We start from the raw sequence: 72,089 nt of genomic DNA, 5'->3' as shown, positions 1-72,089 counted from the left end.
TTTCGTCCAAGAGGCTGCCAGATAACCTTGTGTTTGTCTTCGAAAGAATTTATGGTAAATATTTACCTTTAATCAAGTATTGTGGTTGATATGCATGTGTGTTTATGTATATTTAGAACCTTTCTTTCTATCTTCATTTCACTTCAATTCTATCTGGGGTCTATATTTTAATTTCATCTAAGTGATAGTGACGAAACACTGGTTAACACTTGATTATCCTAGCTGGTCGTCTCGTGAAGGGTGGTTCAATCTTTATGCCGTAAGCTGATCTCAGAGAGATGTCCTGCAAAACAACAAACCGGTGACTCGCCATAAGGAGGAGAAGATAGGGTTCTCCTTGTAACCACCATCCGGCGTGAGAATAAGTATTTGTTTTGAGAATAAATGTGTGTTAAGAGTAAGAGAGTGAGAAATCGAATACTTAAACCTGGAGGTAAAGTCTTCTATTTATAGCCGGAGAATAATGAAGGAGGAGACCTGCCAGTTAGCCAGTGCCTGCCAGTTGTCCGACCAGGAGTAATATCCTTTCTGTCCCCTCTGACGTTGTCACTCCTTTAGGTGACGTGGCGCGCAGTTATTCGTTCCAGCTGAGCACTCGCTTGTACTGGCTATCAGTCTGTCGCGATCGTTGCTGGCGTTTAGCTATTGGTGCCACTTGTTGTCTGTCGGAGCATCTTCCTTGTCACCAAGCGGTTTCTTCCAGAAGGTTCTAGAACCTTCTAGATGCGCTCGTGTGATGTGGACGCCAGCTTGGAGTGTGGCGTGGTCCCTTTAACATGTGTCCACTTATGATTTGAGACCATACCTCTTCAGCTAGTCAATATATAGCACACTTGGTAGGGAACATGCTTCTTAGAAGGAATATTCCAGGTTCAAACCTGGGTAAATGAGTTGTTTAGGATGAGAATAAAACACAAACAAACAAACAAAATACATATATATATATGGGGCAAGGAGATTGCTACATACCCAGGATAGCGGATTCTAAAAATATTTAACACCAATATTCACGTGGCATGCAAACTCCAGTCCTCGAATATGCTAATATGACAAAAAATAAGTCAACCAAAACAAGTATATAAACGTCCTAGACGACGCTTATGATTTTTTATAGACCATCTAGAAAGTAAAAAAAAAAAAAATTCATCTATCCCACGAGATAGATAGACTGCACCCAATGAAACCCTCGACTTCTTTATAAGTGTGGATATCATACATATATTAAAGATTAAAACTTATTTCAGTTTTAAAATTTGGTGTTATATATAGTCTTTGACTGTTGTTTCACCACTGGAGATTGGGAGCAAGATTACAAAGCTTATGTGGCCAAAGTAATAAATCAACAAAAGGAAATGTACCCTGAATCTTCAATCAAGATTCTTGACTTTCGGGAGGGAGATAAAGAAAACAGGATTGCATCTGCTTTCGCAGACTATGATCATATTACCATAATGGACTATCCTCGCCATTATGAAGGCTGTCCATTGCTCTCATTGGAGGTGATCCACCATTTTCTAAAATCAACCGAAAATTGGCTCTCGGTTGCGCAGCAAAACATTCTTATAATGCACTCCGAACTTGGTGGTTGGCCGGTTTTGGCTTTCATGGCGGCTGCACTTGCACTTTACAGAAAATATTTCACTGTTGAAACCAAGGCCTTGGAGATTGTTTATAAGAGGGCCCCTAATGATATGTTATCCAATATGTCACCATTGAATCCTATACCTTCTCAATTGAGGTACTTACAATATGTGTCAAGGAGGAATGTTACTGACATGGAGTGTCCTCCTGCTGATAAGGCACTCACTTTGGATTGTGTTATAATGAGAATGATTCCGGATTTCGTTGGAAAAGGGGGTTGCTGCCCTGTGCTTAGGATTTATGGACGCGATCCTTTGTTAAATGTTGATAAAACTCCCAAACTTCTGATCTCAACGCCAAGGAGACGGAGACGAAAGAATATCTGGTACAACAATCAGGTAAGATGTTGGGTATATATTACATATTGTTACATGTTTCTGGTAAGTGACATGCATGTTATGTTGTGAGAGTTGGATCATTCTTCTGAAGTTTGGTAGTCATTGCAGGCAGAAAGTGAAGTTGTTAACATTTATATTAATTGCCATATTCAAGGTGATATTGTGCTGGAGTGTATTGGCTTAGATGATGACATAATGAAAGAAAAAATCATGTATCGCACCATGTTCAACACGTCATTCATTGAATCAAACACGTTGATACTTAATCGCGATGAAATCGACGTACATTGGGATGCTAAGGAACAGTTTCATAAAGATTTCAGAGCTGAGGTATATGCATATTTCTTTAGATTAACATGAGTATTGATATCTGTTTTCATGCATACTTGCAGATTAACTAAATACATTTTCTTTCATTGAATGAAGCTTCTTTTCTCAGAAATGGAGCCCTCAGCTTCTATGGTTCCAGTAGATTTGTCTTATTTTGAGGAAAAAGGGCTCCCAGTGTTTGCTAAAGTTCAAGATATGCTTGGCAGTGGGGATTGGCTTGTTCCTAAAAATGATGATGCATTAAAAAGGCTGCACCAGATGCCTTTATCTGATGTTGTTAATGAAATGTTGAAAACAAGTTTTCAAAGAACCGAACCCAAAAACATGCTTCAAACACTTACTAAAAGAAACAATGATCAGGATAAGAATATCACTGTTGGGCCTAGAAGTATTTCCCTTCCCAGACAATTGCCATCATCAACACAAACATCCGTAGATGCTTCTAAGACTTCTCTATCTCTTTCATCATCCATGCTACCTCCTATAATCTTGCCACGTGAAACAGCAACTGCTTCATCAATGTCTCCTCCAGCGCCACCACCACCACCACCTGTGTTCAATCTGAGAAAGAAACTAAAGCCTTTACATTGGTCAAAGATCAATCAACCACCACAAGGAAGCATGTGGTTTGAATCACAAAAACATGGTGAAACTTCAAGGTGCTTTTTTTTTTTTTATTCTCGACAATTTCTACTAATTAGTTTTGGTGTCTTGATGTTCTCATATTTCTTGTGATTAATGTGGATTGATTAGAGCATTAGAGTTCGATATGTCGGAACTTGAGAATCTCTTCTCAGCATCCAGTCCAAATTCAGATTAGGCTGCAAAAGTAAAATCTGGAGCAGCTAATAAACCAGAAAAAATATCCCTGGTAATTATATAAAATAATTCAATCATATATATCCATATACCTGTCATTGCGTCACTCACGAGTTTTATGATATTGCTATTCTATCAAAAACTTAGGGACTGACCATTTGAAACTCCCTTGTATCTATTAGTTATTGATATTTAGCTCTTCTAACAGATTGAACACAGGTGACAGGCGCACTTACAACTGTGAGATCATGCTATCAAAGGTGAAGACACCAATGCACGAATTGATGGTAAGCTCAATCCTCAATAACTACAATGAATGATCAAGATGTAATAGAATTACCATCGTGCTTTTATGTGTTTGTCCATATTATCTGACTCGTCTTCTTTTAACTTACCAAATGCAAACCTTTATCATGTAGAATTTATAAAGGTATAAAGGAGCTGCAAACATAACTTACCAAATGCAAACCTTTATCTTGTGATTAATGTTGTTTTTTTGTTAACAATTATTGTAAATTGGTGATAAATTTTTAATTTTTTTAGAAAGTGTTGTTTTTTGTTGAAGTTAGAAAGTGTTGTTTTTTGTTAAGCATTTTTATAAACACGTTGAAGTTAGAAAGTGTTGTTTTTTGTTAAGCATTTTTATAAACACGTTGAAGAAATTTTTAAGTTTTGTAAAATAATACGTTTTTTTGCTAACGGGCCCGTCTCGATCCATGTGTTAAGTCTAAATTAACAAGTCTGTCGCGATCCTCATGTCAAGTTCTACAATAAACGTGTCAAATCTTAATTAATGGGACTGTATCGATAATCGCGTTAGAGTTATTATTTATAATATGATTTATTATTTAAAATTTGAATTATCGTTTTAAATTAAATATTGTTAATAATATTTAAACGTGTTATTCTACAAAATATTATAGTATAGGGACTAGATGTGTAATATGGTGTTCCATATAAACACCCACCTCATGTAACCCTAATCACACAATTACAATCTAGGGAAAAGATCAAATAGGAAGTTAATTTTCGCTAGGAAGGATAGGAAGCCATAGGATTATGACATGTGGCAAATTTTAAAATAAAGAGAAAGGGTATTTTAGTCAATCCAACTCCTTCTTCTTCCTTTTTCAAAACCCAGTAAATTAAAAAACCCACCATTTTCAAAACCCACCATCTTCAACTATTTCTTCACTTTCTATCTCAATAATCACTACATTATAGTGCGATTCTCATCACCAATCAATGATTCAGAACCCGATCAACGTGTTCTTCAGCTTTTTTTTTGAAGAAAACCCAGTTTAATTTCATAAAAAAAATCTCGTTTTTCCGGTGATTTTGGAGATAATCACTCGATTCGTTCGATTCGAGCGTTGATAAGTGTTTCTATCATTCAAATTTCGTTAATTGATGAAGAAATCGGCTTCAATCCATGTAAGAAATTCTTTAATTTCATTTTCATGATCTGGGTTTTTGATTTAGTCATTGCGTTTTACGATCTTTGCGGGGGTCCGGGGGCGGCAGCTCCCGGTAGCGGGATCCCAGGGGCGGCAGCCCCTGGCGGGGTCCAAGGGGCAGAACCCCTGGCTGGGGTTGAGCAATTCTTTAATTTTATTAAATTGCTGTACTAAAAACGCATCAGAAAAATTAATTTTCCAGAAATTGGCTCATTTCGAAGACAGTAATTCGTAGACAATTCAGACAGTTCACAGTGACAGACAGTTTTATGTGTCCATTGCGTTTTAGAAATAAGAGAGTTTTATGTGGTTTCTGGCTATTGCGTTTTAGAAAAAAACACATTTGTAAGTGTTTTTAGTCATTGCGTTTTAGGTAAAACACATTTTTTAGGTGTTTTCAGTCCATTGCGTTTTAGAATGAGTCATTTTTAAGTGTTTTCTGGCCATTGCGTTTTACATATAAGACATTTCTTTGTGTTTTTGGTGCATTGCGTTTTAGGTAAAACACTTTTTTATGTGTTTTCAGTCCATTGCGTTTTAGAAAACAGACATTTTAAGTGTATTCTGGCCATTGCGTTTTACAAATAAGTCATTTCTTTGTGTTTTTGGTGCATTGCGTTTTAGGTAAAACACTTTTTTATGTGTTTTCTGGCCATTGCGTTTTACAAATAAGACATTTCTATGTGTTTTCTGGCCATTACGTTTTACAAATAAGTCATTTCTTTGTGTTTTTGGTGCATTGCGTTTTAGAAAAATGTCATTTTTTAGGTTTTTTTTTTCATTGCGTTTTACGTGGTTTTTCTATTGCGTTTTACGCAACTGGGTTTAAATTTTTTTTTTTAAAATATAGCAATATTATACTCGTTTTAAAGATAAACAAAAGCTCGTTTTTTTGGTGCAATTTTTATAAAAAAATAATGTCGTATGAAAGAGTTATTAACGTTTAAAAAATGGGGGGGAATTGGAGGAGAGAGAAACTATTGGCTTGGATTGACTAGAATGCCCTTGAACAAACTCACGCGCCTCTTTTCTTCCTTTCAATTTCCCTGATTTAATCTTAGCCCTTGATTAACTTAATGGATGGTCAAGATCACTTCCTATCCTTCCTAGCCAAATAAACTTCCTATTGTATCTCTACCCTTACAATCTAATACAAGTCTGATTACAAAGTTTAATTTGGTATTAGAGCTTAGGAGTATAAGGGGCGGTTGGCCACCGTCGCTGCCCTACCACCACCATAAACAACAAGCGTTCGGTTTTCTCTTCTTCTTCATCTTCCTTTCTATTACTGCCTGTGACCACCACCAAACACCATTTACAACAACCACAACCCAAACCCTAGTCATCGCTGTTACACCCCAAAATCCACATGCGGAGTATCACCACTTGGAGGCGTGACTGACCAGGATCAAGCCACCAATCATATTGAACATAGCGTATAAATAAATGTAAAAGCCAACACAATATAATTGGTGTCCAAACAAAACATAGTTTAAGTAATCAGCGGAAGCATAATGTTTAAAACCAAAACAAAAGTTCAAATGTATCAAATGTTTGACATGGTATATGACAATCCATGTCCCACAACGACCATGCCTCCCCGTGCAAGCTCCATGAGTACCTAACGACCTGCAAGGCATGTAACAACGAGTCAACAACAAAGTTGAGCGAGTTCACAGTTGGTTGTTTAGTTTTACCAGTTTGTTTTGAAATCATAAGCTGTTTCGTAAATAGCAAGTTAACCAATACTTTTGTTTCCCAAACCATAACCATAATCAGTGGGGGCTTCCCATGTGAACCACTAGACCGTTACCATATCGACGACTGACGAACAATAGTTGTGCCCTACATCAATGTCTATCATCATTGACAGTTTGCCATGATCCATTGGTACACGCCCGTTCGAACGACACGACGTGAGGTTTGTCAAACCTAATAGCGCTATTAACTAATGACCCGCTCGCCATCGGCCTCGGCGATTAAGTCGATATAAAGTGAGGGACTTCATGATAGAGTTTTGTCTAGTAAGTTCAAGGTTGTTGTCCTACCCAAGGAGGACGAACGTACGTAGTTCTACCCAAGGAGAATACGTAGGATTTGTAGTGGCATCCTACCCAAGGAGGATGGCCGTACATATCCTACCCAAGGAGGATATGTAGGTTTTCCGTTTTAGTTCTTTAACCCATTCCCAACCCTTGGGAATCCCATGCCTTGTAGAAAGTGTGAACTCACCTTGGTTTGCTCGGTATGCTAAACTATGTGCTCACAAGTAATCAGTCAAGTCCTATAGTTATGCACGTATACACCATCAGTACATGTTTGTAAGGTTTCACATACAATCTATGTCACAAAGTGTGTTTGGCAGTAACATCATGCATCATGTAAGCAGTTAATCAATTTCATGCAATTCATGCTTCACACAAATGTCCTTCGCAGTTTATTCTAACATGGTTATTTTCTAACATACTAGACAGGATTAACAGGCAGTTAACATACTTAACAAAGTTAACAAACTTAACAGGATTTACACACTAACAGTGTTACATGCTTAACAGAGTTTCATGCATATCTTAACAGAGTTAATAAGTTTAACAGAGTTAACATGTTAAACTGAATTAACAAACTAACGGAGTTAATAACTAACAGAGTTACATACTAAACAGAACTAATGTGCCAGACACTTAACGAAAACACGTGAGATGAAATCCCATGCTTGGCGAAAACGCTTTTGGCAACGAAAACCCTTTGGTTTTCGTCGAACATAAGGTGTGACGGAAACACAAAGTGTTTTCGTCTGACCCTTGTGTTTTCGTGGTCCCTGTGTTTTCGCTGGTTACTTCATCACCATCAACAGCAGTTACGTAAACACAACAACCCTAATCTCATCTAACAGTTACATCTCCTACATTATACAGTCATTCAATCATTACTCAATATTAGCAGATTGTTATGATCATTCAGTAGTCAACCTACGCATACAATAGAACCCTAATCTGCTAATTATCTAACATCCTATCATCATAACAGGATCATCAATATTAACAAGATTATAAGGACCCCTAACATACAAATCCATTCGATCAAACCAATTCTTGAAATCATATGAATAATCCAATCATTGTGCAATTAAGATCACCATACCCTCATCAGATCATTCGTGGAAAAGCATAACATAATCACATAACATCAGTATTCAATCAAACGTATACATACAACATGTAATCATGCATAACTCGAACGACAGTGCAACTAACCGAGATGAAAGGTCACTAGATTGATCGAAAGGAAAAGCTTGAAAACTGGCAGTTGCCGTCGCACAGGAAAAAAGGAGAGAGACCTTAGGGTTTTTTCTAAAAGTGTTCTAACTTAACGATCTGACAAGTTATATCGTAAACATAACTGGGCCGAAGCCCAACCTGTTTTCGCCGGACGTTATCTGGACGAAAACACCGTTTTCGCCGGCCACTATTGATGAAAACACTTTAGTGTTTTCGCCAAGGGTGATTTCGCAGGGAGAGGGTTTTCGGGTGGGGTGTTTTCGTGGGAGCAGGGGTGTTCGGTCAAGGTTCCTTATTTAATTATAAAACATAAATTAACACAAAGTGCATCATTAACATACACTCAGAAATAATGCACACCAAATATATTTAAAACACACTTTGCAAATAAGTACAAGGTTAAGTCGAATAGAGACCTTGAAAACTCGGGTTGTCACATTATCCCCAACTTGAAAGAAATTTCGTCCCGAAATTTAGCACGTGGTTATTGAGAAAGCTAGTTATGTTGTGTTGTTTCCTGGTTTCCCTGGGGTGTCACAATCCCGCACCTACAACCACCCCCCTAAAACCTAGCCATCGCACCTACAACCATCACCACAAATCCTAGCCGCCGCCTCTATATATGGCGGAACCCTAGCTGCCGCCACTGCAAACCTAGCAAATATGAAACCCTAGATCCTGTTTCAACCGTCGCTGCTACAAACAAGCGACCCTACTATTTTCGGGTGAAGAACAACAAGAGGAAACAAAACCCAAGGAAATGTGTCGTTTAAAGAAGGGGAACAACCCCTAGTTAGTGCCACTGGTAAAGAACACCGAGGTGTCACAAAAAAAAAGGGATTAGGCATCTAGGGTTAGAGAGAATGAGGCAAATGGAAATGTTTAAATGAAGAAAGGGTTGGGTTGATGAATAGCAAAATAAAAGGGTGAAGATATGGTCTCGTAAACAGAAAAAAGACACAAATAAAAAAAATCTGGTGATAGTACATGGCGTGTGACGGGGGGAAGCAAGGCGGAGAAGAATGAAGACCTACTATCTTTTTGTGTTATGTTTTAATTTTTGAAACAAAGTCGTTCCCGCGCTTAGTTTGTGGGGGGGGGGGTATTAGACAAAGTATTATAGTATAGAGACTAGACGTGCAATATAGTGTTCTATATAAACACCCACCTCATGTAACCCTAATCACACAATTATAATCTAATACAAGTTTGGTTACAAAGTTTATCGATAATCGCGTTCGAGTTATTATTTATAATTTGATTTATTATTAAACATTTGAATTATTTGTTTTAAATTAAATTATCGTTGATAATATTTAAACGTGTCAAGTCGAATACAAACATTTATATAAACAAATTATATATAATGTTGTTTTTTTAACAAAAGTTAATAAATATTTATATAAAAGAACCAACCAAACAAAGTGCACATATAACGCATAACGAATAATTTAAACAAACATTATAAATAAATAGCCGAAAATGTAATATATAACATGAGTTTATACAATAATAACCAAAAGATACAACTAAAGTTGTGTCAATGACACGTCCCTGCCTGCGTGGTTGACGTACCGGCCTGCATGCTGTGTACTTGGCGTCCCGCCCTGCGAGTCTACATCTAGATACACTTGTGGTGGTGGCAGGTCTCTAGGCCGATAACTTATGAGGCGAAACCTCTAGACCTCGCTCTTCGGCCAAGCCACACAGTCCTCCACCCAATTGATCCGCTAATCGTGCTGAATCAACAACTGAATATGGCGCTCCCAACCATCGACAAGCCCCCAGAGGAGAAGTTGTGGAATCATACAACCTCACCGCATGATAAACACACGGAGGTTATTGTGGTGGCTCTAACAGATGCCTCGGGTCAACCTCAGGCTGTACCTTAGCTTAGTCGCCCTGCTGCGCTTCTGTCAGCGGCACAACAATAGCAGCCATGTCAATAAGCTAAGGCTACAATGGTGGCTGATGTACCAACGATTGTGGTACAAAGATCATGTCGTCTAGACCGACAAACCAATATTTGATGCCATCAAATTTCACCAATATCCACATCCCCATTATCGTCCTTGTATCCATAATAGTGATGTACGCTCGTCCCCTTACAGACGGCCCCGCCGCTGCCTGCAGTAGTATGAGGTGAAATACTCTGCCAAGCAGCGAACGAGGACGCACAACCTGCCCGTGAATAAATAATACAAATAAAATAGGCAAGACGAAGTGCACCACTCGTTACTCATGCCACGTCTAGTGATGGACGTGGCAATGCAATGGTGGATATATCGAACTATTAGGTCTCGAATAATCGAGACTCAACCCTTCTTCTCGAAGGAACACTTCCAATCGTGGGCCACCAAGCCTTCAGCTCGTCGACCGACAAATGATGCGAGCGTCATGGTGTATAAGTTGTTGACTGTCTCTGGCTCGTGGTATAAACCAGAGACGAAGGCAAACCGATGCACGGACATCACCTATCGTTGTCCAAAAAGACAGAAAGATACCTCCTAAGGTGGTGGGTGATCCAAATCGTGCATCTCCTCAGGCTGGTTGGTTGGTTGTGGAGTAAATCGAAACGCGGGGAGAAAATCCACCATTATTGGTCGATGAGATGGTAGAGTTGCAAGCTCAAATAATTGATCCCATGGTGTACCCTGCCTAATAAAACCCCGTGCCCTCTACTCCTCCTCTGTTGTTTGTAACATAGCCCGACTCTTATCTGCCATAATCTAATAAACTGCCGATATTCGTCACTACGCTGATCATATTACATGTACTCATACTGAGTGTAATCACCCCGGCCATCTCATCCTCCCTAGTCGGTTTATCCTCTCCTCATCTGATGACATATTAGAAACAACAGAAATAAAATACATGTTAAGTATCGATAAACGTGTTAAGTCCAAATTAAATGGTATGTCTCGATCTACGTGCCAAGTTATACATTAAACATGTCAAGTTTAAATTAACAGATCCGTCTCGATCTACATGTCAAGTTCTAACTAAATGGGTCTAGTCTCCGTATACATGTAAATTCAAACTAAACGGGTATGTCTCGATATACCAGTAAAGTTCTAACTAATAGGTCAAGTTTTAAATTAACTGTGTAAAGTTCTAACTAAATGGGTCTAGTCTCGATATATGTGTCAAGTTCAAACTAAACTGGTCCGTCTCGATAAACGTGTCAAGTTTTAACTAAACGGGTCAAGTTTTAACTAAACGTGTTCATCTCGATAAATGTGTTCGGCTTATTTTTATAACTTGATTTGTTATATAAAATTTAAATTATTATATTAAATTAAATTATGGTTAAAAATATTTTAACGTTCAATTCAAATAGGCGTGACAACCGGTCTCGATAAATGTGTCCGTCACTATGAATGTGTTCGTCTCGATAAATGTGTCCTGACCACCCACCCCACCACCACATACCAACCCCCAGCATCTACCACCCAAACAACCCCACCACCTAACCACCACCGTCGCTACGCTGTTCCCAAGGACTAGCAGAATCGAAATAGCGAAATTCTTAGGTCATCTCAATGGGTTCAGAAACCACACGTTTCTCACTACTAACCACCAACCTACCACCACCAAAGCACCTAACCACCACCATCACCCAACTAGCACCACCATCAACTACAATCATCTATCCACACCAATACCACTAACCACCACCCCACCTAACCACCACCCAACCAACCCCACCATCAACCACCACCGTTTACCCACACCACCACTAACCACCACTCAACCACCACCACCCCACCTAACCACCAACCACCACCTAACTAGCCCTACCATCAACCACCACCGTCTACCCGCAACCGCTATCCACCACCACCGTTGTCATAGCCCCCGACCCGCCCTGGGAGCGGGAGTCGTGAACCAGGCAGATGGTATCAGTGTTTATTAGTTACGCGGGGAAAATTTTCATCAGGACTGTAGTTAGGAAATAATTTCAGAGTTTCAAAACACCAAATTTTTATAATAAATAAATGCGATAGAACCCAGGTTTTATTCAGAATACATTTATAGGGATCAACCCTAATTATTAAAAACATGATCTCCTTTTTATTTAGGTAACTTTTATAGCAACTTCTTTAAGCTTTCGTTGCTCCATAGCTGACTTCTAATGGTTTTCACATTAAGTTACCTGAAATGCGTTTGAAAAAGGTATTATCAGCAAGAAATACTAGCGAGTACATTCCAATTTATAAAAACATTAATTGTTATAATATTACAATATTAAGGGCGATTACAATGTTTATATCTACCAATATACTTATTCAGTACTTGCCACTCGACCGGATCTGTGGCTATGGTCATATCACACATTGGCTAACTCATTGTCCAATTGTGAATGTTATCATGTAATGTATACAAAACCCCATAATAACGGCAGCAACTGTAGAATTACAAAGACTTAATCACTGTAATTATAACTGATAAATATTTAGATTTTTGAAAAACATTTGAAATAAGGGCTCACAAACTGTGAGAAAAGAGAATGGATTCACATTGTAGACTTAGGTATTTCTACAGGCGTTGATGTGTGCAAAATGCAACATATAAATCACATCAATTAAGGCATAAAACTAACCCTTTTTAAGTACTAATGTTGGAAAAAGAGTGTATTTGTCTTCCTTTTGTATTTTCAGGATGAAATGAGCTCAAAATCACAAAAGAAGCAAAAAGACAACTAATTCTAGCATAAATACAAGAAAAGGAATAAAAGTAGACTGCCCGGATCCTCAACCGCACATCCAAAGGCAAAGAAGAGAAATCAGAAGACTGAACACGCCCCGTGTCCAGCGGACACGGGGCCGTGCCCAGGAAGCAGCAGAAAAGACAAACCATTAGAAGCTTCCATTGCCCACCACGGGGCCGTGTCCAGCGGGCACGGGGGCGTGGTGAAAGTACAGCAGGCGCATTAATTGTAATTGCGAATTACAATTAATGAAGAGAGAGAATGTCAGACGGGCACGGGGCCGTGTCCAGCGGACACGGGGCCGTGCCCAGCCTTCTGTTCAGCCTATAAATAGGGGTGCTTGGTTCCATTCCATCTCATCCCTTGGCACACCACCTCTCTCACACTTCATCCACCACCCACCACCACCATAACACCATCATCCACCACCATCATCCATTGTCCATCATAGAGTGTGTGAGTCATCTCGGGATCCAAGATTGATCGTAAGAGTTCTTGACAATCAAGGCCATGTTTGCCTAAGTCTCTTACATCACTTGGTGAAGACAAGTGTTTAGTATAATACTTTTTATTTTTAATCTTTTGCACTTTTTATTTGGTTTTGTATTAATGACTTTAATAACTAGTTACTTATGTTGAAGGTGATCTTTCCTTATCGTTTGTCCGTGGTGTCTTGGCGTTATTTTACTGTCTATATAAAATAAAAGATTTTCACCATTCATATCTCCACGGTCTATATGGAGGTATGTTGGCTACCTGGTCGGGGGTTAAGGGAACGGTTTGGTAAGGGTCTTGCCCTTGTTCAGCGTTTAGAGGTCCTGCTTGGGACCTGGGTCAAATTTAGTAGGATCTCCTTCAATGCCCATAGGTATTGGATGGCGGGGATCCAAACTCTTTGACCCCCTCATAAGTTAACTACTATTAATACTATAACCCGGCTATTTAGGACTGTATCCCTGCTGACTCAGACTACTTAGCCGAGGGTAACGTCACCGCCGAAAGCGGGGCCTACCACAATTTGCATTAATAACTTAATTCATAATCTTTCAATAATCCGACCCTTTAGGATTGTATCCTTGCTGACTCAAACTACTGGGTTGAGGGTAACGTCGCCTTCAAAAGAGGGGCCTACTACAATAACTAAGATAATCTCTTAAACAAGTGCAAAAGTGCGAAAATAATCAAAGGTTATACTAACACACGTGTCGGATCCAAGTGATTCATCTTGTCTATCTATTTTTATTTTATTTTATTTTTCAGCATTTAGTTAGTTTTTATTTTTCTTAGTTTAAAACATTTTTCTCACTTTTTGATTTGATTAGACGTTGAGGATAAACCGGTATTAAAAGCTCTTGTGTCCTTGGACGACCTCGGTATCTTACCAACACTATACTACGTCCACGATGGGTGCACTTGCCCATATGTGTGTTTAGTGTTAGTAAATATCGTGTTTTATAAATTTAAAACTTGGCTAAAAGTGTAAAAAGGGGCTTAAATATACATCTAAAATATATTACACTACACACGCATCAGGCGTCCCAGTAATATTTCTTGATTATTTTCTTGAGTTTCATGAAAAATATACAATGCACACGTGTTAGTAAGATAACCCAAATCACATTAGCCATACAACACGAGACAGAACTCCAACAAACTGAATTAGGCAGAGCCTTGATATGCGTTACGGAGTCCTAGATCAATCGGGCAGAGTATTGACTTAGTGTCCAGGGATTAAAGTACTTACAACAAGGCAGAGCTTCGGGTTTTAAGGGGGCATTCGACTATAGTCTTTGCCTACTGAGAGAGAGTCAAAGAGGATGAATGATTGTGAAATGTAGCTGAACATCCAATTTATAGCCTTTTCTGGAGTTTCTCGCGCCCCGTGACTTGTCTGGCTTCATCTTTCGCGGCCCGCGAGAGACTAGGCTAGGGTTATAGGGTTGGTGAGTCGTGAGTGTAGGCTTGAAATGTGTCTGACACATGGCTAAAGGGGTGTCCGGCAAGTAATAGGGCCTCGCGCCCCGCGAGACCTTCGGCCAAATGGGCCACGGCCTGCGAGCGGCCCATATTATTTGTTTCATTGGATTTTTGTTAAAATAATGGTTATTTGGGTCCGTTTATCGCATACGGGGTGTATTTAGGAGCGTTTAGGGGTGATTTTGAGGGTTGTTATATCCTCCCCACCTTGTTTTAAATCTCGTCCTCGAGATTTGGGCAACGATATCTCCTTGGGGTTATGTCAGGTCTTTTAGTTAGTAAAAACAGTATCAAGGTTTCTGAGGCAGAATCAAGACATGAATATAAGGATATCATATAACAATTTGGAAATCAATCGTCCAATGTAATTAGTTTCAGGAATCGATGTTGAGATGAATTGATTCATTCATCAAGATGACTAAGTTTCACAAAATCAACAGAGACATATAAATCGAATGTAAATGACTTTTAGAAACATTAGGATTTAATGTCAAAAGAGAACTTACTTTGATTGTCAATTGAGGAAGACTCAGAATCAATAATTTCAAATGAAAATGATTTGTCAACTATCAAACTAGAAATCAGTGTAGTGATATTTATTTGAATTGCGAGGATACACCGAAAATACAATAGAATTTAGTGTATCGTTGTCCTAATACATAATTGTATCAAGACTACTTTAATTGATGAGTCAAACGAGAGACGTATGGGGTTTTGCATGAATTTGTATGATTAGGGTTCATGATTAGCTCAGGCTACAATTTTATACCGACGCCTCAAGGTGTCGTAATGATTGTAATAGTTTAATAATCACGATTACCGAACAAATTCAACTGTTCTCGAAATTAACTGAAAGTTTTAATGAAGTGAATCTGGACATTCAAAAATATAGGATTTTCAAAATTAAGGAATAAATGAATGTCATAAAATTGATCAAAGATGAAAGAAATGTTGGAGGTACATTGGAATATAATATGAATTTATGTACCTTTATCTTAACACATAATTGTATTAAGACGGGTTTAGGATAATGAACCAACAGAAGATAGATAAATCCGTACCTCAAGTGTGAAAATGAGATTAGTTCAAGCTTCAAAGAAAACACCACTACAAGGTGTCATGATTTAACAAATGATTTATTGGAAGTGAAGACGTTAAACAAATCTACTATGACTTTAAAACAAATGAAGTGTTTGTTAGGATTACTTTGAATATGATGATCTCAATCCATCATATGGGATCTTGAATTTAATATATATTGTGAGCAAGTTCAAACAATTGAGCTTGGTTTGGACACATTCTAATAATGGATATATGTATTTGACAAGAAATTTTGACATAGCTACAATGAAAAATCTTGTAAGTAACCTTGGAAAGGAAAAGGAATTTTCCAAGAAATCTGTTGACTCGATATCAAGAAGTCAATGTTTTTGCAATAATGTAGGTTATCAAAATCAAAATGTCTAGATTGAGTATAACGAAATAGTATTCGAACTTGTGAATAAATACTCTTATGAAGTGAAATCACATGCGTAACAAGCAATGCATGTGCAGTGTATGAATTTCTTAAGAGATGAGACAAATGAGTGTTTACTTTATGAAAGAAATCCTTGTGATATAATGATCATTTATTTAGAAAACTTTGATTGGAACCAGAAGTCAACTAATACTTTAGTACAAACAAAATGTACTGGTGCTTATATTGGAATTTGTTGTTGCCTCCGGTGTCATAAATATTTATGCGTTTTCCTTAGCTTCATCTGTTGTTTTAGCCTTGTTGTCGGGTGCCTTAGATAGTTTTGGGCAGCAGGGACGGATATGACCTGGTTCTCCACAGTTGAAATAAATGTTAGTTTTCCTTCAACATTCTTTCTTTGTTTGCCCAGTCTTCCTGCAGAAGTTACAGTAGTGTGTTCTCCTAAAATGGCTTCTTCCTGGATGCTTTTTGTTATAGTTCCTGCAGATAGGTTGTGCGGTTGATGGTCCGATTTCTTTATTCTTATAGGATTTGGCAGAGCGGAAATCCTTATAAGAGTAACCATAGGTTGTGGTTTCCTTTCGTTTGGGAAATGGAGTTTTGATACGAATATCATGGCTTCCATTGATACTAGGGCTAGGTTTGAAGTGATGAGTATGCTTACAATGTATAGTAGGATTCTCGTTTATAGGCACAAAAATTTTAATAGCTTCAATGATCGAAGGTATGGCATTAGATATTCGTTGAGCTATTATATTTTCTATAGTATTTTTATCCAAAAAATTTCCATTACTAGCAGGAATCTCTTGATTACGTGATATTTCCTTTGACATCTGAATTGCAAACATTTTCAGATATTTATATCACAAAACTAAACAATTATTCAGACACATTTTGTTACGTTGATAGAGATATATATATATATACATATTATAAATTATCATTTACTTTCATTATATATTTTATCAAAATATAAGGAAAGTATATATATTATATTATGTGTCATTCCCTCTCGTCGTAGTTGCAGGCGAGCTTTTCTTCTATACAACGGGCTCGAAGTCCTACTGATAATAGCTTTTCTCCATATTGCCTCAACTCAGTTATATTTTCAGGGCTCATGGCTGGATATGCATTCAGTATGTATGGTGGAAATTGTGGTTGTGGCTTGAGATAAAGGTCTTGTAAGAGATCCTGAGATTCCCAGTCATTGGTCCTACCATTATTCCCTTGGATTTGGTGCTAATGCGGGTATCCTTGAGGTTTCTTTTGGGTTAAATGCAGGTATTTGTTAAGAAATCATCGGAATAGGTTTGGAGTAAACATGTAGGTTTGTTCCTTCTGATATATAAAAATTTGTTTTTTCTACATAAGATGTTTGATTATTGTATTGGGTATATCAGGAAACTTTGTCCTGTATATGCATACATATATAAATATAAAATTTCAAACTTCCCGTAATATATATATATATAGGGGGCTGCTAGAATGAGAACCACCTCGAGTTGTAAGAACCGCGAGAACTACACCCCACGGAGCGCCGTTCGCCATGATTTTTTTTACAAGTAGATGTGTATATTATAAACACAGCCGTAAAAAATCATGGTGAACGGCGCTCCGTGGGGTGTAGTTTTTTACACCACAAGTTTGGTGTTTTTAATTTTTTTTTCTTTTTTCTTTTTTTTTTCACCAAACTTGTGGTGTAAAAAACTACACCCCACGGAGCGCCGTTCGCCATGATTTTTTACGGCTGTGTTTATAATATACACATCTACTTGTAAAAAAAAAATCATGGCGAACAGCGCTCCGTGGGGTGTAGTTCTCGCGGTTCTTACAACTCGAGGTGGTTTTCATTCTAGCGGCTCCCTATATATATATATATATATATATATATATATATATATAGGGGATGGATCATGAGAAAACTAGTTTAAATGAGAAAACCAAAAAACTAACTAAAAAAGCCTAAAAAAACATACCAATTTTTTTTTTTTACATTTTTTATAAAAAATCGCTATATTTTATGCATGGAAAAATATTTTCAAAAAAAAAAATACATTTTTTTTTGTTGTATTGCACATGTGCAGTCAACAATTTTTTTTAATTTTTTTTATATATAAAAATAGCGATTTTTTTATTAAAATTGAAAAAAAAATGGTATGTTTTTAGCTTTTTTTAGGTTTTTTTTAGTTAGTTTTCTAGTTTTCTCATTTAGATATAGTTTTCTCATGATTCTCTCCCTATGTACATATATATATATATATATAGGGAGCCGCTAGAATGAGAACCACCTCGAGTTGTAAGAACCGCGAGAACTACACCCCACGGAGCGCCGTTCGCCATGCTTTTTTTTTACAAGTAGATGTGTATATTATAAACACAGCCGTAAAAAATCATGGCGAACGGCGCTCCGTGGGGTGTAGTTTTTTACACCACAAGTTTGGTGAAAAAAAAAGAAAAAAAGAAAAAAAATTAAAAAACACCAAACTTGTGGTGTAAAAAACTACACCCCACGGAGCGCCGTTCGCCATGATTTTTTACGGCTGTGTTTATAATACACACATCAACTTGTAAAAAAAAAATCATGGCGAACGGCGCTCCGTGGGGTGTAGTTCTCGCGGTTCTTACAACTCGGGGTGGTTCTCATTCTAGCAGCCCCCTATATATATATATATATATATATATATATATATATATATATATATAGGGTAATGCTAGACAAAAAACCCTAAAATTCTTAGAAAACTCTGGAAACCCAAATCTCCCCCATTTTTACCCAACCTCCCGACATTTTTTTTTTGAAAAAAATTATACATGTAAGATACATGTTTTAGAGTGTTTTGGGCCAAAAAAACAAAAAAGCACCGAAGGGATTTTTTAAAAAAAAATAAACAAAGTTCAGTGCCTAACATGTGTTAGACAAAAATGCTGAAAGTTGCTGAAATTTTTTTTAAATTATCCCTTCGGCGCTTTTTTGATTTTTTTGGCCCAAAACTCTTAAAAACATGTATAATACATGTGTTATTTTTTTTAAAAAAAAATGTCGGGAGGTTGGGTTTTCTAGGGTTTTTTATATAGATAGGGTTTTCTATCTAGCCCTACCCTATATATATATATATATATATATATATAGGGAGGGGCTCATGCGAGAACCACCTTTATTGTGAGAACCTTGAGAACCAATGTGAACACAACCTAAATAGTTAAAAAAACCAAGAAAAACCTAAACCCCCCCCCCCAAAAAAAAAACCTAAACCCCCCTCCCCACCCCCCCAAAAACTTAAACCCCCCCACCCCCCCCCCCCCCCCCCCCAAGCTAAAATACTAAAAACTAAACCCCCAAAAAACCTAAAAAAAATCTAATTAAATCAAAAAAAATCTAATTTTTTTTTAATATTTTTTACGCTCAAATCGCTACTTTTAGTGGTGTGTTCACATTGGTTCTAAAGTATCAATTTTTATATAAAAAATATTAAAAAAAAAATTTTGTGTGATTTTTAGCTATTTTTAGCTATTTTTAGGCATTTTTGGTGTGTTCACATCGGTTCTCGCGGTTCTCACAATAAGAGGTGGTTCTCGCATGATTTTCTCCCTATATATATATATATTTATATAGGTATATATATATATGTATATATATATATATATATATATATGTATATATATATATATATATATATATATATATATATATATATATATATATATATATATATATATATATATATATATATATATATATATATATATATATATATATATATATATATATATATATAGGGGGCTGCTAGAATGAAAACCACCTCGAGTTGTAAGAACCGCGAGAACTACACCCCACGGGTGGGCGTTCACCACCATTTTTTTTACAACTAGATGTGTAAATTATAAACACAGCCGTAAAAAAAAAAATTTAAACGTCGCGGCCGGGGGGTAGTTTTTTACACCACAAGTTTGGTGTGTTTTAATTTTTTTCTTTTTTCTTTTTTTTTTCACCAAACTTGTGGTGTAAAAAACTACCCCCCCGGCCGCGGCGTTTAAATTTTTTTTGACGGCTGTGTTTATAGTTTACACATCTAGTTGTAAAAAAAAAATCGTGGTGAACGCCCACCCGTGGGGTGTAGTTCTCGCGGTTCTTACAACTCGAGGTGGTTTTCATTCTAGCGGCTCCCTATATATATATATATATATATATATATATATATATATATATATATATATATATATATAGAATTGCGCTAAAATAAGAACCACATCCAGTTGTAAGAACTGTGAGAACTACTTGATCCGGGGCGAGTTGGACCAAATTTTTTTTTCATAAACGTAGATGCGTGTATTATAAACACATTTGTAAAAAAAAATTTTTAAAAAAATGTCGTGTGTGTAGTTTTGAGCACCACAAGTTTGTGTTTACGGGTACCGTAAATTTTCCGGTAAGATTTACGGTACCCGTAAACACAAACTTGTGGTGCTCAAAACTACACGCACGACATTTTTTTGAATTTTTTTTTTTACAAATGTGTTTATAATAAAAACATCTACGTTTATGAAAAAAAATTTTGGTCCACCTCGCCCCGTATGGTGTAGTTCTCACAGTTCTTACAACTCGAGGTGGTTCTCATTCTAGCGGTCCCCTATATATATATATATACATATATATATATATATATTGTGTATACTGTTAGGAAATTTTGTCCTGTATATGCATACGTATATAAATATAAAATTTCAAACTTCCTGTAATATATATATAGAAACGGGATCAGGAGAAAACGCTCAAAAGTGTGAAAACGATGAGAATGGATCCTGGCCCAACACGTGTCCCGCGACATAGAGAAGGGCGGAGGGGCTTTTTTGCCTTTTCATTCTTCTTTTATTTTTCGAACGCGGTATAATATTTTCTGGCGTCTAAGTTTTTTTGGTGTTAATTGTATTTATTAAACTTTTTGGCGTTGAATTAATTATTTTTGTGTCACATATATAATTTTTTGGCGTTACAGCGTTTTCTGGTTAATTTTTTTGGCGTTTGTGGCGTTTTGTATAATAATTCACTACGAGTCATTAGTATTTGCATAAGATTACAATAAGACCAATTTTTTTGGCGTTTAGTGAATTTTTTGGCGTTTAATACCCTTTACAAGGTGCTTTGCCAGCAGCCGTTCTCCCAGTTTTCATACTACTAGCGTTTTGGTATTTGTAGTTTTTGACGTTTTATATAATAATGTATTTTATTTATAGAGAATTAGATAACAAAACAACATATAACTTTATATCAAAACAATATAAAATGAAAACAAAAATAATAAAAAATGGTAATCTAATTTTCTTCCGAATCTTCACTGTCATCAGCCTCTTCTTTCTAGAATTTGTTTTTTGCGTTTTGAACCTTTTTTTGAATACTTTAGCTAGATGCCAACTTTACTTCATAAACCCCGTCTTTTTCAGAAGAAACTGCTTAGTGGCAACTTGTTTTTTGGTGTGATATTGTTGTTTGGTGGCATGTCATTGAAGATCAACTCTTGCTTGATGCTATTTGTAATAATGGAGTCCAAAATAGCATTTTACCCCTGTGTTGATCCCTTTATTCCATGCATATAATCATCAAGAACAAAGCTCACATGATGACATATCACTGTCATCAGTCTTTTTTTCTTCAATCTTTTTTTCTTGAATATTTGTCCATCTCATTCAGCAAAATATTATTGAGATAACCCCCCCTCAGAAGAAGGATCCGTTTCAGTGAAAGCTTTGACATCTTGGCGTTTTAAAGTGAGTGGTTTCTAGAGGATAGGCGTTTGTGTTTTCTGGGTGTGATTAATTTCATTGTGTATAGACTTCTCTCTTATTGGAGTTTTTTGGCGCGTAGTTTAGGCGAGACTTTTTATTGTAATAAATGATAGTAATAAAGTAACTATCTTTTCAGTTACTATTTTGTATTTACTGTGTTGATCAACTTTTATCAGTTTTATAGGTTATAAACGTCCCATCTTCTAAGTTTGGCCTTTTTTAAATGGCGTTATGCAGACCAAGATGACAAAATACAATAACGGAGTAAATAAAATATTAAGCAGTAAAAATATTTTTTTGTTATTTTTGGCGTTTTGTAAGGATCAACCATTTTTAGTATTTTTTTGGCATTTTGCTAATAAAGATAGAAATATATCATTTATTTATCTTAAAAAAAGAAGATTACATAGAAGAAAAAAAAGAGGAAAAAAATTAAAAGCCTTCGTCAGAAGGTACTTTATCCGAAAAGTATCCATCACTTGCATCATCTTCTTCCTCCTCGGAGTCTTCATCTTGATCTTCATCCATGTCATCACCTTCACCTTCATCAGCATCTTGTTCCTGAAGATTCTGAAGCCTCCACTTGAACATGTCTAGCATTAACTCCAATTTTGAGTATATTTCTGTGTTGGTACAAGTGGCGTTATGCAATTTTTCCATGAAACCCAGTCGCTGCTTTGTCATGATGTTTTCTAGCCAGTATACTTCCTGCTCTCCAGTGTCGTATGTAACCGTCACCATGTCTGTTTCATCATCAAAACGCCATGATGTCATGACAGGGTCCGGCTTCACATCTGCTTTGATTGGTCCAAATTTCCTGGTTAATGCTTGCATAAGCATATGTGTTTCATGGCATTCGTTGTCTAGAGCGATGTCAAGGGATAAGATTCCCCTCTGTATATCTCTTCTTCCATCTTCAGAATTCCCCTGACCGTCTTAACATACACCCTCCTTCTGTTGTCAAAACGGAGGACGAATCGCCTGATTGCCAGAGTGTATCTCCAGGAAATGATTGTTGCCATTTTTGGCATTTTGGTTAAGTTGGCGTTTTGGTTAAAGATGTTTTTTTTGTAGAAATGGATAGATTAAAGTGATTATGGAAGCTATGTGATTTACCTTGTTTATATAATGATGTTTTGGCACGTAATTTAGGAGGGAATTTCTTCTAATTAATGTTATTAACTGCAATTCAGTTACTGTGTTGTTTCATCTTCCTGTAATATCCAACGCGTTTTATAACTAATTTTTGGCGTTTTGTTTTTAATGGCGTTTTATTTTTTTTGAATGGCGGTTTATCATTTGATGGCGTTTCGAATATGAGCGGTAAAAGACCCTTTTACCCTTAATGAAGCCGTCCCACATAATAAAATTGATGTTATTTACCAAAACGCCACTACGCAATCTAGTCCATGGATTGTTTTGATCGGACGACCCATAAGCGTTCTCACCGTTCTCACACTTTTCACCGTTTTCTCTAAATCCTGACCCTATATATATATATATATTATATATATATATATATATATATATATATATATATATATATATATATATATATATATATATATATATATATATATATATATATATATATATATATATATATATATATATATATATATATATATATATATATATATATATATATATATATATATATATATAGAGATAGATAGATAGGGGGCTGCTAGAATGAAAACCACCTCGAGTTGTAAGAACCGCGAGAACTACACCCCACGGGTGGGCGTTCACCACGATTTTTTTTTACAACTAGATGTGTAAATTATAAACACAGCCGTAAAAAAAAAAATTTAAACGCCGCGGCCGGGGGGGGGGGGTAGTTTTTTACACCACAAGTTTGGTGTTTTTAATTTTTTTTTCTTTTTTCTTTTTTTTTTCACCAAACTTGTGGTGTAAAAAATTACCTCCCCGGCCGCGGCGTTTAAAATTTTTTTTTTACGGCTGTGTTTATAATTTACACATCTAGTTGTAAAAAAAATCGTGGTGAACGCCCACCCGTGGGGTGTAGTTCTCGCGGTTCTTACAACTCGAGGTGGTTTTCATTCTAGCAGCCCCCTATATATATATATATATATATATATATATATATATATATATATATATATATATATATATATATATATATATATATATATATATATATGAAATACTAAATCATTTTTATAAAAATCCAATTATATAACTGATGGTATTAATTATCCTGCTTATTCTCATAACTTTATTCATTCTTTTATAATAACAATAGTAGTATATATGAATTTCTGTTAAATTTATGGAACATAATATTTTGGAATAAAAAGGGTAAATCACTAAAAGAAATAAATTTAATCAAAATATAACTCATTAGAACAAATTTTATTTTTAATCAGAAAGTTGAACCACATTGGTTGTAAAATATTAGGATTTGATTCTTAATGTATCGTATTTATTTATTCAAAGAAGTATTATAGTAGATAATATAAAGTTTGGCGTTTCTAAATTTGATTCTTAATGTATTAAGTAATGAAGTAGTATTATGGTATTCGAATATATATATATATATATATATATATATATATATACACACACACATAGGGGACCGCTAGAATGAGAACCACCTCGAGTTGTAAGAACCGCGAGAACCACACCGTACGGGGCGAGGTGGACCAAATTTTTTTTCAAAAACGTAGATGCATGTATTATAAACACATTCGTAAAAAAAATTTTTAAAAAAATGCCGTGCGTGTAGTTTTTTACACCACAAGTTTGTGGTGTAAATAACTACACGCACGGCATTTTAAAATTTTTTTTACGAATGTGTTTATAATACATGCATCTACGTTTTTGAAAAAAAAATTGGTCCACCTCGCCCCGGATCAAGTAGTTCTCGCGGTTCTTACAACTCGAGGTGGTTCTCATTCTAGCGCCCCCTATATATATATATAGGGCTTGGCTATATAAGAAACTCTATCTTTTTTAAGAAACTATGCAAACCCATTGTCAACCATTGATTACCTTTCATCAATGTTGATCAATGGCTATGATAATTTAGCTATATATTATATTAAAAAGAAATCAATTAAATGTCATTAGTACAACAGAAGGGCATTTTCGGTACTGGGAAATGAACTTTGGAAAACAAAATCCCTGCCATGCAGTAGCCATCTAATCAAAGAACTTCAAAGCAATTCAAATTTTTTTCTTCTTTATCTTCCCACAAGATATTCATTACTCCCTGTTCATCTTTCTCTCTCATCAAACAACATCCATACGTACTTCTCAAACCATAACACACGAGCCGATAGTGTCGATCTTGGAGAATGAGGAAGTCGTTCATAATCTTGTCGTCATCAGTTAAGCTGAAACGATTAAGGAAGATTAAGAGTTCAATCAAAAGGTTAGTTCTTGTAATCAGTCATGGAAAAGTAGGTTTTGTTCAATCGATTTCCCCCAAAAATGGCAACTGATTTTGTTTTGTTTTATATATATAGGACTTGGAGACCTAAATTAGGGCGGAAAAGGTCTGAAAGCCGTAGTGTTGTGGTTATCTCCGACGATTCCAAGGCAGGACCTTCCAATCAAAAATCTGTATTTGGTCCGACGCAAAGGGAGTTAGGTAAGAATTGATGTGTGTATGAATCTTGAACATAGTTGAAGGTGATGTATATATGTATAGTGTGTTGGATTAGTAACTGTTCATAACACACTTTTTTGTTGGCTGCGTTGCAGTGTATGATGATCCGGATAGTCGGTCACCTAGCCCTGGGAAACGACGGAAAACCGGTAAAGGGTAAGCAGTAGTATTGTGTATAATCTGTATCATTTCTTGTTGGAGTAATCGTTTTCGTTACTAATTTATCAGGGCGTAATGAAGGTTGTTAGTTAATTTTGAGGCCCTTTAAATTGTTTGATGTTAAAAATCAATAATTGTCAAATGTTTGATCGTATGACTGAAATGTTACCGTTTGTCTTAGAAAGATTTGTCATAAATGGTTTTAAGTTAGACTAATTTATTGGGTTGTTGTGGTTGCGTATAAAACATTGTTTCAGTACTTAGGGCAGATGTGACAGCTACAACAAGTGGGGGAACGTTAAGGACAAGGAAGAAGAAGGATTCAGAGGACACTATGAAAGGTGAAGGACAGAAGCAAAAGAAAGTTGGTAAGAAACAGGCAACAGTTTCGAAAGCCCGTAAGCGAGCAAAGAAGGATGAATTTCTAGGAATAAGGACAAGATCCGCACAAAAGTGTGTACGGGCATTGACAGACTAACAATGTGAGGCGGTCAGGGAAATGGGCTTTGGTCGTTTGCTTACTTTCAGCGTTGATGGGTTACCAGCTAAGTTAGCTTATTTTGTTGTCGACAATTTTAATCCCGAAAAGATGGTGATATGTACGCCTGCTGGTAATATCAAGGTAAACAGGAAAGTGATACATCAGTTATTAGGGATTCCGACTGGTGGACAAAAGATTAGTTCAAGTGATAAGCTGCCCATCCTGGTTGATGCCATTGCGGATTGGAGGTCAAGATACCCGGGTGTAATGGTGCCTCCAACAAAGATGGTGAAAATGATAGATGAGTCCGATGGCGAAGACAGTTTTGATTTCCGTATGGATTTTGTAATGTGTTTTATGGCAGTGCTTGTTGACTGTCATAAACAAAGTTGTTTACGGGAAGAAATCTTAGAGTATCTAGATGACGAAATGCATTTTGCAAACTTAGACTAGTGTGACCTGGTGGTAGATAAGTTGAAAACTTGCAAAGATACCTAGGATCGGCTTGACCCACAAAGCATCTTCGTTGGGCCTCTCATGATTCTGATAGTAAGTGAGATTTATTTTTTTTAGGGGAATTAACATATGTTAATATACTGGCTTGTTTTCGGACTGAACCGATCGCTGTTTGTTGTAGATGCTGTACGTTGATAGCATTGAGTGCACAGGGATGAAGGTAGACAAGGCGGTGTGTCCTATGGCTTTCTGGAACTTGAAGAGATTGCGAGAGAGGGAAAGGCTTGAAATACTTTCTGGTGGGTTTGGTCTGGGACGGTTTAAAGGATTAACACTTCCAAGTAACTATAACGTGGAACACTGGGCAAGCAAGGAGGTATAGTTGTATGCACTAACATGTGTTTTTTACAATTAGTATATAATCTTGGTATGAAACTGTTGAAAAAAATTGTGCAACAGGAGAGGTTGTTGATTGTACGACAGCTAATTAACGTGACAAGCAAGAACAAAATCAAAATAGAGGGTATGTTAGAATCTCTGTGTGTGGAGAGCCCTAACGACGAGGAAGTACAATCGTTGAAGGCAATGTATGAAAGTATGTTTGAACAGACAGGCTATGAAAGTACAGATCACGATAAAGCGGTAGATTTATCGTCGCACCTTATCAATGAGGTGTTGAAAGATTTGAAGTGTTGGTGCACTACATCTGTTGATTCTGTCTAGGTGTCTAGGATCAGGTCTTACATTGTATTGTATAGCATAGGGCACGTTTTACGAGAAAACAAGTGTTTGTATGAGTTGTAGAGGTCAGGACCGCTCATAGAGTCATAGAGTACTTGGACCGCTTTTTTGGCAGTGTGGGTCGCTTATGTGAACATGTCTGGACCGCTCTTATGGACTTGCGTCACATGAGTGGTCCCAAACCACTATATATAGGGGCTTTAGAGCGATCCTCATAACGTGTATGTGAAATTCCACGCCGAAGCTCTGCCGGTGTGACGATTGAGCTGTAAAACGTTTGATATCAATAAAACAAGCAGTTAGAAAGGAGAACAAGCTACTTCTACTTGTATTTCTTATTATTCCGCATCTGAAACGCAAGAGATAACCTCTGAACGACTCGTTCGGGTCAGCAAACGATCCTACAAGTGGTATCAGAGCTTGGGAGGAGGTTTTCTACAGATTGTAGCTGATTTTCAGTGTTTCTTCTCACTTCTACACCTTCTTTTCTCATTTCCGGGAGATTTCACGGTTGAATTTTGTTCAAAACCTCACAGACTGTTCATTATCATACAAAGACAAACCCTTGGAAGTTTCAAGTCAAAATACAGCCTAAAAACTGGTCAAATCATGTTCGATATGTGGTTCGCTCGTAGTGACGTCATCATGAACCGCTCTTAGGTCACGTTTTGGATCGCTCATTTGTACAAATTTGCAGTTGGTTCGCTCAAAATTTGTGTTTGGACCGCTCATAAGACAGTTTCTGGACCGCTCGTGTGTCAATCTGGACCGCTCCAAAATCATTTCTGGACCGCTTTTAGAACAGTTTTGGATCGCTCTTAGAACAGCATCCTGGTCCGCTCGAACGAAATTGAGTTGAGATCGCTCATTCGGTAAATTGATTGGTCCGCTCATTAGTCAGTTATCCGGTTCGCTTATCTTTTCAGTGTTGGTTCGCTCTTCTGTCATTTGCTTTGAAAAACGTGCTAAGTTAACATGGATTCCGAATTTTACAACGCGTTTGCAACATCGACTACTCCAGCCGCGATTGCTCAAGCCATGAATCTAGAAAACGAAACGGGAACTACCCAGAAACCCCCGAAATTGATGAGCATTGAGGAGTATTATGGGTGGAAGGATCGGTTTGAAAACTGGGTTCAGGCAAATCATCTCAGATCGTGGGAATGCATATTGGAAAAGTACACATTGCCTCGAACAGAATTGCAAGTTGTTAAACAAATATCCGAATTTTCAGAACAAGAACGTGCAATGTACAGAGCAGAGAAAATGATGATTAGTTTGTTACAGCAGGCGATTAAAGAAGACATATTTATTTTGTTACAGCACGACAAAACTGCTAAGTCGATATGGGATGCTCTTAAAGTTAAATTCGAGGGCAGTGAAAGTATGATCAAAAGCAAGAAGGCATTGCTTAAGAAAGAATTTGACTTGTTCTGTAGTTTGCCGGGAGAGGACACTAAGAAGTTGATCGAGAGATACTGTCATTTGGTGCGATCATTGTCAATGTTGGGTGTCGATAAAGCTCGTGAAGAATATGTTGATAAGTTGGCTGATGCATTACCTCAGAAAGAGTGGGGAACGTATTTGGTGATACTGAAAAACACGGGTGTTTATGACAGACTGACAATCGGACAGTTTATTGAGAAGTAGAGGGACAGGATCTGGAACAACAGAAGATAGCCAGGATGAATAACCCGAGTGGTCAACATGATGTAAAGATGTATTATGAAGGTAGTATTCCAGTTTCTGAAGCTGAAAGAAGTCCAAAGATTCAAACCGCTTTCAGTGCTGGAGATTCATCAGAAAAAGCTGATCAGGGTTCAAACAAGATTAGCAGCGGGTTTTCATCGTTTCCGAGTGTGAATTCGAAAGAGACTAACACAAGCTTTCAGTCTCAGAGTACAAAAACTGGAAACGGATACGTGATTCAATGCAACATAGCTCTCAACCTTCCAGAAGGCCAAAGCTTCTCCGAAGACACTGCAAAAGATCATATGGCACTTCTGGGTTCAGTTCTGTTATCTTATGAAGGTCTTGTTGCTGGTCGGATCGGAAATCCTATGCTCACCAAAGAGGATTACGATCAAATAGACGCCGAGGAAATGGAACTTATGGATATCAAATGGTGTCTTGCGAGTGTTCTTCGACGAGCTGAGAAATTCAAAACCATTACCGGGAGAAATGACTTTCTTGATGCACATGTTTCTACTTTAGGTTTTGATAAATCTAAAGTTACTTGTTTTCGATGCAGGGAGAAAGGCCATTTCATACGGGAGTGCAAAGGAAGAGAAGCTAGCGGAGCACAGAATCCATTCGGGAAAGATGATTACTACCGCAAAGCTATCTATCAACAAGTTGGTCAATCCCAAGAACCGCAGACAGCTCACGGGAGAAAGATTGAAGACTCCAAAAGAGCATGTGTTGTAGATTTTAGCTGGAATGATTATATATCATCTGAAGCCACAGCTGCACGCATTATCGATCAAGATGATGAGAAACTACCAGAAGGTTTCAGTTGGGATATGTTTGTGGATGAAAAGGGAGAATTCAAAGCGTTCATTGCCAAGATTGTCCGAGAGCCAGATCTGTTTACTACTTGGATGAAATCGATTGGAGTGAATGTGTCTAGTGAGGATGAAAAGTCTGTTACGTCTGATGAAAATTCAGATAGTGTTGATGATGAAATTTCTGAAAGATCTGGAGAAATTTCAGCAGATTCAGTTGAAAATGTTGAATTTGTTGTTAGTTCTGATGAGAGTGTACAGAATGAGATTGTTTCAGAAAAAGCAGTTGTATTTGATAAAACACCGTCTGATTCTGGTGTTTCTGATGATGATTCTAAAAAATCTGTACAGTTTGATCAGTCACCAGTTGATAGTAGCAGTGATGTTGAGGAAGAAAAACATATAAATGTTGATAAATCTCATCTTTCTCCTGAAAGTTTTCATTTCTATTTTGCAGAACGAATGAAGAAACTGAAAGAGAAACGAGTTGCTAGAGAACAACAAGCTGAATCTGAAGATGATATTCAAAACGCTGAGAATGTTGCTGAGAAAATTACTGATGTTGTGAAAGAAGTAGAAAAGGTGATTGAAGCAGAAAAAGTGGTTGAAGTTTTTAAAACAATCGAAGTTGAGAAGATTGTTGAAGTCGTCAAGCCGTGTGAGAAGTGCATGGAGGTTTGCAAGGATTGTGCATCTAAAGACGACATTGTAGCTGAGTATGAAAAGAAGAAGGAGCAGTTATTGTTTAACCTCAATTATGTGAAGGAATCGTACGATGTGTTGAACAAAACAGTAACTGGTCTCCAAACAACAAACTCAGAAAGAGAACAGGCGCTGACAATGATGAATGCAACTTTAATGTCAAAGCAAAAAGCTATAAATTTCTACATTGAAGAGAGTGCCAAATGGAAGCAAGAGTTGGAAACTGAAAAGATTGAAAATGAGAGAATTAGGCGGTTATTGTTAAGCTATACTACTTCTGATTATCTCATTGATCGTGTTTATCCAACTGTTGCAGGTTTGGAAGCTTTTCAAGACGAGAAGCCAAGGAAGAAGAAAGACTGTGGTAAGAAACCGACTGTTAGCTATAACAAGTGTCCACCTCCAATTTGGGATGGGTATTCTCCTAGGAAACCAAATGAGGAGCAACTTGAGAAAGCAGTCAATATAAAGTTAAAAACTGACACAACTGACGTTTTACCAGACAACATCGATGTCACGTTTACCTCGTCCGATACCGATCATGAGTCTGAGTTAATTAAAAAGGTGGTCGATCAAGTGTTGGATACTGATGAGGAGTCCGAGTCGAAATCTGAGTCTGGAGGGTCAAATTCGTCAGTCAACAGTCAAAATTCGTCGGCTAAACGGTCTTATAGTTTAGAATTTTTGTTATGAAAAGCAAATTTGGTTGATGAAACATTTGAAGTAGCATACACTTTAAATGATTCAGACAAATTATACTATGACAAAGAATTTCCAATAAGAAGTGTTCGTTTTGACATGATCAAAAAGGTTTTCAAAATGACAGAAATCAATATTTCTGAAATAAAAGATTTAAATCTTACTGAAAAACCTAAAAAATACACTTCAAGAGTTCAACAACGTTTAAACAAGAAAAAAGGTTAAAACTCTGGTCCTGGTTTTCCAAAGAAACCCAACCAGAATTGTAGCTACAAAAAGAAAGGTCTTGGTTTTATTTCACCAGAAAATGATAAAAATATGAAAAATTCTAAAACAAAATTTGAATTTGTGTCAGGTGGAAGTGCTGAGGAGGAACAGCAGAAACCGTTCTGGAGACAGTCGAACAAAGAGTTTCTTGCTGAGAAAAAGAAGAATGGAGATGATATATGTTATCAAAGAGAGACTAGAACCTGTTATAGATGCAATGAAGCTGGTCACATTGCATGGAATTGTTCAAAAAGTGTCCAATCAAAACAGGGAGTTTCTCAGAAGTTGAAAGAAAAAGTTGTTGATGTTGACACACCAACCCATGGATCTAAATTTTTTGAAAATTCAAAATTTGAGGTTGGCGAGTGTTCGGAAAAGAATTTTTACAAAAAGAAAGGAAAAGACAACCAGGTGTGGGTTGCGAAGAAAGGTGAAGTGAATGTCGGCGATGAATCTAGTTCCACAAAGCCAGAAGAGCTACAGGTCGAAAAGAAGATTTCAGTGAATGATGAGGAGTTTCTATCATTGAAATTTGAAGAAGTGAAAAAGAAAGTTGGAAAAACTGATATTTCAAATCAGTTCTACAAAGAAAAGAATGAATTTGATGTCGAGAAAACATTCAACGGGAATGTTAAGAAGATATTTGGGAAAATGTTGAGTGGGAGAGCTAAAGGAGTTAAAGATTTTTATGCTACTAAAAAGGCAACATACAACCCTACAGCTCAAGAACTGAAAGCCATCAAGTCTAAGAAGACTTGGTTGGAAGTCTGCTTCCCATGATAGTCAAAGGACTACGCCGGAGATCCCAAGTTTATATCGTGGATCAGGAATCGGCATCTTTCTAGTATTTGAAAAGTTTGTTTGAAAGATTTTGAATAGTGTTTGAATGGTTTGCAGGTTGAAGGACTACGCCGGAGCTTCCAGGTTGGTAATTGCGAAGCAGGAATCGGCATTCTGATTGGTAAAATGGTGATGTAGACGTAACATTCCTACAAATGGTAGTTTTTGGGTATCTTCAAGTGGTAATCTTGATCTTACAAGTGGTATTTGTGGTTAAATTTTGAGATGTTTGTATACTTTGAAGTAATTACATTTACAAGTGGTACAGAAGGTTCTTAAATGAAAATGGTAAATCAGGGACATTAAATTGTACTTGATTTATTATTCATGGCAAAATATAGACAAGATGATGAACCATATCCCCGTTTTTAAAAGATAGACCTACAAGTGGTTGTTATCAACACAAATTCATTTTCCGGAAAAGTCATTTTGATAAAAACAAACTTAAGTGTTTTGAAATCTAAATGAGAAAATGATTTGTGATAGGGGGAGTTCAGATTGTTTATGCTAAGTGAATGGCGATTTGATGTGATTCAGTGTCAGTTGTCAAACTTCTGTACAGTTTGTTTTACTGGTCAAGAGTCTAGAAGTTTTCAAATTTTCTTTAAAATGTGTTTGCATTTTAGGGGGAGTAGGGAAATTTCAGAAAATCCAAAAACATTTGAAAATTTAAAAAAAAAACCAAAAACATGATAAAATTCAAAAATGAGTTTTGTTGCGAAAAAGAGGAAATGATAGTACATCAGTGGACTATCACGGCACGCTAAAGAATTGAAAAGTCTAAAAAGTGTTAAACAATCTTACTGCGGATGTGTCAGTAGATTTTCGCACATTTAGTAAATTGAAACGAGATATAAACCTAATTCAAACTTGCTTGATTCGTGGGTAACTATTCTTGAATATATGGGTAACCCCCGAAATCTTGTTTGATAGGTCCCATATTCTGAGATACTAGGTCTTTATACTCAGTGATATCTGGGGTATTATCCCGGGACTTCTGCTGAATGGAAGTTCTGACCTAGTCCCCGGATAATACTTTTTGCTAAAGCTTTGAAACATAAGCTTCGCCCTCAGCATGCTGATGAAACAATAAAATTGATAGTCGCTGCTGTTGAAATGCAAAAGATCCTCTAAAGGGGACCCACCAAAAGTCGAGCCATCATCTCTCTGCTGAACGGAAGTTCTGACCTGAGCTCTCACGGTTTCGCACCTAACCTCTTTACAGATATCAGTTGTGGTATACTCACCTGTAAGACTGAATATTTGGGATCTGGATACGGGAGTATATTCAAGTGGAGTGATACACAATTAAGTTTAAGTCTTTAAAACATTAATATCGTATCTCGAATCGATTGAACTTTGTGTTGAGAATTTAAGAGGACAAACGTACTAACAATCTAGGTAAATTGTTTAAAACTTAAAATGAAATCAAGCTTAACGGGGTTGGTGATTTGTCTCATAAACTGATATGATCCTCTTGCATGAACTCACAAAAATATTGTTTGTAAATATTACATTTCTTTATGTTTTCTTTGTTTACTAGGAGTGTCAGGTAATATATCTCAGAAAATCCAAAAAGATTTTGTGTGTGTTTTAGCATAATTTTTTGAAAAAGTTAAAAAGATTTTCGACAACTGATGTTGAAAAACTGATTTTCAAAATTCCGAGTGCTAAACATGACGAGCAACCTTTGAGGGGGAGTGTTTGTGTAAATCTAATTGTTTTCATTATTCTAACCTTCTTCAAGTGATTCATCATAAATTGATTGAGAGATCATGTGTTGGTGCATAGGTATTTGATATGTGATGAAATTAGAAAATTTATGTCTGGGTTAAGATTGTGCAGGTAACCAGGTTTCGATTTCTAAAGATTTCTGTTGAAGGAGAGCCTAGTTTCAATCATGGAAATCAATTCAGAAGATCTCTGTTAGAGTCAGGTTGATTGATTCTGAAAGCCTGTGAAGATCAGACAACGATCCTGAAGATGTTACTGAAGAACAAAAGAATACCAGTAAATCGAGAGGGGGAGTCTGAAGATAGAGAGAAAGAGAAAGCCCAGAGACTGATTAAGACTGAAGATGTGAAGACACGGAGACAGTGCTTGATAGTCGACTCCATCAACATCTGAGTTGGAGTCTGTTGGTGCACTACATCTGTTGATTCCGTCTAGGTGTCTAGGATCAGGTCTTACATTGTATTGTATAGCATAGGGCACGTTTTACGAGAAAACAAGTGTTTGTATGAGTTGTAGAGGTCAGGACCGCTCATAGAGTCATAAAGTACTTGGACCGCTTTTTTGGCAGTGTGGGTCGCTTATGTGAACATGTCTGGACCGCTCTTATGGACTTGTGTCACATGAGCGGTCCCAAACCACTATATATAGGGGTCTTTAGAGCGATCCTCATAACGTGTATGTGAAATTCCACGTTGAAGCTCTGCCGGTGTGACGATTGAGCTGTAAAACATTTGATATCAATAAAACAAGCAGTTAGAAAGGAGAACAAGCTACTTCTACTTGTATTTCTTATTATTCCGCATCTGAAACGCAAGAGATAACCTCTGAACGACTCGTTTGGGTCAGCAAACGATCCTACATGAAGAAAGATGAAAATATTCACATTAACGAGGGGGAGAACGCTGGTTAGTCACTGTTATTCTTTGTATTATTGAGTTTATTAATGTGGCACACATTTACTGATGTGCAACGACTTCGTAGGGAATGGCGTGGATGACGATTTTTCGGATGGGTCGCCAATAGCTAGCTTGTATAGGAAGTCACTTAACCGACATAACAGGAGGATCAGTAAAAGTAGATTGAAAGAAGTAGGATCTTCAGCCATAGACTTTGATGACCGGGAAGGTGCGTTGATTATATTTCTGAAATGTACACTCTAACACATGTTAATGTGATAGCTGTTGTATTGTTTATCTTTCTGAAATGTACACTGTAACACATGTTAATGTGTTGCCAACTGTATTGATTGACATCTGTTGTGGTTGCAGCTGATGTTGCGAGACAATCAAGCGTAGATGATGATGGAAAAGAGTATGCTTAAACGATGGAAGATGGTGGAAAGTCGGTACATGTGAGGAGATCTGCTCGACTGGGGAAGTTAAAGGATGTTCCTGAGAAAGAAGAAGGCTATGTGACACCAAAAAGGCGTAAGACAAATATAAAGTTTGGTGAAGCAAACACGGATGGTGGCAAAGAAACAGGTAAATTGTTACATGTATTAACATTTTAAGTGTACATTTATTGCTCGAGAAAAGTTTATGTCCCTATAATATAGGTACGTCTCTGATTAAAATGTTTAGTGTAACACATGTTAAGGTGATAACAAACGTATAGTTTTACATCTATTATGGTTGCAGTTCATGTTGGGCGATCAAGCATACCTGATGATGGAAAAGAGTGTTCCGGAACCCTGCAAGATGGTGGTATGTCGTTGCAGGTGAGGAGATCTCCTCGACTGAAGAACTTAAAGGATGCTCCTGAAAAAGAAGTAGGTTGTGTGAGCCCAAAAAGCCGGAAGACAAATATAAAGCTTGATGGGCCAAAAACGGATGTTGGTAACGAAACAGGTAAACTGTTACATGTGTTACCAGTTTCATTTTACATTTACAGTTAAGTGTATATAATGCAGCCTACGAAGAAAAACAGAAGTACACATTGATGGTGACCCTATAATATGCGTAGTTTGTTGCTCGACAAAAGTTTATGACCCTCTAATATGCGTACGTGTCTGAACCCATTTAATATTAATGTTATGTTATAGGGTTCAACAAGACTGAGAAGCAACACGAAGAAAGTAAACTGGGGTGTAGTGAAGTTCGGGACGAACCAAATGAAGGCGTCAAAGGTGATAAGATTGTTCATGATGCTGGTAATTCAAGTGGAGTTGACTGCAGTATGGGTGGGGCCGAACATATTGAAGGACAAGGAAGCGGGGATAAAAGAGATGTTGAAGAGGTCCATAAGCCGTTGGGTTTAATGCGTGCGATACTGCGTATTAAAGCAGCAGCGGTAGAGGGTGTACGTGGTAGTTCCCCGTACCATTTCAGATTGTCTGTTTTTTATAGTGTGCTTTATTAGCTTATTCTGTTTTAACACGTGTCATATTGCTTTGACAATTGACAGTGGGTCAGACATGCAGTTTGTTAGTAAAGATGCATATAGAGTGGATGCAGCAGGAGATGTACCTCCCCCTGACAATAATGTGGATGCGAAGGACGATGATCAGCAGATCACCGATTTAGAAGCGAATGACGAAAAAATGATAAGATTTACGAAGCACGGTTTATCTGTGATGAAGAGGTAGCCAAAATTGCTGAGATGGAAGTTAAGGCTAGTGAACAGGTAGAAGGGAATGACAATGAAGGTAATCTTCAGAAACCATTTTATTTGTAGGGTTGTAAAAACTATAGAGGCACCATGTTTAGCCATGTCTAATTTATTAAAGAATGTTTATGCAGCTTCGAAAAGTAAGACTGAGAATGAAGTTGCCTTTGCAACTGATGCAAGTAAAGAAGAATCTGGTGGCGTCGTGTATGCCTCTGCGGAAGGTGATGTTATTGACAAGGATGAACAGGTGGTTTTGGATGGCAAAGGCAAGTGTGACCGTGATTGTAACTGTAATTATTTATGCAGCTTCTGATACTAAATTGAGCATGAGATGTGATAAGAATGTTTTATGTAGCTGAAAATAGTAAGATTGAGCATGAAGTACTAGATTCAACGGTGGTAAATAAGGAAGAGTGTGTTGGCGTGGTGGTTGGCTCTGTGGAAGGAGATGCTTTCGATAAAGCGGAGGACGTCGATGGTAAAGGGAAAGCGGCGGAAGAGGAGTGGCAGCCGCATAATAACGGTAAAGATTTTCATGCTATAACATGTGTTAAGTACTTCCCTATTAGGAACATTTAGTGAGTTAACATGTGTTAATCATATGAACAGTGGGCGGAGGCGATATGTTTATTGATGAACATAGTTTCGATGGGCCTAATTGGAGTCTTGGAATGACACAAATTGGTGGTGAATTTGACAAGTCACAGAAAACCGGTACGTAAGAGCATTAAAATAAATAGCGTTGCTGGGTTAGTGGGTGCCATTTAAAATATACTTATTTGAAACGAACGTGCAGGTTGCACAAGTGCGAAGGTGGATGAGATGGCTGGGACAGAAACAGCGCCTGAGCGTTCCGGTAAGCTTTACTATATTTATTTACTGTGAAAGTGTTATATTCGTTACATAGTAACGTGAGTTATTTATTTTATACGTGTTTAGGCGATATGGAGAATACGACAAACATGAGTATGGTTATAATGGTAGAACCAGTTAGCTCATATGACCCCGCAATTGCAATACACAAGGGACAAGGTGGGCTGGAATCATTTGTTGGTGATGCGAATGAGGTGGAGGACAATATGTCGCTTGCACACCGTGTACGTATGTTAGCTAAATTGGGGGCCCAAAAAAGGAAGCTCCCTTTTAGAGAGAAAGTGGCAGCGGAACCAAATAGATCACTTACTATATAAGGTCTGTTGACATGGTTCAGCAATTCACTAAGAAGGAGGCAAATCTGTGGGATTACATATACGCTGATGAATCCCCAATGCACTTGCTATATGGGCATTCTCGTAGGAAGCGGTCAATGGAGGCAAACATGTAAGTAGAACTACAACGGGGTTTATTGTTGTATAATAGGGGTGTAAACCATGAACCAATTGTCCTATGAATTAATTGGTTAATATTTGATTTTTGCCGCAGGAATGAACAGGGTACGTCGTCAGTTGATGATGTAGATAGCCCGATACACATGGCTGTGTAAGTAACATGTGTTAAAAAATGAGTTAAATAACAGTAACATGTGTTAAGATATGCAGTTTAATTTTTAATCTGTACATATGAAACCAGGGAGTTGCTGTTTCGAAGTCCTGCACATGTACAAGCGTCTCGGGCTATGTTCAAGAGTTTAAACGTTGGCAATGAGGTGTCGGATGGTATTATCGACTGTTGGGCGGAGGTGCTAAACTTCCAAGAGAAACGAAAATCAAGGGACGCTTACAGTAGGCAATTCTTTGGTACTAAAGTTGTGGTGAGTGTTTTGTATATAGACATTACGGTGTGGCGAGTGCTTGTCCTTATTAATTTCTCTTTTGTTGCCAAAGTTTCCGTGGATGTTAACAACTGAGGATGGTGGAGTCGAGGCGCGGATGCACAAGTTTCGGGTTGGGATAAAAGGTGCGGTTAACAACGCTGAAAAACTTCCTGACTTTAGAAATCACGACATTGTTTTCTTCCCGATCTTGGAGCACAAACATTTTTACTTGCTAGTGTTTGAGTTACGGGACCCGGGGATTTATGTGGTTGATAATGACAAAGCCAGACAAGGTCAAGTGATAGAAGATAGTGTGTACTACCTCCACAAGGACACCGTATAAGTTTGTAAGTTATTAAAATGAACCATGTTAAACCGAAAGTGTGATAAAATTCCGTGATTTGTTTTTGTATTGAGCATGTCTTTTATATGTATGTGCAGAAAGATATGTTTGTGCAATACCTTCGGGAGGTTGGTTATCCGCGAGCCGATGACATAGACTACTGCAACATCCAGCGTATGCCGGTTAGGTGGGCGACCACAGCAAACACTACTGATTGTGGGGTCTTCTTGATGCGACACATGGAGTGCTACATGGGGAAAAACAAAAGTTTTAATTGTGGGTTCAGCATGAGTGGGGCGAAGAAGATGGCGGAGGTGCGAAAGTTGAGAAAGAGGTATGCCACGCACATCTTATGTTCGGAGGTGAATGTGCTGCTGCCTAAAATCAAGCAGGATTGCCGATTAGAGTAACGTGTGTTAGGGGGTGAATGGTATTTACTTTAGGATAAGTGTAACGTTAACTGTGACAGCTTCGTTTTGGGTGTGACATGTTCTTTGTTTTGGGGATGTTGCTTTAAACTTATTGTGGGTTAGCTGTTTTGTGGGTGTGGCATGTACCAGGTCTTTTGGGGATAGACTATCTATGTGAAAGCTGATGTTTATTAAGTTGGTAATTTTATACTCTAAATAATATTGATGTATTATTGGATGTGTCATTTCCTTATTGATGTAGTTAATGTTTTAAATGAGGCTGTTTTAGATTATATATTGGTAGGTGTAACATTTAAGCAAAAACAAACAAATGCTGCTTCCTGTTTTCAAGGGGGGCACTATTCTAAAAATGTAGTAGGATTATTGGAAGTTGGGTAAAGTAGGTGGCAAGAGTCTACTAACATAGGGGTTGGTGGCTAGAAAACAACTTTATTGGAAAAGGAACCATTGCTTTTTTGCCCCTTATAGTCACATCAAAGTCAAGTCACAACAACTATATTAAATGTATCTATGATATACCTCTATAAGTAGTGTAATGTAGAACCAAGTCATATTATGAAATACTTCACTAGTTCAGTAAGCCAAAAACTTGTAGTGGTTCCAAAGTGTGCTAATGTGATGGACCCTTATAAAAATAAGGTCACGGCTACACCACCAGGCATGGAGCAGCTGAAGCAAAAGGGGAAGGAAGCATGTGAGGGTCAGTACGGGGTATGCTACGAAAGAAGAGTGTTTCACAAGAATCGCCAAGACGTGAAAACTGGAGGCCCGGGTGGTGACGATGCTTCGGAAAGCGGAACGAACAATGTAGCTGATGTAGCTGGTGTTTCACAAGAAGCTAGCCGCCGTACGCAACACGTTTTACCAGAAGTTGAAAGGTTAAAAGGGCTACCAGATGAGTTGGTTAGGTTGCTGACGGATCCAGACCATGAATTATGTGGTTGCCCGTTGTGTCCATACTCACCCGAAACAATCAGGTCCTGGTGCTACCATGACCCATGGGAGAGTGAGCGTAGCCCCTCTCCTCTGTACTTTCATGTTGAGGATGTTGCCACACCATGATGGAGGATAAGAAGGGGTAGTTAGGATGTGGTAAGTGGTTATAACCTGTTGACCCTATGTTTGTAGACGACATACTAACGTCATTTTTCTTGTTCATTTATTATGGTTTTTTTTGGGGGAATGGGTTGATGTGACGGGTCGGTAGTCGATCCATTGTTTTAGTTGCGGTTGTAACCTATTAGTAGAATTTGTGGTTAAGTGGGCTAGTTGTGGAGTTTTCTTATATAACATGATGTGTTTTTATATATAAGCTATTGGTGTGGGGTTAACACCTTTTGTGTTGATCCTTTTACAGTTATGAAAACCCCCTAGTACGGGGGCTAACATGTGTTAAGCATCTGTTTTTCATGCTGTTGTAAAATATAAACCAAAAACACAATTATCCATGGATATAATAATAAGATAAGCCCGTTAATAGCAAACAGAGGTCCACAAAAGTTGGGCTACAAACACAAAAGTGCCGAAAGGCCATAAAGTTTTTACAAGACTAGAAATGATAAATGGGATCAAAATAGTTCCACCTTCTTACACACGTAACAGAAAAAGAGCAGGAGGATGTTAAATGACTGTTACATGTGTGTAAGAAGGCCAAAATGAAGAGAGTCTCCCATTACATAGTAGTAGTAAAACGAAAAATAAAGATTTTAACCAGAGGTGGAGGGACCAGGGGCGGTCTGCCTTTGTTGTTCAGCAGCTACTTTTGCTGCTTTCATTGCGGCCACCTTAACACAGTTGCGTGAGTCGTGGTCGTCGACATACAGACCACAACACTTGCATAAACGAAGCTGTTTTGGACGTTTTGCTGGTTTTGCCTTTGCCTTCTCACCGGGTCCAGAAATGCGAGTATGTGTACCACATCCCTTATTGCGTACAACATTTGGATTAGCAACTTCGACTGGAATGTTGATTGGTTGCCCAACTATCTTTTCCATTTCACACTCTTTTGTTTCATTTTCAATTGTACCCAATGGTTGCTGGGAAAGCACATTGATCTTGAAATCCCGGAGTTGTGCAACCAATTTTGACAACGAATCCTCGTCGGTTCTGGCCACATCAACGCATTCAGTAACGAGGTCGAGGATTTCATTCCGCATAACGGAAGGTGCGTGTGGGTTGACTCCGTATCGGCTGGAAAGTGAAAAAACCTCTTTTGGGAGGGCATCTCGGCGCCACCTATCGTTTATGTATTGTGGTGGTATCTTTGCAATATTTTTCAATCGATAGACGCAAAAGACATGGCGACAGAGATATCCGATACGTGTGAAATTCCTGCATGAGCAACTGGTGGAGTGGTCTACAGTGTTATATGTAACCTGTTAGGAACAGAATGAGAAAAAAGGGCCTTTAGATCTAACGTATGTTAGTGGAGGGGTAATAATGAACATGCCTAACATGTGTTACCTGATAGACGTTTGTGATGTTGTTCCTTTTGTCCAAATGAGTGACGTCTATCAAAAGAGTGGTATTGCTGGACTCGGTTTGGTTTGTGATGTAGCATAAAAACTTCCCTTTAATTATCTCCTTTTGAACTTGTGCAAAAACAGCGTTTGTGTAATTGGCGAAAGCGTGCTGTTCTATCGCTAAATCAGTATTGCCCTTGAACACCGTGGATGAGGTTTTGTACTCCGATACACGTTGCCGATAGCGTTGGCTGTCTACCCTATTTTCAAAGCACAACATAAATTGTACAAGGGTGTTTGCGCTTGTTGAGTTGACCTTGAAGGCAGCGTTAGAGCTTTCATAGCGTGAAGTGGTCTTCATCAAGCAACACATTGGCAGTTCCCTGAAGTAGGCTGGTACCCAAAGATGTTTGAGGTTGTACATGTCGTTCAACCAAGTGTGGTCTTGTAGGCCAAATGTTTCTAGGAGGTCATTCCAGCGGGACTCAAACGTTTCTGGTTTGATATAAACATTCCAAACCAACCGGTGAATGCAGGACCGAACATTAGTGTTGTCAAGAAGGTCCGCAGAGATCTAGTAAAATTTAGGAGATACTAACACATGTTAATTAAACAGTTGAAAAACACTCAAGAAGTCTGTGATGTTGAATAACACATGTTAAAGGCTAACAATTTAACCTAACCTTGGAGGGTAGTTTTTTCATTATATGCCACATGCATAGACGGTGGCGTGATTCGGTGAAGACCATAGGAATAGCTTGAAGCATGGATGGGTCTTGATCACTCAACACGAGAGTTGGTTGAGTACCGTGTGCCTTCAAAAAAGCCTTAAGCAACCACACATAAGATTCAATGGACTCGGTTGATATCAAACCCGCACCAAATGTAACACATTGGAAATGATGATCTACACCCGTGAATGGCACAAAAACCATCTTGTACCTATTAATAAAAATGGATTTGATGTTAACAAAATGTAACACTTTTTTGGTTTAGGTTTGTATACTTGGATATCATGCCTAACACATGTTAAGGGGGACTAACCTGTTAGTGCTGTAAGTCGCGTCGAAGGCGAGGACATCGCCAAAAGCTTTGTAGTTTAGCTTTGAAATCTCATCAGCCCAGAATACAGAAGACAACTTTCCATTCGATACCGTGTAATCGAAATAGAAGTTGGGTAGGTTGTCAAAGCGCTCACGCAAGCGTTCAAGGAAAACTTGTGCGTCGCGTTCACCAATAAAAATTCGCAACTGGTGGCTAAAATTTTTAAAATCCACCGGAGTCCCGTCGACATTGTGATGCCCCCCTTTTAAAGCTACAAGACATCTATAAGCTCTCATGGGTCCGATACGGTTTAGACTCATATTGTGAATGAATTGTTTGGTGGAGAATGACAGCTTCCGTGATATCTTGCTAAGATCACGGTTGTAATTCTCAACAAGTTCATGATTATGTATATCACTGAAACTCAGAACTGTGTATGTATCATTTAAGATTGAGACTAGAATGCTTGCCTTACAGTCACACCATGTAAAGTTGGTTCTCCTAGGCCTAACAGAAGATTCATCTAGTGTGTCAAAAGTCCTCTTGGATTGTGGTTTCCCGTATTTTGAGCAGCGAAGATACTTGTGTGTGGGAATTCCATTCCAAACTTTAGTTTGGCCCTTTTTAACAGAAAAACCAGCTTCAAACGCATAAAGTTCATACATGGAAACAACAGCATCAAATGTCGAATAAGATTTCCCACACACTGGTATGAACTTATCAGCGACGTTAGGAATCCAGTAACGGGTTCCCTGAGGCGTATCAAAAACGAAGTGTGGATGCACTGGCCCTGCATCAAAAAACAAAAAGGTTATGAATCTGGTATATGGCAGGACAAAATGTTAGATCGCTGTTACATGAGTATAAAACTGTGCTGCCATGGAAAAAAAATACCATCTAAATGGGTGCGAGATGATTCAGCGAACACAGAAGGGCCCTGAGGTGATCCAGAACCAGCACCCGGCATGTTAGCGTAGCCAGAATCTTGGGATGCTACATGTCAAACATTATGCAATATGTTTGATTTATGCCATATTTGGGGAAGAAAAAAAAATAAAAAGAGTGTATAGAAAAACTAACCTTGATCATTAACCATAACCTCGTCAGCATGGAAACCGCTGTTCATGAAGTTGTTGCAGATCAGAAAATCCGGTGATCTCAAGGGCACTACAGATGATCGAGAACCATCAACTTCCATGTAAGTATATCCAGAAGCTTGCCATGCAGTATATTTTGTATTATTCTATTAGAAAAATTTCATATACAAACAAAAAACATATATTGGAGAGATATATGTTAGATAAAGAGAAAAACCTTGAACATTTAATTCCTCATCATTATGGCAGTCACTGCTAAGGAATCTGTTGGGGAAACTATGGATCGGCGACATTAACTCCAATGTTGGTGGATTTGTCTCCATGGAAATTAATGGAGGAAGCATGAACTTGTTGAGATGATGTTAATGGAGATATGTAAAAAGAAATTATGAAAAAAAAATATGGAGATGGGTAATTTGTACACTGGAGTTGATGGGCATTAATTATTAAAGTCGAATCAAGTTGGGAAAGTATCTTGGGTTGGGACAATTACTGATTTACCCTTCTATTCAAAAAAGTAGATGAAATGGATATGGATACGTGGACATATGAGAGCCACATGTTGAGTTTGCTAAGTTTCTTAAAAAAATGGGGTTTTTTATAGAGCATTGTCCTATATATATATATATATATATATATATAGGGTCAGGATTTACAGAGAACGGTGAAAAGTGTGAGAACGATGAGAACAATTTTGGTGGTGACATGTGGCATTGATGTCAAAAAACCCACTCACATGAACTGGATGTTCAATAAAACGCCATAAAAACACCCAATTCAGAAAAACGCCATGAAAATACCCAGTTAAAACGCCATAAAACACTCAAAAAAGCTATTGTCATGCACGCACAAAAAAGCTATTTTTGTGCTATAATTTACAACAGCTCAAAAAAACCATTTTTTTTAGCCATATAGCTCCCAGTTAAAACGCCATAACAAAAAAAGCTATTTTTTGAGCTATAATTTACAACAGCTCAAAAAAACCATTAACAATTTTGGTGGTGACATGTGGCATTGATGTCAAAAACCCACTCACATGAACTGGATGTTCAATAAAACGCCATAAAAACACCCAATTCAGAAAAACGCCATGAAAATACCCAGTTAAAACGCCATGAAAATACCCAGTTAAAACGCTATAAAACACTCAAAAAAGCTATTGTCATGCACGCACAAAAAAGCTATTTTTGTGCTATAATTTACAACAGCTCAAAAAAACCATTTTTTTAGCCATATAGCTCCCAGTTAAAACGCCATAACAAAAAAAGCTATTTTTTGAGCTATAATTTACAACAGCTCAAAAAAACCATTTTTTGAGCCATATAGCTCAAAAAAACGCCATAAGCTCCTAGTTAAAAAAACGCTATTTTTTTGAGCTATAATTTACAACAGCTCAAAAAAACAATTTTTTTTTTGTGCCATATAGCTCCCAGTTAAAAAAGCCATAACAAAAAAAGTTATTTTTTGAGCTATAATTTACAACAGCTCAAAAAAAACCATTTTTAGCTCCTAGTAAACGCCACGCCAAAAAAAACTATAATTTATAACAGCTCAAAAAACCATTTTTTTGTGTCTAACCGCCTAAATTAATATTTTTTGAGCTTAGAAAAATCATAATTTGTACTGTATAAACGCCATAAAACACCCAGTTCAGAAAAACGCCATGAAAATACCTAGTTAAAACGCCATTAAAACACCTAGTTCAGAAAAACGCCATGAAAATACCTAGTCTAAAATGCCATAAAACATCCAGTTCCGAAAACGCCATAAAACCCAGTTATTTTTTTTTCGAAAAGTATATCAATAGTATACTCGTTGGAAAGATAAAAAATGCTGAGTTTTATGGTGTAATTTTTTTTGAAAAATAATCACGTATAAAAAAGTTATTGTTGTTTAAATATGATGGGGGAAAATGGCATGCGATTGGCATGTGCACCTTTGTTTGGATATTCCTATTTTACCCTTCCTGGTAGTTCCAAGGCCCCTATTATTTATAAAAATGCCACCACATCAATCTCCGCCACAAACCACTAAGATCTTGTGGTTGAGAATCGTTCTCACACTTTGAGGCGTTCTCTCCTGATCTTGTTACTATATATATATATATATATATATATATATATATATATATATATATATATATGACTCAAATGTAGTTTAAGAGATAAGTTAAACTATTAAATGGTAAAAATTCTTAGGCTATTTCATGTTGATATATATATATGTTACGTACATATATTTTAAACCATATAGTTATACAGTACCAAATATTTTTGTACATATTTCTATTTTATGTAGGAAATATCATTTGTTTCATTAATACAAGTTATAAAATATAAAATATAAAATATAAAATATTTTATATATATTTGCACACTTTCCATGTGTATGTAAATGTACATGTGCTTATATGGGTATACAATAACAAAAATATTTTCATAGTGTTATTATGAAAATCCTATTTTAATATTGTATTAAACAATAAACCTGTTTTAAGTATGCTAAGATATTATATTTTAACAAAATTAATATAATTATATATTTCGTCAAAACTTTGACAAAAATATATATTTAAGTCGAGTAAAATTTTAGGTTATATGATAAATCATAAAATATATCACTCGTATCAAGTAATATTTTATATTATGATGTTTCAGAGGTATCATACCTGAATTGTGTTATCTTATATTAATATCTTTGATTAAGATATTAATCATAATATTATTATTAATATTATAAGATTTATATTGAAATATATTCATATAAATATATGGGTATGATATTTATCCTAACAACAGCTTTGTAATACATGGCCTCTACGCCCTATCAGAATCAAATACAAAGTCCGTTACATTACCTTTATATTTTATTACAAATGCATGCAATTCCTTTTGGTAAGCACAAAAACACTATGGTAACATAACACAAGTCTCATGAACGGTCTGCGTTCACAGGTACCGCGCAAGGTCCCGCCCTACGTTCACACATGAGCTTTATACCATCTTCATTTGTCTTACCTAAGCAAAGTAATTGTACTCATGCAAACATTGTAACTAAAAACATACCATTTATAAAAGTTACTTGCACAGCAGCGCATTAACGAAAAATTACATGCGCGGTAGCGCATCGAAAAAAGTTACTTGCGCAACAGCGCAATAACAAAACATTACAAACGGGATCTACATCCCAAACCTATTCAACTAAACATGTTCAGCAACCACAAAATACAAAACAACCTATTCTAGGTCTTCATCGTCATCCGTCTCATCTGGAAGAATGTCCTTCAATTGTGGCACAAAGTCATCAGACTGGAGTGCAGCAGTTACCAAATCCATCACTGGAAGGCGCAAGTTGTTATACTCCGTCTTAGCAGCAGCATGGGCGGCCCCAGTATCAACCCCACGCATGGCAGATCTGCTGTTATCCCAGTTAACCTTCAGCGCATCATTCACATGCTGGGTACATTACGCATACCCCTGAGTGTATCCATCACTACGCGCGGTGACCATCAGATTGGCAACAGTTTGATCCAAGTCGATAGAGTTGAGGATCGAATTTGCAACCTGCGCAACACAAAAAATCACAATAAGAAGATGCGCAAACTTATCAGAAATATTACAAGGGGTTGACACTTACATTAATAATCCCATGGTGCCTCATCCATAACATATCATTTTTCAAGGGTTCAACCAAACTCTCCGCCATCACCCGAGCAGTTTCAGAATTCTCCAGTTTCTCCTCAGTCTCGGCAAGACGGCGGGAGGTTTCGACCTTTTCAACCCTCTCAAGCTGCAAATCTTTTTTGGCAGACCCAAGCTCCGCCTTGGTTTGTTCCTGATCAGATAATAAAGAAGTGAGTTCTTCTATCTCCTTATTTCTAAGGGCAAGAGTGGCGCAGGTTTGTACCTCTCTTTGCTCGCTTCTCTCTCGGTGGGAACGGGCTTCATCATGGGCCGCCTCGGCCTATGTCTTCTCTTTCTTCAGCTTTTCACTCTCATCATTGAGATTGTTGATACTGTTCCGAAGACCTATCTTCTCACTATTGTCTTTATCACAAATTTCTCTCCAACGCTTTCGCTCTTCTGAGAGAAGAGCAGCTTCGAATTCAGCTTTTCTTTTCCATCCTGCAACAGACCACTCCTCAGTCTTCTGCTCGCTCTCAAACTTGGCTTGATCTGACACCAAATTGGCTCTCAATAGGGCAACCTTTGCCTTCTCTTCAGAACCTTCCTTCTTTGAAGTTTCAAAAGCAGCCCACTCCATGTGCATACTGCGTCATTCGCGCACTATACGGTGGGTTGTGGAAGTTGAGCTAGCAGTTTCTTCAAGATAGGCGTGATAAGTTTGATCATGGGTACGCTCCTCTTGAAATTTAATTTCGGTGGGAGGAAAAACATCTTGCAACCAATCTCGGCAAACCTACCAGTCAGAAAAGGTATCGCCTCGCTTAAGCTTCCACACAGGCGCATGAATATCGAAAGCTATTTTCTCTGAATAAGATCGATAGTAGTAATCCCCCAGAGTTTCCTCCGGGCGGATAGGAGAGTCTTCCTCATCATGACAAATGAAGCCCTGATCAACGCCAACTGGGCTTTTCTTAACATCATCTCTGGGGGGAGCAGAAATAGTTGCGGAAAAAGGGATGGTTATCACAGGATCCTCCTGAATGGATTTTCCTTTCTCTGGCTCATGCACCACAATCTCAGGAGACTTGGGCTTGGTAGCACCAACGTCGGCAGTCTCCGCTTCCACAACCTTCTCCGCATCTAACTCAACTGTAACAGGCTCCTCCACTCCAACAGCCTTCTCTACCTCCGCTTTTGCAGCCTTGGTACCCTCCAGCTGTTCTTTAATAGAGCGCGAGGTGGTGATGGCAGAAGATCATCATTAAAAATTGATGGTGATTCCACGCGAACAGAAGAAGTCAGTTTTTCTGCAAAATAAAAGTTCACGTTATCTTAAGACTATGAGGAAACAAAAGTCAAGAAGACACTCACCAGGAGAAAGCTTCGTAGCAAGAGTATCTAAGTTACCCTTCTTGATAATTTTTTTCCAGGTCAACTTCTTGGCGGGTTGCGCCACAGCTTCACTCTCGGGTTTCCTCTTCACTGCTTTAGTTCTCCGCAAGGGCTCTGGACTCGATTCCAAGTTAATGGGGTCATCAGGGTTCGACGCCGGAATATCCGCAGTATCACGAGGTTCCGCCTTCGGTTTTCTCACAGCTACAGGCGCAAGTCCCTGTAATGTATCAGACACCACTACGTAATCACACCAAGGGTCAGAAACAAGGCGCGTACCTTTCTTTTTCTCTTCCCTGAGAACGTCCGCCTTCAATGTTTCAAGCTTCTTGGGCGCAGCAGTAGCAATCGGCACACGTTTCTTTTTCCTTGACTCAGGGCCTATGCCTAGGTTTGTCAATTCACATATTCAAAAGAGAATATTGCAATATTACCCAACGCGCAAATATCAACAAAAAGTAATGTTGCAATATTGTTCAAAAATATAAAAAGAGCATACCAGCACCAGAAGCAGGCTATGCACTCAAATCCACATCCCTTGGAAGCACAAAGTTCCTTGCTATTTGATAATACAAGGGGTCCTCATTAGCACCCTTCTTTACAGTTGACATCTTCCCGCACTCTCTTTTGTACGCCATAACATACAGAGCAACAACTGAAAAAGGAAACATAAATAACAGTTCTGCTACAGATAGAAAACAAAAGAAGAAAGATCTCAGGACTTACTCTTGTCATCCTCCATGTACATCAGTTTATTTTGACGATCCATCTTCCAGTGCAAACGCATCCCTGCAGCAACTAAAGCCCTTTCCGGTAGCTCGATAGAAGGAACATCCTTCATATCTTGGTACCATACCTTCGATTCCGGTGTTTTAAGGGTTTCCGTCACAATGTCTTCGGCACCTCGGAAGAACATCTTCATCGGAATCACTCCGGCTTTGATATAGAAAAACTTGGGTTTCCATTCATGAAAAGATTTTGGAGGTACAAGCAGAACTTTCTTGGCGGTTGGGCGTTGGGCAAATGAGTAGAAGCCTTGAGCACAATGGAGTTGATAAAAAACTCGGAAACGATCAACAGTAGGTTCGATGTGCATCGATCGGCAGAGAAACTCGAAATGACGGATTCGCACCATCCCCATCGGGTTCAACTGCGAAATATGGAATTTATAATAATTCAGAATATCAAGGAAGAACTTTGTTGCCGGCAATCGGAAGTTGCCCTCAGAAAAATAATCCCAGAACAATGTGATATAACCGGTCGGAGCCTGTGCCGCCGTCTGTCCGTCTTCTGGGTATACCGCACCCCAACTTTCAGGAAACTTGAAATTCCACCTACTTGCCACGAGCGCATAGGAGCAACACTGGACTGGGGGGACTTGAAGGGGTATGGTCCCAAAAACCCTTCACAAGCGCATAAGACCATACCCTAACTTCATTCCAAAGAACATCTCAAACAGAACCTTGCGCGCTTGCGCAACGGTTCTAAAAAAGATCTGAGAAAGAACACTATTCGAGGACCATGCGCCGGAAGAAAAGAGAGACAAATATTCAACAAACACCCTTGCGCGGGCCTGCGCAAGGGTACAATTAGGCTTGAAGATAAACTCCTGAACATCTCTGCGCGCCTAAAATCAAGACCTGAACAAAAAAAATCTTTTCTGTTACAACAGAATGGACACGTGGCAAATGCATAAAGGTTTACAGCTGTATATCTTCTAGAAGGATTTTAAACGCTCACCATGCATGGCCATTCGGTTACAACTAATTGTGATATGGCATGATCATGGATGATCATCTAATCACGATGATGGTACTCACTTGAAGATAGATCTACACAAAACCACTTTCCACGTGGCATCTCCCCAGCCGTCGATCAAACTCACAATCCGTGTGCATGGATGTGAAGTTAACTATTGATGGAAAAGTGGAATAACCACTAACGGAAAAGTGCTTTCCGTCACCTCTCCATTACACCATTTTCCCACAAAAAACCAGCTATAAATAAGGCACTGCAGGTATGATCTTGACAAGTTACACTTCACTTACTCTCACTTTTACTACTTTATCTTCTTCCTTGAGATCACTGTATTATTCTCACGTCGGAGGGTGATCTCGGAGAGAACCCCCATTCTCCCCGTGGCGAGCCTAACGGCTTTCTGTTTTGCAGTGATCACCGGAAAAGAAAGCTAGCCAACCAACCGAATCAACGAGAGGATTAACCCGTTTTATGCAGAGACAAAACCCCCGATCTGATTGACTCCGGTCTAATTAGATCTCTGTTTCTTCAATAATATATCAGAAAAATTAATAAGACATAACATTACTAATATATCACCGTTATATATATATAATGTTAAACATAGCATAACTATAAGATACAAATATTGGTTACACATAATGGGAATTCAAAATTTGTTAGAATGGCAATAAAATCTAATATAAATATTAAGATTTTATTTTCACAGAATAATACATAAGGTATTAATTTCCTAACATAAATGTTTAAGGTTTAGGTATTAGAAGAACACTTAAATGAGTTAAACAAGTGGCTTGGCTCTGATACCACCTTCTGTCACAGCCCCCGACCCCACCCTGGGAGCGGGAGCCGTGAACCAGTCAGATGGTATCGGTGTTTATTAATTACACAGCGGAAAATTTTCATCAGGACCATAGTTAGGAAATAATTACAGAGTTTCAAAACACCGAATTTTTATAATAAATAAATGGGAGAGAACCCAGGTTTTATTCAAAATACATTTATAGGGATCAACCCTAATTATTAAAAACATGATCTCCTTTTTATTTAGGTAACTTTTATAGCCACTTCTTTAAGCTTTAGGTGCTCCATAGCTGACTTCTAATGGCTTTCACATTAAGTTACCTGAAACGCATTTGAAAAAGGTTTTATCAGCAAGAAATACTGGCGAGTACATTCCAATTTATAAAAACTTTAATTGTTATAATATTACAGTATTAAGGGCGATTACAATGTTTATATCTACCAATATTCTCATTCAGTACTTGCCACTCGACCGGATCTGTGGCTATGGTCATATCACACATTGGCTAACTCATTGTCCAATTGTGAAGGTTATCAAGTAATGTATATAAAACCCCATAATACCGGCAGCAATTGTAGAATTACAAAGACTTAATCACTGTAATTATAACTGATAAATATTTAGAGTTTTGAAAAACATTTGTAATAAGGGCTCACAAACTGTGAGAAAAGAGAATGGACTCACATTGTAGACTTAGGTATTTCTACGGGCTTCCTAGTAATATTTCTTGATTATTTTCTTGAGTTTCATGAAAAATATACAATGCACACGTGTTAGTAAGATAACCCAAATCACATTAGCCATACAACAAGAGACAGAACTCCAACAAACTGTGTCAGGCAAAGCCTTGACATGCGTTACGGAGTCCTAGATCAATCGGGCAGAGTATCGACTTAGTGTCCAGGGGTTAAAATACTTACAATGTGAGTGTCAGGAACGGTTCTAAAAGATGAAGAACGTGGTGCGAATCGATCAATACAGAGGTGCGGAATCCCTTGGCATCGTCAGAGAATCATCAACAACGATATCAACGATAAACATGTCCAATTTCATTCACTGATATGAAAGTACAAAGATCCTGATGACAACTGGAGAGAGCTTCGCTACACAATCTGCAAAAGGTTCTAGATAATGACCCATACACTACTATTTATAGGCAATCTTGGGAGAGGAGGTGTCATCCGGTTGGATGGTCATCCGTCCGGATGACCATCCATTCGGATGACCTATGTCATCCGACCGGATCACATTAACATTTTAACGTTTCGTTCTCCCGTTTTGTCTAGATACAAAATACATACAAACAAAACTGTACAACGACACATACATGACAAAATGTGCAGACTCGATACAGACTGAAGCTACTAGCATAATGTACTAACAGACTCCCCCTTGGATGTAGCTGTAGTCTTCATTCCTGCATAGTCTTCACTGCACCTTCCTGCAGCGCCTACTAGCTTTAGCTTTCTGCCTCCTTGCTTCTGCCTTTTCTGCTAACATTTTTAACCTTAGAGGCCTTCCAATCTCATTCCAATACTTCCTGTACTCAGGATCTCAGGATCTCCATCCCTCTTTCTATCCCACCTTGGGATCTTTTTCTCTTCAGACTCTATTGACGTTTGATCTGTCGGTGGAGGCCTTAGAAGTTTTCTTCTTCCTAGAACAGCAGCTCTTTCAGCTATTTTTTTGAACTTCTCGCTTCTCTTTTCTTTCTTTAGGAACTCCTCCAACTCTAAGTCTCTGAACTTAGTCTGCCAATATCTACCAGAGTTTATATCCTTTGCAAAGCATAGATTCGCCATCTTCTGATATTGTTGCGCTTGAGCTTTGTCTGGCCCATCATATACAATCTTGTTAAAGAATAAGCAATCAATATCCTTCTTCGAACAGTTAACCAACCACAAAGGATCTAACACGTTTATGCGCCTTGTTTCTCCAGTCTTCTTAACATACAAAGATATCACCGCTTCCGCTGTGCTTTGGTTGTAAATCCAACCCTTGAAGTCATCATGGAAATCTTGTTCCATTGCACGTAGCGGCATGTTCTTTAACATCTTGGCAGCTTTATCTGCAGAGTAATATCTTTCTCACCTGTTACTGGATAAATCTTGATAGTTTGCTTTGGAAAATGCGGCTTCCAATCAGGGAATTTGTTCTTTACCTGGAGCTTGATGTAGTTCCACAATTTCTGGTCATGCATCTTCACATTTGGACAATAGTAGAACTGTTTGATGTTTTTAGTTTGCACGAGCTCCTCCACATCCCACCATGGGAGTGTCTTTATATCAGATAAGAACTCAAAGTATTGAACTCCGTGCTCCCTTCGTATAGCATAAACCCGTAAATCTTCAAGATAACCCCAAGAAAGAATATCACCCAGAGATTTATCTGGATGATCCGTGAAATATTGAAGTGGTCTCTTGTACTTTCTCTCCTTCGGCGTCACTTTAAACCAATTCTTCCTTCCTTCTAATAACTCTTCCTATGGAACTGTCTCTGGAATACCTTTAGTACTTATCTTTTCCACCACTTTCCTCCTAACTTCATCTTCGTTACGACTCTTAAACATTTCAGCGAATGTCGAAAAGGTATCATCAACACCCGAATAGTGAAAGGGTGTGTCTTCATTAGAGATATCAGATCCTTCTTCAATAATAACATCTTTAAAGTTGTCTGCTTCATTTGCAAAATTGAAAGTATATTCTCTTTCAGACGATGGAGGAATATCATCCTCTATATCAAACTTTAGGTTCCCATCCTCCATCCCCAACTCTTCTAACATCTCCTCTCTTGTTCTAGGCACCTCTAACTCCCCCTCAAACGAAGAATGCAAGTAAATAACTTTGGGCTGAGTTAGGAATACCTGATCAGCATGTTGTTTCCCAGAAGAAGAAGAAGACTCATGCTATTGATCTTCCTGTTGTTCATTCAACTAGTCGTTCAGGAAGTCGTTGAAAGTATATTGAGTAGTCGGCTTCACAACTAGCAATCCCGTTGCCCCTTGATCATCATCATCATCATTGTTGGGATCATAGTCGTCAATATCGTCAAACAATTGCTCCAATTCCTCATTATCTATCTTTTCTTCTTCTTCTTCATGACGCTTCTCGATGATCTTACGTCTATCAAGCTTGATCTCTTCAGGAGTCACATCAATCACGTCACCAACAGCTATCATTGCAAGTGGGTTAGAATTTGTAGTACCTTCAGCTTCAGGTTAAACTTGTTGGCTAGAAGACCCAAGAATTTCTTCATTATCAATCACAACACTTTTCTTCTTCTGTGTTGCTTCTTCGGCCAACTCCTTTTCTCTTTGAACTCTTCGTGCCTCGACCCTTTCAATCTCCAAATCATTATACACAGCTTGGACATTGATTCCAAGCTTATGTTCCATCACAGTATACAACATATTCAACTGTTCATCTTTTACAACTTTATCTGCCCTCAAGGCTTCTATCTCTTGCCTTAATACCTTATTTTAATTTGAAGACGACTCATGCAGCTCGCCGATCATTTGATGCAATGTTTTGTTGACTTCATTCATGTTCTCATACTTGGCATTTATTTCATTAAACTCTGCAGTGAGAGTGTCATTGACTTTAGCATTATCACCAAGATCAACAGTCAAATCATCAATTCTTTCAGCATGATCATTCACTACTTTCTTCAGTTCTTCATTCTCTGCCAATTCTTTCTCAAGCTTCTTTTTCAGTTCATCACATTCAGCTTCTACTTTCGCCTTAGCTTTTTCTAGAATACTCACTCTCTTTGTAAGAAGATTTATCTTGCCTTCATTGAATAAGTCGCCAACATCATCCAAACTTACAGGCCCTGGTCTAAGATTATCAGGAAACCTAGGAAAACCTTGGCTTGAACTTGAAGTAGTTTCCTTCTTTGCATATGTTGGTTCTTTAGGATCATCTGGAATACGAATAGTTAGATTGACTGGTGGTGGTGGTGGTGGTGGTGTAGACTCTCTTTCACCCATATACTCTACCTTATCATCACTTTTCTCAGCTTCAACATTGGTGTCAACACTTTGAACCTTGGACCCTCTGTCGTTTCAACCTCAGGTGCTCTAACACTTTTAACTTCAACCTCTGGATCCTTTACACTTTGAACTTGTTAAACTTCTGGAGCTTTAACACTTTGAATTTTAGGCACTGTTGCTGCTCCCTTCCTTGCTCTAACACTCCTTGGAATAACACCTGTAGGATGTGCTTTGCGCTTTCGAATAACTTTCTTTTTCTTTTCTTGAGGTGATGGCTCATAAGTTGAATCTTCTTCATCAGAATCCTTCTTCTTTTTCCCGAAACATATGAAGTAGGTGCAATCATAGTTGGATCAATCTCGTCACTTTCTATTTCACTGGAATCAGATTGCACAACACCTTCAACTTCCTTTTCTTTCAAACTTTCAGCTTCAACGTTCTTTGCAGAAGTTTCAGCTTCCTTTTCAGCTTCTTTTGCAGCTTTAGCATCCTCATGTTTCTTTAAATAGTCTTCAATAGATATGTTCAAAAGATCAACACCTTGTTGGACTGTGAAGAAACACTGGTTCAACAGATCGGAATCAGTTGTACCAGGGGGTTTGAATCCGCATAAAAGGTTCGTTCTCTCTCAATTGGCTCAGTGGTGATCGGACTACTTCTCCGGCTATTCTGCAAAACAAAGCACCGTTAGCCTCGCCAAGGGGAGAAGAGGGTTCTCTCCTTGACCCGACTCCGGTGTGAGAATAAGTATTTGTATGGAGAAGATAAAGGTAATTGAGTAGTGAGATTGGATCTGAGTTTATACCTGAAAAGTTCTCCTATTTATAACCGAGAGTTTTGGAGGGAAAATCTGTTATTGAAAAGATAACGGAAGATGCTAACACCGTAGCGGTTACTTCTCCTTCCGTTGAGTCTTTTTACTTTTCGTTAAGTTACTTTGATCCGACGTGAGTGCACACGGATCACGACTTGATCTACGGTTGGGGAATTGCCACGTGGAAAGTGGTTTGAGTGGAGATCATTCTCCAATTACATGTTATCGTTGTGATTTCAGGAATGTTTGTGATGATGACACGTGTCCAGACGGTTATAACCGTCTGGGTGGTGCACGATTGTATTTCTTCTAGAAGATTACTGCTGTAATCTGGTGTGACACTTTACATTGTACCCACGGTTGGATAGATCCCAAGTATGGGTAAAATAATATCCAAGTCTGGATATTTGGGTGGACGTTTTGGTTTCAGGGTTTTGACCCTTGCTAAATGGAAGATGGCGCAAGGGTTCAGGTTTCCCTTTGGGCGCGCGACTATCGTTTGTTAGTTTCTTTCTTCCTTATGTAAGACCAATGCGCGGCCGCGCAAGGTTTAGAAGGGTTGAAAGACCGGTTGGTGGTATGGTCCCTATCTCTTTGTGGGATTTTTGGGACCTTACCCCTTCAAGTCCCCCCAGTCTAGTGTTGTACTTATGCGAATAAGTGGAGCACTGGACTTAGGAGAGAGATGGTTTTTGAGCGCGAAAGAAAGAAAGAAGAAAAAAAGAGAGACTTTTATGAGATGACTCTATTTTATTCTGGGAATTTTGGAAATCTTTTGTCTTTATAGGACGGTACAGCTAGGACTGTAGGTCAAGCTGACACTGTCAGGTATATGCTGCTTTTCGTGCCTTTCACGCACGTGTGCAGACGCGTGTGTACTTTTCCTGCTCTGTTGAGGGATTGTGATACCGAAAAATTTGCTGTGACGGTTCCCGATGCTTATTTATTGCGATGAGTATATAACGTTTGGGTAACCTCCTAATGTCATCATTGTTCCGTTGAAACTTTTCCCCTTCCTTTCTTTTCTTGAGAAGTCCATGATTCTTCTTTTTATGTCGACCGGAGAAAATCAAGAAAATCTTGCTGAAGAGATGTCTTCTGAACTTCCACCTTTGAAGTGGCCGAGGGGGTCCTTTGATGGTTTGATGCGAAATCTTAACTTTCCGGAAAGTTAGGGTGCTCTGTACCCTGAAGAAGGGCAAACAGCGGCAGATGCTCCGTCTGGGTACATCACCCTTTTCTGGGATTTCTTCTGTGACGGCAACTTTCGTTTGCCTGCGACGACGTTTCTTCTTGACATCCTTACATTTTATAACATTCATCTTTCCCAACTGCATCCTGTTGGTATGGTTAGGGTTCGACATTTTGAGTTCGTGTGTCGGACTATGAATATTGAGCCGACCGTTCCTCGATTTAGGGTTTTTCACCAAATGCACTGTACCCAGGGGTTTTACTCTTTTGTTCAGAGAGCTTCTGCAAAGAAAATTTTGCTCAATCCTCCGAAATCCTTCCACGATTGGAAACATAAATTTTTCTTTATGAACGCCGGAGTGATTCCGATGAGGATGGTGTTGAGGGGAAAAGAGGATGTTCCTATTGAAACACTCCAGACCCCTTCTGAGGAGACTTGGTATCAGGATCTGAAGAAAATACCTAATATCGCTTTACCGGAGAAAGCCCTTGTCGGAGCTGGAATGAGTTTAAACTGGAAGATGGATCGGGACGACAAGCCTGTCTACACCGAGGGGGGGTCATGGTACGGTTTTGAGTTTAAACTGGAAGATGGATCGGGACGACAAGCCTGTATGTTTTTTCCTGCAGTTGTTTCACTGTATGTTGTTGCTTATAAAAGAGAAGGGGGGAGGATGGGTACCACCAAGAAAAATCCTGATGAAGAACTTTGGTACGACCGTATTGCAAAGAATTTTTCTTTTCCGCGGGACTCGGATCTGTCTGATCCTCCTGCTGCTGGCGCAGGTAAGATTGTGTTCGTTGTTTGTCCCAATTTTTCTCTTCATGCTTTAATTGTTCTTTGCGCTTTGTAGGTGAGTTGTCAAACTTGGGCGTAGGCCCTGAGAGGAAAAGGCGCGCTACGGCTAGTAATGTTGCGCCCAAGAAAGGTGATGTCGGAAAGACTCAATCTTTCAAAGCTAGAAATGTTGAGAAGAAAGGTATGCGCCATTCTTCTGACAAGTGTGATTATGTGGTGGTCTCTGATACTTTGGAGGGTCTTACGCCTGCAGTTACTATTCGGCGACCGAAATCAGAGCCGAAAGATTCAGCTGATATTCCTCCATCCAACCCGGATGATCCAATTGACTTTGAATCTAGTCCTCAGCATTTGGTGTAGAGAGGAGCAAGCAAGAGAAAACAAACTGATACTAACGCGGAGGATCAGCCTCCTAAAAAGATTCAAAGAAAGAAGATTACTCGAAGGGGGAATCTTGATGCTTTTGTTACGGAATCTGTTCCTGGTAAGCAGCATTTTTTCTTGTTTCCTTTTTACGGGTTAGATTCTTATGGATTCTTGTTCTTACAGTAACTCCTGTTGCTCCAACCCCTATCGATGTTCAAGCTATGACACATGAAGAACTTCCTCCTACTCCTCCGCATGCTTCTGCAACTGTCCAATCAAACACTGCAGAAGGTGCTGATGATGGTGCAGAGAAGCCTGTTGAAATTGAGAGGCCTGCTGATGTTGGCCTAGGCAAGGTGGATGATGCGGAGAATCCTTCGGCTCCTGAGGTGGTTACTCAAGACCAAGGGAAAGGGTCAACCGAAAAAATTTCTACTCCCGCTTCTTCAGATACTACAACGGAGCATATTGAGAAGACAACAATTGAAGAACAAAACTCATCAGCTGGTGCCAGTAAGCAATCTCCTATCCGTCCAGAGGAAACTTTGGCTGATTATTATTATCGGAGCTATTCGGAGAAGGATGCTGCTGATCCTCATGCTCCTGTCTGGAATTTGAAGAAAGGGGATAATTTTGCGGACTGGCATGTGTGCCAAGATTGGCTGCAGGGGATACTTCCGCCTGGGGAGGTCAAGTTTCAAGAAAGCCGATCTTGCGATCAGGCCTATCAGTCTTACGTTGCTGAGACCGCCGCTCATATTTCTACCACCCATCGTATTGTTCAAGAGTGGTATCATATGCATAAGGAGCAAAAATCTTTTGCGGCAGCTCAGAAGAAATTCTCCAATGATGAGAGACGCTTGGCGCAATTGATTGCGAAACTAAAAGATGATCAAGCCAAGTTTGAGGCTGAGCGGAAGACTGAAGAGTGGTCTGTTGCTGGTTGGAAAAGAAAGGCTGAAGCTGAAGCTGCTCTTCTTTCTGAGGAGCGAAAAAACTGGAGGAAGATTTGTGAGAAGGATAATGCAGAGAAGGCAAATCTCCGTACTATTATAAATAACCTCAAAGCTGATGTTGAAAAGCTGAAGAACCAAGACGCGGAGGTTGAGAGATTGCAGAAAGAGAAAGCTGACTTGGAAACTTTTTTGGCAGAAGCTCGTGCTCATAGGGAACGTAGCGAGCAGTGGGAGGTACAAGCTTTAAGCACTCTTGCCATTAGGGATAAGGAACTAGAGGAACTTACTGCTTTGGTTTCTGACCAGGAACAATTGAAAAAGGACCTGGAGGTTGCGCGTTCTGAACATGCTGAGTTTTCCCGCCGTTTGACTGTGACCGAAGAAAAACTGGAAAATTCAGAGACGGCGCGGGTTTCAGCAGAGAGCGAGCTTGAGCCCTTAAGGAATGACATGACCTGGTTGAAGGATCGTGGGATTGCCTGTGTAAGCTCCTACCTTATATATGTACTTGCGCTGACTTTCTTCTTTCTTTTCTTTTGTGTTAACCACTATTGATTTGGTTTCATAGGTTGCTGAATCTGTGTTAAACTCTAAGGAGCTGGATAAAACTGTTGCGGATTTAGTGGTTGCTGCGCGGCGGGATGGTTATGCGCAAGGTTATGCAGAATGCTCCCATCATGTAACGAGTGCACTGAAGGTTACTTGGGATGACAGCAAGTCTGCTACTTTTGGTGTGAATACCGCGGCCGCGCTTGCTTCTATGAAGGCGGAGTTTAATAACTTACAACTCCCAATTATGGAGTTGATAGATGTAGCGCTGCAATCAGACGATCCGGTATCGCAGCTTAAAGAAATCTTCCCTGATGAGGGAGAAAATTTAGAGTAGGGTGAAATTTGTTTCTGGACAATTTGTGTTTTTCCCTTTTTCCTGTTTGTGGGATGTATATCCTTGTTTTGCTGTGCTGTTCGCGTAAAGACTCGAAACACTGCCGTGTTTGAATCTTGCCAGGGCGTATTTGTACGCTGAAAGTAACATGTTTCTATTCGTTTGAATGCCTTTACAATTTTTTGCATGAACACAATTGCTTTTCGCTTAAGTAAGGCGAATGAATGTTGGTATGAAGCTCATGTGTGGGGTTTATGGTCATTTGTGAAGTAATCACTGACCACGAATGGAGCTTATTCTATTCTACCATAATGTTTTCGAGCTTACTAAAAGGAAATTGCATGCATTTTGTAAATACAAATGATAGAAACTTTGTAATTTTTATTCATGGATAACGCGCAGAGGCATTACAAAGTCTTAATAATTAGATGGAACTTAAATTAGTTTTGCCATCTTTGACGCTTTTTTCCTGTGAGGAATCTTGCAGAGTCTCGTAGGTCTTGGCCCGTTTGTTGGAGGTTTCTTCTCCCCGGGTGATTTGCTTTATCTCCTTGCGCATATTCTGGAGTAGATGTGTGAACTCCCCATTTTTAAGGGCTTTCTCTATCTCAGTGCGCAAGGAAATGCAATTGTTTGTGGTGTGTCCCGTATCCTTATGATATTCGCAATACTGCGCTAGGTCCTGACCACGTTTACTCTTCATCGGGATTGGCGGTTTAAACTGATAATCCTCGGTACTTAGGACTTCCGCCTGGGTCTTTGTCAGTGGGGTCCACTGCCTCTCCCTGTTTTCATGCTTGTTATCTCTCTGAGCCGAGAGTTTGTTAATTGTTGCGCGAGCATCTTCAGAGGAGCGGCTTCCAGATGACTCGCGCCATGATTTCTTGAATCTTCGTTCGCCCGTTGCGCTTAAATCTGTGGGCCTGCTGTGTGGTGGTAGCGGTCTGTTTGTCGTAAGGTTTTTTTCTGTTTGTGCGTAAACTTTAGCCGCTGCCATTATCTTTTCCCAACTCTTAGGGAGGCCTTCTGTTCCGGACAGGACTTTGACCATATCATCACATCTGACCGCGTACTTAAACTGAGCGCGGATTAGCTGTTCGTGGACACCACCGATCTCCAATACTTCCTTATTATACCTGGTTATAAAATCTTCCAAATTCTCATCATCTCGACGCCATATGTTCATGACATCAGATGTATCCCGCATGGAGCGCCTTTGCTGGCTGCAGTGTGTTAAGAAATTTTGGCGCAGGTCTTTCCATGACTCTATTTGCCCGGTTGGTAGATTATCAAACCAGATTCGCGCTGGCCCCGTTAATGTTTGAACAAACAAATGACACCAAAGCGGAAGAGTCCACCCGCCGACCAATCCTGCGCTGGTGAAGACCCTCAAATGATCGTCGGGATCAGTTAACCCATTGAATTTGCCGACGTTAGATGGTAATTTTGCCCCTCTCTAACGGAGCCAGAGCTATTTCCAGTATAAACTTTGAGTTTTCCGCTGCTTCTGCAGGACGGTAAACTAAGTCGTAATTATGTTCTGCCTCAAGGTTGTACACCGCTCGAGGCCTGGATTTGTTAGAGTTTGGGTGCAGCCTGTTGAATACGCTGGTGTTTGCGCTCAAACGATACGTTTGGTCAGATTCATCAGTGTGGGCATCCCAAGGAGATCCCAACCTATCATGAACTGACTGCCTTTGACGAGGCTGTGACTCATGGTGTTGTCTCTGATAGCTGTTCGTTCCATCATTTGTTGATTCTTCTCGTTGAGAAGCATGAGCTCTTGATCCCGGCCTTCGTGATTGTGTTACGGGAGCGGTTTGAGCACACAATTGTGTATACACTTCATTTAATGCTCCTTGTGACCGGACATACCATGATATCGGGGTTTCCCCCGGTGGTAGAATTGATTGGGTGGGATTTATGGGAAATATCCCTGGAGTAACAGGGTTATTTGCTCCATTAGATTGAACCTCATTATCGTCTGAGGCCTCTTCTACTATCCCTTCGACTGGTAAATTGTTTCCGACATTTGGTCGAGGACCGGATCGTCGGTGAGAAGATGAATTTTCTGCCATACGGAAAAACAGAAAAATGAGATGAACTGAACCGAAACGAGATAGGAACTAGAAAAACTGAGAAAACGGTGGGCGCCAATGAAGAAACACTGGTTCAACAGATCGGAATCAGTTGTACCAGGGGGTTTGAATCCGCATAAAAGGTTAGTTCTCTCTCAATTGGCTCAGTGGTGATCGGACTACTTCTCCGGCTATTCTGCAAAACAAAGCACCGTTAGCCTCGCCAAGGGGAGAAGAGGGTTCTCTCCTTGACCCGACTCCAGTGTGAGAATAAGTATTTGTATGGAGAAGATAAAGGTAATTGAGTAGTGAGATTGGATCTGAGTTTATACCTGAAAAGTTCTCCTATTTATAACCGAGAGTTTTGGAGGGAAAATCTGTTATTGAAAAGATAACGGAAGATGCTAACACCGTAGCGGTTACTTCTCCTTCCGTTGAGTCTTTTTACTTTTCGTTAAGTTACTTTGATCCGACGTGAGTGCACACGGATCACGACTTGATCTACGGTTGGGGAATTGCCACGTGGAAAGTGGTTTGAGTGGAGATCATTCTCCAATTACATGTTATCGTTGTGATTTCAGGAATGTTTGTGATGATGACACGTGTCCAGACGGTTATAACCGTCTGGGTGGTGCACGATTGTATTTCTTCTAGAAGATTACTGCTGTAATCTGGTGTGACACTTTACAGTGTACCCACGGTTGGATAGATCCCAAGTATGGGTAAAATAATATCCAAGTCTGGATATTTGGGTGGACGTTTTGGTTTCAGGGTTTTGACCCTTGCTAAATGGAAGATGGCGCAAGGGTTCAGGTTTCCCTTTGGGCGCGCGACTATCGTTTGTTAGTTTCTTTCTTCCTTCTGTAAGACCAATGCGCGGCCGCGCAAGGTTTAGAAGGGTTGAAAGACCGGTTGGTGGTATGGTCCCTATCTCTTTGTGGGATTTTTGGGACCTTACCCCTTCAGACTGTCTCCGGTGGAATAACTATTTCATCAATCAATCTTGGCGGAGACTTCTTCTTCGCTGGCTCTGCAAAATAAACATCAACACTTATTAGTATAACATTTAATAAGAACAATCTATCAACCTCTTTTGTGATTCCTGCTTTCCAATTTTACCCTTAATAACAATCTTTGGTGTTGCCACTTTGGGTGAAACTTTAGGAGTCCTTTTCCTCTTTCCATCATTCTCAAACCAAAACCTCAGCTTTTTCTCCACCATTTCACTCAAATGTTCACTTTAATCCTCAGAATTACTATCTTCGTGTCTCCAACAATCATTCTCAGGTGCCACATACTTCTTATTCTTAATATTTCCTATCATTCCTTTCACTCTTGGCTCCTGATCTTCTGACAAAATTTATACTTGTTCAATCTATTCAATGTTTCACTGCTCATATGTTGTAACTTCAGTTCATCAGCAGTATCTTTTGGAAGATTCGGCACTTGGTCGTCCAACAACATTTGAATGAATCTCGGGTACATGATGTATTTCTTGCCTTTGATGTTGTCAATCATGTGATTAAACAACACTTGTGAGATGTTGTAAGGCCTGTTCAGCACCAAACATGTGATAATGTTCATTATGTAGTCTGACATCTCGTCGTAAGCTCCTTTTCTGTGCGATAAAGCTTGCACCACACAATGAACCATGAATTTGTATGGTCTACAAAATCTAGACTTAAGGTATTTGTCATTCATGTGCCCTGTGTAACGCATTCTAAACCACAAACCCTTGCTTAAACGTTCAGGAATAATTATTGGGTCGTCATCACTATCTTTCAAATCCAGAACCCTTCTCACATCCGCCACTGTAAACTTAACCTCTACATCAATGTCCTGTCCATTTTCATCTTTCTTTTGCACCGCTGAATATATTGCCTTTTCTTTTTCGTGATATCTCACTGATTTCCAGAACATTCTTACATGCGACTCATAGCATTTATGCTTTTCTGTTAATGCCTTTGCAATTCTACTTTCCTTCAAGAATGGTACAATTTCTTTAAATGGTTCCATATTTGCATAATTTTCATCTAAAATACAGTAGATGTTGTGAGTTGGATGCCAATCAGTCGATCTTGCCTGCAAAAATGTCAATGTTACAATCTGCATACATATCGAGACATAATAGTGAAAAATGAAAATTTTGAAAATCTTGAAAATTTCTCTAACACTTTAGCTCTACACTTTATATAGTACTGATGATCGGATGGTCCTCTGATCGGATGAGCTATATCCATTAAAATGTACAACAGTCCACACATGTGCATTTGGATCGGATGGCCATCCGATCGGATGGCCATCCGATCGGATGGTCATTCGATCAGGCATGAATAAACATTCGAGCACATTTGAAAAACATATGAGAGTGTGTTTTATATTGGATGGCCCTCCGATCGGATGGTCATCCGATCGGATTGCCACTCGATTGCAAAAAAACAGTAACAGTTTGAAACGTGATGACCAATTATTTCACAAACATGTGTATGCAGTTAAACAACACTTAAAAATTTCAAACACTTGGAGAAAAATTCAAACACAAAGGTGTGCAATGGATTGGATGGTCATCCGATTGGATTGCCCTTCGATCCACTATTCATGAAGAACAGTTTGAATGACAAACAATCAAAGATCAAAATTCAAGTTTCTACAAAATCGATTACAAATTCTCTTAAAGATTTAGCCGACTAACAAAACCCTATGTTCAATTTTTCACAAAACTAAACAGATTGGGTTTAATTTGACTATTTGTATCTCGGCTGCTGAACACCTCTAATCATCCTATTATCAAATCTATGTTGTTTTTGATCTAATTGGCACGGTAAATCTATAGATCTAAGGCTGATGAACACAACCCTATGTTCAGATTCTATCAACAATCCCTAATTAAGCCTAGATCTAAGACCCGTCAAGAACAGTCACCCCCGACACTCTTAAACATCAAATTTAAGCTATTTTAATGGTGAAAATTAGGAAACTTACCTTTCCCATAGTGAAGGTTGAGTATGCCAACAATCCTATGAACTTGGAAAAGCAAGAAAGTGAGTCAAGATCAAGAACAGTTGAGAGAGTTTGTGAGTGTGACGAATGGTGGTCCGATCAAATGTGTTTGAGTGAAGACCTTTGACTCTCTTTTATAGCCTTTGACCACCACTCGGATGGCCATCCGATCAGATTGCCATCCGATCGGATTGTCATCCGATCCAAACTCAATCTTTTTTAATTTCAAATTTTATTTTTTTAATCATTTTAGATATCCACTCAAGTATCTAGGTCCAAATTAATGACCCTAGGTACTCAATTTGCCTACCAAGTCCAAGTTAATGACCTTGGTTGACCCGAAACGAAACATCTGACATTTTTCTCAAACACTTTCAACACTTTTTCTAAGAAAATGAACCAGTATCAAGTTAATGAACTTGTTTAAACGTTGAAAATCTTAAACTTTCAAGATTAGCTCCCAATCCAGTTGTTCAGCCCAGAAACTTCCTGCTTCGCTTCACTTCTCAGATTCCGAAGATTGGCTTTCCACCTTGGTTTGTCGAAAACTAAAGCAGATGATAAAATCTTTTTGTGATTTTAAGAAAGTTTATGCTAAAACACACTAAAATATTTTTGGGTTTTTAAGCTAAAATGAAATGAAATGCCGTAAAGTAAACAGTAAACTATTTACAAACATATTTTTGGTGAGCATGTTAGAGGATCATATCAGCTGCCGACTAGTCACAGGTACCGTTGAGCTTAATTTCACACTAAGTTTAAAACAGTTCACTTAGATTGTCGATATTCTGATCCTTTTAAATTCTTACACAGACTTCAACTTATTCAGGATACGATTTAGGTGATTTAAGTACTTAACTTATTCGCGTGTCCCACCATAGAATATACTCTCGTATCCAGATCTCTATTTCAGTCTTACAGGTGAACGTACAATAATGATATCTGTAATGGGTAGTGTGAGGCCATGAGAGCTCAGGTAAGAACTACCGTTCAGACAAAGAGATGATGGCTCGACTTTCGGTGTGTCCCACTTGGGGATCTTTACTTCAACAACACATGATTGGCATTTTGCAATGTTTATCATTTTTTATGCTGAGGGGAGGCTTTAAGAATTAAAGCTGTGCAGAGTATTATACGAGGAGTAGGCTATTGCTTCCGCAAAATCAGAAGTCCTGGTATAATACCCCAGATATCGTCAAGTACATAGACCTAGTATGTCAGAAACAGAAAATCTTTCAAACAAGATTTCAGGGGTTACCTATATATCCGAGAGATGTTCCCCACGAAATAAGCAAGATGTGATTTTTATGTTTATATCCTGAAAAGGTCTACTAAACATGTAAAAACCTATCGGCATATCATCAGTGAATCCGTTTAACGCTTTTAATCTTTACATTTCTTTAGCATACCGTAACTGTCTAGCTGATGTACTATCATTTTCTCTTTTTACGCAAAACTCTTTTTGGTTTTCTAATGTTTTCGGATTTAGAAAATTTTCTCATGTTTTTGTATTTTTGCATTTTTTATTGTTTTTGTATTTTTCTGAAAATATACTATCTCCCCCTAAATACGAAAACAACTAAAAAGTCGACAAACCAAAGCAGTCTGCTTTTCAACATCCTCTGCAGTGGTTTTCTCATCATCGCTGACAATGTCTCCCCCTGACGACAAAAGTTTCATACCATTTGATTTTAATAAGTATAAAAATCTTGATTTATCAAATTCTTTGGTATGTAAATCTGCCTTTTGTTCGTCGGTGTGGATTTTGTCTATTCGAATCTACTTCTTCTCGAAACAATCTCGAATGAAGTGATATCGAATTTCTATGTGTTTAGTTTTAGCGTGATGTACCGGATTTTTCGTTACGTTGATTGCAGCCTCATTATCAACAAATATATGAGAGGTAAGAAATTGCAAACCATAATCGCGCATCTGGTGCTGAATCCACAGGATCTGCGAGCAGCAGCTGCTGGCATACACGTACTCTGCTTCACATGTCGAAAGAGCAACAGAGGTTTCCTTCTTACACTGCCACGTGACCAAGCGAGGTCCGAAAAATTGGCATCCTGCAGTTGTTGATTTTGCGTTGACTTTGCAGCAACCGAAATCTGAGTCTAAATATCCTTTGAGCTTGAAATCTCCGTCTTTGGGATACCACAACCCCAGGCTTGGGGTTCCATTCAGGTAGCGTAAGATCCTTTTGACGGTAAACATGTGCGAGGCTCTAGGACTTGACTGATATCGGGCCGCGAGGCATGTCAGGTACATTATGTCAGGTCTAGATGCAGTCAGGTACATCAGTGAACCAATCATCGAGGGGTATAGTGTCTCGTCGACCTTCTCTCCAGTGATATCAGGGTTGATACCGTGATTAGTTGCTAATGGGGTGGACATTGGCGCCGTCTCGGACATCCCAATTTTTTCCAGAACATCGTAAACGTACTTCGGTTGATGTATGAAAGTTCCCTCAGGCATCTGATCGACTTGTAGCCCTAGGAAGAACTTCATCTCACCCATTGATGACATCTCGAAGTTCTGCTTCATCACTTGTTCAAATTCTTTGCAGAGTTCGTCGTTTGTTGACCCAAAAATAATGTCATCAACATATATCTGAACGATCAGCAGATGACCAGCGACTTCCTTAATTGAAGAGTGTGGCGTCCACCTTGCCTCCGATAAAGCCGTTGGCAAGCAAGTGTTGAGAGAGCATCTCGTACCAGGCTCTCGGGGCTTGATGCAAACCATACAATGCTTTGTCCAGGAGGTAGACCTTGTCTTTGTGTATCGGGTCGGTAAAGCCCGGTGGCTGTCCGACATATACCTCCTCTTTCACCTTTCCGTAAAGGAACGCCGACTTGACATCTAACTGGTAAACTTTAAAACCTTTCCATGAAGCGAAAGTAAGAAATATTATGATGGCCTCGAGTCGAGCAACTGGAGCGTAAACCTCTGTGAAGTCTATCCCCTCTTGCTGACTAAAGCCCTGAACAACGAGTCGAGCTTTGTTTCTGACTATCACTCCTCGATCGTGTCTCTTGCATTTGATCACCCACTTGGTGTTTATCTTTCTGTGTCCGTCAGGCAGGTCGACAAGCTTCCAAACTCCGAGTTTCTCAAATTGACCCAACTCCTCCTGCATCTCATTCACCCATGATTCTTCCGTCAGTGCTTCTTTGTATGTTCAAGGTTCGATCTGCGAAATAAAGCAACTGAGTGAGAATTTAGTTTGTAATGGAGCAACTTTAGTATAAAAACATGTAAGTCCATGGTCAATTTGGCTTCTTGTGCGAACTCCTGATTGCAATTCTCCTATAATCAGCTCCTCGGGGTGATAGGATAGAGTCCTCGGCATAAGTTCACCGGGAACGTTCACCTCGCCTTCCAAATTTGTGACATTCTGGTCCGCAACTTGTTCATCAACATGAACTGTCTGGTCTGATGATTGGATCTGCTCCCCCTTAGATTCTGAATCACCGCGATCAAATATCGGGCTAACCGAGTCATCATTTTCACTAGCGTTACTGGACCAGCTTCATTATCATTGGAAGTATATTGATGTTTAGAAGACCTTGCTAGCAATCTACCCTGGGATGCTTCATATTCCCGTAATATGTCTAATTCATCAAAGTACTCTGGCTCTTCTAGTGAGTCGAATGAATCCCATAAAGAATCATAATTGAATAGCCATGAGTCTGCGGGCTTCTGTGGAGGCATTGTATAGCCTTGACATTCTACGTGTTGTGCTTCGGTGATCCTCCCAAGACATGGAACGAAAACTCATCTAAGTGGACTGGAATTTCCCACGAAGATACCTTCCAAATTCTTCAAACCAAACTTTCCATTGGGATCTAGAACAATGCACGGAGACCCGAACAACTCTAGCTATTCAAGATTAGGTTTGCGATTGTTGAGGAGTTCGAAACACGTTTTATTATGCTTCTTCATAGTGAGTACCCGATTGAGCGTATAGCAAGCGGCGGATACAGCTTCTCCCCAAAAGTTGATGGGTAACTTTGAATCAGCTAGCATTGTTCGTGCCATTTCGATCAGTGTTAGATTCTTTCTTTTTGCAACTCCATTCTGCTGTGGAGTGTATGGAGCGCTGAACTCTTGCAATATACCTCGTCTGTCGTAGAATTCTTCCATTATGTTGTTTTTTGAACTCCGTGCTGTTGTCATTTCTTAGTCTGCATATGCGGGTTTGGTACAGATTCTCTATTTTTCTGAATAACTTCAGCAAGCTCTCAAATGCTTCATCTTTCGACTTCAGGGACATCACCCATGAAAATCCCGAATAATCATCGGTAACCACTAGGCAGTAAAGATCTCCAGTAATGCTTTTGATGTTCACAGGACCAAAGAGATCCATGTGAAGCCTTTCAAGTGGCTTCGAGACTGAGTTCACCATTTTTCTTGGATGGGATTTCTTGTGTTGCTTTCCTTTCTGACAGCTAATACATTCTCCCTCCAGGTGAAAATTCTTCAGATGAACACCTTTAACAAGATCGTTATGCACCAGGTAGTTCATTTTACGTAGGTGAATGTGGCCCATTTTTCGATGCCACAACACTGACTCCTTCTCGGTAGCTTTCGATACGAAACACTGAGGGTGACCCGTGGTAGTCGTAGCAACGCTCATGTCCAACACGTACAAATCATTTACCCTTGGTGCTCGCATGATGATCCACTCCTCGGGGATGACAAACCCTGGCTTCAGAATCAGACACTCCATGTCAGTAAAATGAGTTGTGTACATCCTGTCACAAATCTAAGAAATGTTGAGCAAGTTGTTCTCCAGATCTTGTATGTAGTTGACTCTTTCAAATGTAATGACACCGTTGATAACGTGCCCTCCCCGATAATACGTCCTCCTTGGTTTCCTGCGAAACCGACATAACCACCGTTGAAACCTCTAACGTCGTATAAAAGGGTCTTTCGCCCCGTCATGTGCCGGGACGCTCTAATATCCATAATCCACTTTGAAATAGATCTTGGGAGCTCCTGCACATATTACAAACAGATTAGTAGGAAGTTGAAGCAACCCAAGCCTCCTTTGACTCGGGTAGCTTGACGTTAAGGTGAGTTGTTGTTGTGTACAGTGGTGGGAAGTTTTTGTCGTTCATTTTCAAGCTTTCCTCGGTTCCAACCTCAACCTCTTTATATAGAAAGAATTTGTCTTTTTTAGGTTGACCAGATGGTTGAACCTTCTTTGGCACATACTTCTTCCCTGGTGGGGTCGATGTTTGTTTCTCAAGCTTTACGTAAAAATCCAAAGGTAAATTTATCTTAACCGGTTTGGTTGAAGATAATTGTTTTGCAGCACTGTCAGAAACCTTTGGTTTTGACTCATTTGATGTCTTTGCTTGAGATTTTGGCTTCCATGTTTGTTGTGGAGAAGCAACTCGTTTATAAAATTGATCATTTTTCTTTACCACTTGTTTTACGGGTTCAGATTTGGCTTTATTATTTTCGGATTTTGAAAGCTTCTTCTCAACAAACATCGGTGCCTTACCTTTGTCATCATTTTTCTTTTCAGATTCTCAACAACCACAGTCTTAGGTTTCAAGTTGGTACACTTTCGTGCAATGTGACCAACTTGATTGCATTTAAAGCAAGTACGGGTGTCAACATCCCGACTTTTACCTTCAGTCTGTGGCTGTGAGGCCTTTTTGGCAAAGAATTCGTCATTAGTTTTTGAAAAGATTTCCGATTCTTGTTCGGAAATTGAGCTTGAGCTCTTCACAAACACTTTCTTTTCAACAAACTTTTGTTTCTGAAAGTTCCTTTTTGGGTAATTCTTACCACTCTGATATCCACCCGACCAACTGTTTTGATTGTTTTTTGTTAAAACGTGGTGGAACAACTGGTTTCTTGTAGTAAGATCTATCACGTTCAAAGTTTAAAAACCTCTTGGAACTTGTTAACCCTTTAACCTCAGAAACATCGATCTCAACAAGTTTGAAAACCTTCTTCAGTTTATCCACATTCACATTCTCGATCGGAAACTCAGTATCCGAGTACAACTTATCAGAACCACACATCTTGTACATGACCAGAGTAGGTTCATCACTTGAGTTTTCCTGAGATATTGGTTTCGGGATGTAGTTGTTTAGAAAACATTCATCCTCTTCAGTGGAATCACTATCTGATTTTAGCATATTTTCAACAATGTTTTTCAAAACTTCAGATTGAATACTGTCTTCATCAGATTGTGAAGTGAATGTGACATCAATGGTTTCTGGCAATTTTTCAACATCGATTTTCTCACTTGTTTCAGATTCGTTAGCCAACCCAGATTTCTTCTTTGTGAAATTGTTACACATGGGTGGTGGAACATTATGATAACCCACCCCTATTCCATCTGAGTAAACATCCTCACCAGCTTTGTTCTTCCTAATTTGTTTGGGAACTATGTGCTGAAGAACAAAACTAGCGGACTTATAGCTATTCAGCTTCAGATTTATTCTCTCATTTTCGATCTTAGCTTCTTGGAATTGAAGCTTGAGATTCGCGATCTCATCCAGTTGCTGGTTTATCAGTTTTTCTTTCGCTTGAAGAACTCCTGACAAATGAGTGTTTTCTTTGTAAGTTTTACCATTGCGTTCATCTGAATCTTTTACCGTTCTTTTCAACTTGTCAAAATTTTCTGAAATTATTATGTTTT

The 72,089-nt window shown here is 38.8% G+C and overlaps 2 protein-coding genes across 2 annotated transcripts; one reads left to right on the top strand and one right to left on the bottom strand.

Moving 5' to 3' along the window:
- The first annotated feature begins 1,352 nt into the window (after positions 1–1,352).
- Positions 1,353–3,129, top strand: LOC110939116 (formin-like protein 18). Its single transcript, XM_022180957.2, has 4 exons — positions 1,353–1,979; positions 2,088–2,309; positions 2,406–2,968; positions 3,063–3,129. Exons 1-4 carry the CDS (start codon positions 1,353–1,355, stop codon positions 3,127–3,129), a joined length of 1,479 nt encoding a protein of 492 aa, XP_022036649.2.
- A 37,737-nt stretch (positions 3,130–40,866) lies between these two features.
- LOC110943558 (protein FAR1-RELATED SEQUENCE 5-like) lies at positions 40,867–44,086 on the bottom strand. The gene is made up of 7 exons (XM_022185300.1): positions 43,981–44,086; positions 43,747–43,881; positions 43,561–43,659; positions 42,667–43,456; positions 42,306–42,564; positions 41,624–42,196; positions 40,867–41,535 (listed from the first exon to the last, which is right to left on the bottom strand). The coding sequence occupies exons 1-7, from the start codon at positions 44,084–44,086 to the stop codon at positions 40,867–40,869; spliced, it is 2,631 nt and encodes an 876-aa protein (XP_022040992.1).
- Positions 44,087–72,089: the final 28,003 nt, after the last annotated feature.

The sequence above is a fragment of the Helianthus annuus genome, chromosome 5, assembly GCF_002127325.2.
Source record: "Helianthus annuus cultivar XRQ/B chromosome 5, HanXRQr2.0-SUNRISE, whole genome shotgun sequence".
Lineage (NCBI taxonomy): Eukaryota > Viridiplantae > Streptophyta > Magnoliopsida > Asterales > Asteraceae > Helianthus > Helianthus annuus.
This window is presented reverse-complemented; position numbering and strand designations above follow the sequence as displayed.

Bases quoted from the DNA above. Each gene is read 5' to 3' on its own strand.
- LOC110939116 (XM_022180957.2), top strand. From the start codon at position 1,353: ATGTACCCTGAATCTTCAATCAAGATTCTTGACTTTCGGGAGGGAGAT. The intron at 1,980-2,087 runs GTAAGATGTTGG...TAGTCATTGCAG, and splicing joins ATATCTGGTACAACAATCAG to GCAGAAAGTGAAGTTGTTAA. The intron at 2,969-3,062 runs GTGCTTTTTTTT...TGGATTGATTAG, and splicing joins AAACATGGTGAAACTTCAAG to AGCATTAGAGTTCGATATGT.
- LOC110943558 (XM_022185300.1), bottom strand. From the start codon at position 44,086: ATGGAGACAAATCCACCAACATTGGAGTTAATGTCGCCGATCCATAGT. The intron at 43,457-43,560 runs GTATTTTTTTTC...TTTTTGATGCAG, and splicing joins ATCTCGCACCCATTTAGATG to GGCCAGTGCATCCACACTTC. The intron at 41,536-41,623 runs GTAACACATGTT...TGTTCCTAACAG, and splicing joins ACATCACAAACGTCTATCAG to GTTACATATAACACTGTAGA.